A 72,089-nucleotide genomic window follows, 5' to 3' on the forward strand; every position below is an offset into this window, starting at 1 on the left:
GTCAGTCAAATTTTCGGAATACCTCTGAGCTGCACCCAATTCTAATTAAGGTGATGACAGATTCGCCAAAACCCAGCTAACGATGCTATGATGTAGCGTTGGAGAAAACTTGATCAGAAGTTTTTTTTTTTTAAAAAGGATGCTAAAAAGCATGGAGGGAAACAGCATGTTTAGTGAGATTGGACACATTTTGTCCCTAGACTGTACAAGGCTATTATTCACCACACTCCACCAACAGAAAGGCAATTTGATGTGACGAAAGGTGTGAGAAGCTGCCTCAGATGTGAACACTGTAGCTCAGAGGGGAATTTCTATTCCGTTTTTCTACCACCAGCTGGTTAATCTGCTTCCTCTCAAAGCACCTGTTATAATTCATACTTATTAAAACCGGATACAGGAGAAGCTGAATGGGTCAGAGCATCCTGGTGAAAAACACAGCAGACTACTCTCTTGAGATGGGGGAGTGTGAAAGTAATGCTAGTTCACAGAGCACAGGGCAGTTTGTAAAGCTCATCACCAGGGCTTTTTTTAACCTTTGCAATATGATCAATATATTTCAGTCAAGCATAGAGAATACAGGTTAGAGGAGATAAGAGATTACATATTGAATGATTCTGAGTAGCATTTAAAACAAATCAATACAAGGCAATAAGATTAATTAATACTGCCAGAAAATGAGAGCCTGGTTGAGAGGATTTGTGGCTCCACCTGATGCGTGCTGAGCTTTTTCTCTGAATTATCTCTTTTTTCTAATGTCGCTCTGCATCTATTTGTTTTCTCTTTGGTTTTACTGAAGAGGATAAACATGTTAAAAGTGACTTTGACACAATGATCTCAAAATTCTACCCTCTATTACTACAGGCAACAGTCAAACCCAGGAAATGTTTTGCATGGTTATAGCATGTAAGTTTTTATCAGTCAATTTAAGATGTCAGCTAGTAATATTAAGGTTTCCATGCATAAAAAGTGGTCTGTGCTGATAATGAAGGAAGTGGCATCCAAATGAAACAGTGACAAACAAGCATCACAGGTACAGAGAGAAAACAGTTCAAAGACAACAAATGAAAACTGCCCTCTATATAAAGCTAGGAAGAGTTGATGACTAACACAATGCAGCTGGACAAGCAGGTGAACGCAATCAGATGATTAGCTGAAGAGGAAACCCAAAGAGGAAGGATAGGGTTTAACTGTTGGAAATGATCTGACAGAAAACATTTGTGTTGCTTTCCATCACAACCCTTGGGATTAACGATAAATAGTAAATTCTTAGTTGCAATTAAGTTTCCAAAAATCCCAACTGCAATTATACTTAATAGAAATGTATATTAGAGCTGTATATTTGTATCAAAGCTGTGCTAACCTAACCTACCTTCCTTTCTACAATTCTAAGCACTTCAACACTGAATTCACTGCTTTGTTCCTGTAGTTGGTATTGGTTGCATTTGGTTAGTATTTTTAGTTGAGGTAAAAGAGCCACATGTTTTTGGGGCAATTTATGTAATCAAGATTGTTTTGATTCAGTCTTTAGATTTTGAGGCAATGAACAATAAATAAATAAATAAATATATAGACACACTTTTATTTTTTTTATTTTTCAGACACTGTGGCTTGTTGTCTCTTGAATGTAAAGTAGATTTGAATAAGTATGTTGTATCACAGAAAACTGTCTCTCACACACCCAGCTTGTTGACTACACTGTGTAACACACTTGAATTAATTTCCCACCAACAAAGAAATAATGGAGCGTAAAATACTGACTGTGCGTTTGTAGTAAAGCAAGTGTGACATCTGTGGTGCTTAAATTTATATCAAAACTGTGTCCAAAAAGAGGCAAACAAGTGCAGATAACACAACATAAAATTGATTTCCATGTAGAGTTTTAGATTATCAAATAATGTATCATGTTCAAGTGTGGACAGTCCTGACCTTTATTCCTCTGCCAGAGGGTTTCCTGATCAGGACATGTGCTGCATGATAATCTATTCTCATTGGACATTGCAGTACAGTCAGATCCTCACCACTCCTCTTTTGGTCGCTGACTGCCACTGTGTGGTCATAAATATTTAACACAATTCCCCTGCAGTCAGGTTGAACCTCTTTCACTTCACACGCCTTAACAAATTTGATTACCTTCAACAGTTGAAGTAATATTATACATCATCGGTACAACTTTAACACAAATTGGAAAAATTAAGTTTATGTTTCATATTGTTCCATCCAGAAATAAAATAACAGGTTCCTATATACCTAGGGGCAAACAAATGTTGTCTCATGTGCGAAAAATGTGATTCTCACTTGAACGAAACAACAACATTTTTGCGCCAACACCTGTGTGTCCAGCCTCCATCATTCATCATCACTAAAGAAGAAAAAAAAATCCCAGTGACATTATTGTTGTTTGGTGGTGTATTTTTCTCTATTTCTCCATAAAGTCATGTCACCCATGGCAGTTTGGATGACATTGGCATTGGTTTTTGACATTTAGAGTGGGTTTTTTTAAAAAACATAAACAGCAAAGGTCAAACCTTGACATTGTTTTTTTTTTTTTTTCTCCAAATCATGCCTGTTTTGAAAAATGTCATTTTACACCAGTGATCAGCAATCATAAAGGAAAAAAGAGGCAGACATAGTGTGTCTGGGTTACTGAAGGGTTTGAGGCACTGACCATGCAATCATAATATCCCCAATTTAAGTCTGAAAGGAGATGCTTTATGCATGTCAACCCCTCTGTCTTTCCTGTCACATCAAATATAACTATTAAAAAAAAAAAAGCCAAAAATACACTTGAAGTCCCTCCAGTCAAATATTTGGTTTGATAATTGTTCCTTCAGTTGGATGTTTTGAGCTTCACTGTACATAATGATGTATGTGCATACTTTGACACTAGGAGGCTGTTTTCACATTCATCTGCTGAAGGGGGAACGTTTTGCTGTGCTGACCTTAAAATTTAATGCAAAAACAACTGCAATTTGTAACATCACAACTGGTTTGGGGCCAGTTGTGGTGCACTATGCAACTTTCACAAGTGTGATGTTGAAACTTGAAGTGACTTTTCAGTGAAGTAAAAACTTTTGAAATGAAAAATATTTGCATATTAATAGATTCTGGATTTTTTTTGAGGGAGAAAGAATAGATGTGGATTTTTGTGGGAAAAAAATATAATGACACTTTATTATTCCAAGCAGTGTATTTTTACAGATCATAAAACATGACTGGAGGAGAAAAAGAAGCAGAGACAAATTTCATCACCAACTGTGGCCTAAATAAATCAAAATGCAATTAGTAAACGCATAAATACATGTCATGTAGAATAAAACAACATGCTTTTCACAAAGATTGATTGTTGGATAAACTATATTTCAATGGTTACATATGACTGAAATAAACAAGCTCACATCTGGCTGTTGTTGAAAGGCAGTCTGGGAGTAAAAGTATCCGATGAACAAAAATGTGCAGTAATTACAGATGTTGATTTTTTTTTTTTTTTTTAATGGTTCATCTCACGAGTGGGTGACATGGGCAGTACACTGCGGTGGTAGGGCAGCCCATGTGCAGGATTCATTCTTGTATGGCGGAAGTTGTCCACCTTGCCAAACTGGCGCAGATGGAAGAGGAGGGTGAGCTTTTGGGTCATGGTCCTGAGAGCCAGGAAGGAGGCCAGGATCTGGGCAAGCAGGAAGAAGAGGTAGAGGGAGTGGACAGCTCTCTCCAGAGGCAGGATGATAATTCCTTCATCGGTCAGGAAGAACAGCAGTACTGGCAGCTGGAACATAAAAGAGAGGAGCCAGAAGGCTGCCAGCTCTGGCGTCTGATGACAGCAGAGGAGAGAGAGAGTTTGGGTTAGTGGATGGAAGCGATACAAAGATAGAGCAGTCAGGCATCAAGTGCTTCGGTTGTATCCACATAAAAGCGCATGCACACAACCTCACGTACTCACATACACACGCACATGCACATGCACAAACTACATAGACAGTTGCAGCCAAGAGTTGATTGTTTACACACACAGACAGAATACTTAAGCATCCACTTCCTCTGCTCTGTTATTCAGGAGACGAGTTCATAAAAGAGCTCTGTGTTGTGGTTCAGAGAGGATGTTGGTTTGAATTACCTTTTCTTCAAGGTTGCCAATGTAGCCCAGATAAAGTCGGACCACTTCAATGACTGTGAAGAGGATCATCCCGGTTATGAGAAGAGCCTGGTAGTACCCAGGCAGATAATAGAACTGAAGAAAAAAACAGAACTGCAACATCAGTATGTCAGTGTACAGGAACAGGTATGGAAATATCCTCTCCTCACAGGACTTCTGATACTACTATTTAGTCTCCAAAAACACCTAAAACGATTTCACTAAGTTTCAGCACATCTCAAGTACAACATTAAACTACTGTGTCACCCTAGTGTTTCTGGGTTGGATCTAAGGAGTTTGTCATAGTATCTTTTTTGATGATACCACTGCCGGGTGCTAGCACACCAAGTTTTCCAGGCTTTAAGTGGCTTTTACATTTTTACTTGCTAAATACTAAATATATTCAGGTAGCTGACTATGCTGTGCTTTACTATAGCTAAAGGCTTTAACAAAGAAAAAGTATACTCAAGTAAGTATATAAAAAATCCCACCACCCAACTAACCTTTACTTCCAACATGAAAACCGCTGCAAACCACCAACAGGGAAAATAAAACATGTTGAAGTACAGGAGCATCTGAAGGGGAAGGTGAGAAACCAGCTCGTTGACCACTGCAAGGCAAGTAATAACAGTACATGAACATTCAGTATCTGTTATCTATTATCAAAACATTAGCAATCAATTAGAAATTATGACAGCTGACTGTTGTATGATGTACGATTTCAGTGTTTAATATTCAAGACTATGCTGATTCGGTGTCATTGAGACACCATAAAAAGCAACACAAACGACAGCCAGAATAATATAAACACCTTATGAAAAAGTACTCTCGTGCACTGAAACACCATTACAGACACTGCTTAATTTGGCCAATGACAGTAATTTGCCAGTTATAGATGAGGTCAAGACTATATGAGTGTATAAGGCAACATGAAACAGCCAATTAAGTTTTTAAGAAACCCAAATGTACTGTATGTGTCTGCAATACAGGAGCATCAGTAAAGCAAAACCAACAGCACTGATTACAAGTTGAAACTGAAGCTAAGCATGAGGGAAACAATTGTATTTAAAGATTTAAGGCTAAACCCCTTCAAATGTGTCCTTTTGTTTTTGGGGGGGTCCTTGATTGTGTTCAGCACAGTGTACTGTACATACTATACTTTTACTGTTCACAATGGTGATTCAGAGCACAGTAGTTCCTTGCATTCTACAACACTATATTTCATGTTACAGCATATTAAACTAGACATCTATACAACAGTTTCAAACAGTCTCTTGCCAGTAACCAACCAGAAACATCCTCCTGCTCCCTGATGAAGTCACTATCTCCCGTCCTGTTGTTGGTGAACACAGAACCTCCCATGTAGGCCAGACCCATCTGCAGGTTCTCGGGAACAGGCGAGTAAAATACAGGCATTGTGGGTAGAGATGGTGATCATGACAAAGCTGCAAAGTCAGGAAGTGTAACGGTCCAAAACTGTGTCTGTTTCTATGTCTGCTAATCCTTGTTGTCACACAAATGCACAAATGCACTGTGCACACAGATACAAATGGACACACACGGACGCATGCTGGCAGACACTACTGCTAATCAGATTATACTGAAGGAGGCGGGTTGAGGATTAGGCTGAAACAGTGGCATGGCAGTTTGCTAGTCAGTTAGTGGCCATTTATTATGCTCAGTAAATTTGCAATTAATAGCAGTACATTTCTAATTAGAGAAAAATGTGTTACCTAAAGTCTACAGAGATAAAATATGGACCAAATAGAAAACTGGGACAATGCCAATTAACTAAAGAAAAAAAGAAATAATAATTGTAATAATATAATTATATTTATTTATAAAGCACTTTTTAAAAATCCACGTGCAGACAAATTATAAAATATGATGACAATTATTGCTATACAGATATGTGATTCTGTTTACTGTAGGTACACTGAAAATTGTATAACATTCAAGGTGAGAATAAAATAAGGCACATCACAAATGCATTGCTCCAATCAACATTTATTACAGTATTTTAGAACTCCAACTTTTTAACAGCAGTGTCTAAAACCCTGCACACTTCACCCAGCCAGCAAGTCATCAGAAGTAGTGCCTGGCCTATCGTTTTGGCCTTGGGGCCCCACTCGTCATTAATCTGGCCAGGGTGCAGTGGCAGAGTTTGGCCACAAGGTGTCATCACAGCTCGTCCCTGGGGGCATTCATGGGGAAATGCTGAAACTCCTCTGGCACCTCTTCCCCTTTCTGGGACCTCTTGTAGAAACCAAGCGAGTCTAACAGGCTGCTGATCTCGTCTGCCTTCATTTTCTTCACAGGAACAGTCTAAAATGTTGGGGAGTACAGTGAGACATTTCGATTCAAGGTTAAAGGTAGAAAATAAATAAAGTTGTGTGTCTACAAGTGAGATACATATATAGCTACACACACGTATATGCAGACATACAGTGTCGTTTGATCCAAATTAGGTTTGGCTGATTGATTCGCCATTATTTTGATTCTTATTAAAAATGTGTGCAGCTGCTGCTGATATGATGGCTCTTCCATCTGCTCATTTATTTAAATTTATTTGTTCAATAATTTAGTCTCTGAAAGAAATTAATAATTTGAAGTCAATGTTCAGTCTCATATGAAAAAATAAATGAAAACAAACATTATAACCTGAATGAGACAAAAGGAAAAACTCCCACATAAAACTTTAAATGGAAAATAAAAGGTAAAGACCGCAGGAAAGCAATAAAGTGTGGAGGCAGTTTCATATTAAATCAGAACAATGGCTCTTTATGCATTTAGTGGAGGGTTACACTAGAGAAATTCATTAGTATTAGTTTTAGTGGAGAATTTTATTGTCCCATGATGGTCTAAATGCAGGTTCAGGGGCTTTTCCTAACAAAAAATAAGCCTGGGAAAAACGGAACACTTATGATTTGGACACATAAAAATGTTTTTTATATTAACATTTATACCAATGATCCTATTTCAGGACAAAAAATATTGCTCAGCTGTCAGGAACCCTCATGTATATACTTTCTCACTCTCCCTGCTTCTTGCCTTCATTTTTATTTATTTTTATGTAACTCTGTCTCGCTACTTCAAACACACTCTATCTGTGTGAGTCTGTGTGACAGAGGATTTCATATCAGATGCAGTAGTCTTAAAACTTCCCTTCATGAATGTATCTTGACTTTCTGGTGCTCCCCCGATAAGCCCTATCACAAGGCAGATACGTAAAAGATCCATGAACTCACATCTCACCTTTACAACCTCGTCCTTTTCGTTATAGAATATCAGACGGGGCTTCTTCTCCTCTGATGAATCATATTCCAAGTTGTGGCTACACAGGAAAAAGCGGATCAAGGAGAAAAAACAGGTAGGCAGTGTTTTGAAGAATAAGGCACATCCATTTGTTTAGCTATTTTTAGATTTACTCCACATGATTTTAACTTGGATGAGTGGAGTTTTGGAAAGCTTTGAGGCACTCATAGAGCTGGCACTGAGCTTGGCAGCTTAGTAGGAACACTGTTTTGTTTATGATGGAGGTCATGAGAAAGTCTGTGGTGTTTTTTTGGGGAAGGTCACATTTCACCAAAAAGCCGGAGGAACATAACAAATACACAAGGATACTACAAAGCCAATCGCTCCATGAGAAAATGATGGAGCTCGGGCATTTTCTTTATGCCTCATCCGACCACACTAGGAGCCTGCAGGGATGACAACAGACAGTTGTTAGAACAGCATGACAAATAGCATTGTGCACGCTTCGTTCTTTTGTGTGATCAAAGGTGCCAGAAATAGGTTTTGTATCTCAGCAGAATACAAACTGACATGACAGCACAGGCCTTATCCCTCATCTTACTCATTTCCCCAGTTGCTCGTTCAATGCTATTACTGTGTGCCCCCTCCCTCGACATTTGTATATTTCAGACTTTTAAAGTGCTCATGTCTCTGCTCTGATATCACAAAATCCTACACGTTTTGTGGACGTAATAACATATCCAAATTAAATTTTGATGTCGACTAAGCTGAACATACTTCCATTTGTACTCACCATCAGTTTACCTCTGGCTATAGCAAGCTTTTCTTCAACCGCTGTGTCATTGGTTTTCTCTGATGCACTAACAACAAGGGCAAGAGTGAGCACCAACAAGGCCCACATTTTATGACAAAGTAGTGTCTTACAGTGCTCTTACAAAGTTATTACCAACAGAATAGTCAACCTTTTGATCTATGTGGGCATTTTCTCAGGGTGGACAAGTCCATGGCACATCCCCATAGGGGGGCACTGCCTACCTGTGTTAGATTATTCTTTCTGTTTCTTGTGGCTTATCTATTATTATACGCTTCATCTAAGCAGTGTGTCACTGTTTAACAAACTGGCCTATATACAGATGCTTCTTTTGTTATAGGCTTGGTTATTATGCTGTTTTTGATTTCTCCAATGCTATACAGAGGTCCCTAGCTTTATAGTTTCTTCCACATCAGATGACACTGGGGGTGCAAAGAAACCATGGAACATCTGGGCTCTTATCACTTTTTCCCACACAGCAAACTAGCAGGTGGTTGGTGACCACTGAGAGCAAGCCACACACTCCTGAAAGCACAAATTTTAGCTAAACCTGATTTGCATAGCAATTACTCTCATGCATCTCTTTTCTTAAAGATAATTATTTGGAAAAAAGGAAAAAAGTGTCTTGAATTTCTGGAAGGATAGTGTCCATATTATCTATGCATAGGGCACATTTCTACATTCTTCGACATAAACTTGTTGGTCACCAGTGCTGAACAATCAAAATGATGTCACAGGGTGAACAGATCATTTCCAGTCACATGTACACTATATTTTAAGACTTATTTTAGGGAAATATGCCCTAATATTATAGGAATAGGAATGCACCACAAACTGCCACTTTTTGCAAGACTTTTGGAACACATTTTTAGATCATGTGTTATATTGTATATATTCTAAATGTAATTGTTGGGAGATACACAGTACCAGTCAAGTGTTTATACACACTTTCTCATTTAGGTGAATGGGAAGGTGTGTCCAAACGTTTGACAAGTACAGTTTCATTTTCTTGCAGTGAGTAATATGAGAAGATCGATGCCACTCTCATATATGTGCATGTGGCTAACAGCAGGGGAAAACTGCTTGCCAAGTTCTCTCCAAAGTTCAACCAACACCTCTAAAGCTCTCTAATAAACATGTTGTATCTTGTTTGTTTAATCCATACACAAATTTGCTTTGCAATACGATTTCTTGGCAAATGAAAGCCAGTGGCACTGACTTCACGGAGTCTGGTGTTCATAGTTAGATTATAAAGCAGATGGATACATTGTTGCTAATTAAGGCATTGTACACATGGTAACTCTCTCTAAACCCACAAAATGTTGCTTCTACGTCACTGTTAATTCTTATTCTGTATGCAGATCTTAATATATTGATATCATATTTCATATTCCACATCAGTTTTTCAAACAAAACACAATGTTTAGACCGATACAATCAAAAACTACTACATGGCAAGCCTCAAGTATCTTCCTTACTAATCATGAGAAGCAGTGTTTAATCCCATTGTGTGCTTCCATTGAAATCAGACCTTATGACATCATGACTATTTTGCACTGTGTTAACACAACGAAAGAGGAAAACATCTCTCCAGTCCAAGTTTACCTAACTTTTGTGTTATGAAAAAGCAACTACATTAGGTCACCACAAGAGGGCAGTAACACCCATATGTACACTTCCTGGCAGTTTGGCGGGTAAAATGTACTTCCAAATCCTAGCCACAGACAATTATGTTTCCAACTAAAATAAACCATTCCTGCCTGGAATGCTGAAGCAAAACCATCTTTCTGTCTCTATCTTTTCCAGACACAGAGGGCTGAAGCTCAGAGTCCTGCGCTCTGCTGTGCTGTTTGAGATTATGTGTCAAATAGCAGTAAAACAGTCCCCTTTTTTTAACAAGGTTTCCTCCCCTCTGCAGCCATCGTAAACCTGCGGATGCATACGCTCCCCTTGCTGGAGTTTTTTTAAGTTTGCATCCTAAAAGTTCTTACAAAGTATTTTTTTCCTGAATGAAGTTAGACAGGTTCAGGAAAAGAAAGTTGATGAGATGAGAAAGGCAAAGAGAGAGCACAATGAGCAGTGGGGGTGGGGTGATCTTGCCGTGGCTGTGTGCAGAGTCCTCTATATGTGTGGATGCATACCATATGTGTTCACAATCAGCATGTTTCAGCTTACATCACGTGGTGCGTGCCAAAAGGAGACGTTGTTATATTAATCTGCTGACAAAGTGGAAAATGCAGTCATTTATAAGCAGAGGGTTATGGAACAGAGACATAGTCAATGAAAACATTTAAAAATTTGTGGTGAGCAACTTTTTCCAGTAGGAGTTTTTGCAAATTACAACAATTGCAGCTGGCAAAAGATCAAACGCTAAAACACCTCACTGTAATTCTGCCTCCTTCAGCAAGCTTGTTATAAAGACACACACTTCCTGTACCTCCAAAGCACCGTATGCTGCCTACAAGCTAGGGACACTTCAGTTTGTGTGTGTGTGTGTGTGTGTGTGTGTGTGTGTGTGTGTGTGTGTGTGTGTGTGCGTGTGCGTGTGTGTGTGCTCTCTAGTGTACCAGTCTATGATGTGCAGGAGTTTAAGTATATTTGGCTCTAGTGTCTATTTCTCTCTGCCTCAGTTATGCTTAAGGATGAGCAGGGGAGAAGAATAAAAATATAAGTTTGAGTATAAATAGTTAATTGTGTGCATGTATGTGTGCATGTGTGTGTTTGTTCTTATCTGTCTGGAGCCTTAGGGCAAGTGGGGGGGAGAGCCTGCTGTCTGTCTGCCTGCTGAGCTCCAGCCTGGTCATAAAGAAGAGAGGCAGTGTTGAAGGAAGTGCAAGCCATGTGCAGGGCTTCATTCAGTGAGAATACAATGCTAATGACTGTGCTATACTGTATATTGTGTGGTAAGTGGACATAACCTCATAAAGGTTCAAGTTCAAGGTGCAAAATATTATTTCCTCCACTTGGAAAAATTGTTTGTCTAATGCAATGCATAAAATAACATCTGGTTAAGAAAATAAACAGGAAAAGCAAGTGTCTGTGGTTTTGTGTTATTCTCTTAAAGAAGCTTAAACATATAGAATACGCTTTTTTCATTCTATAAATTGTTGATACATTGTAGAACGATGGAGAGCAAATTTACAGCTCACGGAGTAAACGACAACGTCACCGAGTTTGATTTAGCTTGTGGTTAGCTTGAACCTACGACCTAAAATAAGTGGCTCCAATTTTCCCCACATAGGGAGGCCGCAGAAGGCTGTGAGACGCTGCTGGCCTTGGCAGAGGATATGTCTTGTACAGACACGGATGACGAGGATGATTTGCTGCCAGTGACCTTGTTTGCAGTATCTTTGTTATGTTGTTGGTGAAGGTGAGAAAGTGCTCCTGCAAGATTATGGTTTATTTAATCAGATTTTAGATAGAGCATAATGATATAGTAATTGACACATGGGGAAGTATTGATTATAGGAAATGGACTAGTCTCGAAACAACTAATTTCTTTTGAAACAATGTACTATTTTAAATATTGATTGAAATAACTTGCATTGATCTCTTGGAACTGGAGGCAGTTTTTGCTTGTGTTTCCACTCCCTTATTTCTGCCCTTATGGGGTTTTGAGAAGATAAGAGTCCATTACATAGATTTGATTAAAAAATATGTATTATTGACACCATTCATTGTATATCCAGCAGGCTGAAGGGATTGCATTATCATACCACTCTTCTAAACACGTCATCTGTCTGATTTGAATGGATGATAAAATAGTTAATGATAATAACCATTTCTGGACAGACAAAACAAAAAGCAAACACATAAACTCCAATGACAGATGATGCAAATGGAAAGAAATGGGATTACTGGCAACAGAGCCTCAGTGACAAGTAGGATGACACAACTATTATTTTATGGATTATCACTTCACAATTTTGGCAGGAAAGGTTTAAAAGGAAATTAAATATGACTTGCTTTAATGACAAGTCTAGAATTGCAATCTATGTGGAGAATGATCTGCCTTTTGTGTGGAAAGGAGGCTACTGGAAAAGTATTCCCTCAGTCCCACAATTTGCATTAAGGCCTTGTGACAGTATACAGTTATCCCGCTAAAGAGTCTTGAGCTAATCATCGTGGTTCCTCGCACACACTGAGATGTTGCTCTGTAGACCCTGGTCTCTAACTTCTCTAGAGGAGGGCAAATCAAAAGAGACTCTTATCCTGAGCCACAATAGTGTTTATGATTTAGTAACAACAGCACACTTTCAAGAATTCAGCAGTGACAGCTTGCTGCTTTCGACACAATATGTGGGTCAAGTAGGAATAATTTCACTGACAAAGATCCCAGTGTTTACATATTTAAATGGGGAACAGGATGAGGTGACAGATAGAGGCCTGGTAATGACATCATGGCAGATGCGGGATAGGGATTGGCGTGGAGGTGGGAATAGGGCGAAGGCGGCGGAGGGATTTGCACTGATGGATGTCCAGTTGCTGGCCACATCAGAGGAGCCGGGGGGCAAGCAGACAGCAACCGCTGCTCCCCTCCCTCTAATCTCTGCCTGTGTAATCAGAAACACATGGCTCCCCATAATGGCTCCAGTGTTGTCCTGTGAAGTAGAGCAGGGCTGTGAGGGTCGTGTACACACTAGCACACAGCCACAGTGATGGTAAATATACAGCAAACACTTCCCTTCACATGCCAGTGCACTGCAACCACATACAGTAATGTATTCTGGCATCAATATGCAAGTAAAAGCAAGTTTAAGGTTGTTATCAAAGTCCGTCTAACCAAATAAGTCATGGATAAGAACGGTGTGAATAATCCAGACCTGGTCTCTGAGTCACAAAGATGTGATAAAGCAAATCTGATGTGGTCTGAAAGAATGGGGGAAACTTTCCTGCTGGCTAAAGGCGCTTAACGCTGCATCGACATGTGTTTTTGTGACTGGTCTTGGCAAAAAGTGGAGTGAAAGTTTGCGTCTCAAACAACAAAGCTGTTGTAAGCTACAGTTCGTCGGTCACAGACAGGACTGATTGTCGGTACACTTGGGGTTCAGTGCATAAAAACATAAGACATCTGCTTATTTTCCCTGCATTTGGGCAGACACATTGGGTCTTGTGATCATTTTCCGTTCTAATATCTGGAATAAGGCAGCAGCTTTCTCTCTTTCCACTGCTCCAGGTTGGAGTGAGTGAGAGGCAGAAAAGAAAAAAAAAAAAAGAAAAAAAAAAAGAAAACTTTGGGTCAGCCTGTGGAATTATGTGAAAGCTGAAACCTCAAGCCACATTATGAAGTCTGAAGTCCCACTTTACTGCACAGATAGCGGATGGATGGGTGTGTGAGGGAATAAAAGACAGGGGGAGGGGGGAGAAAGGAGGAAGGAGTGAATGAGGGAGAAAGAAAATAGGCTATAGAGAAAAACATGAGAGAGGGAGAGAGGGTTTAAAATACAGGAAAGGAAGGAGAGAAAGAAAGGAACAGAAAGAGAGAGCATCTGACTGATCTGCTTTCTATTAGCCATCCAAATACTATAATACACTCGTTCCATAGAATTATGCTGACAAAGGGGGAAAAATCCAGGGCAATTTGAAGTCCCAGACAACAGTTTGCACACCCCTCCATGTGAGAGGAAAGGGAAAAAAGGAAAAGAAAAATCTCCATCTGGATAGAGAGAGAGCGACTGTGGCTTTATTACAATTCTGGCAAATCATAATCATTTGTATTTCCACATTTGCAGAACTAGTCAAGATGAAAACTGTTTGTAGTGTCTTCCATAAGCGCTCTTGGACACAGTTTGATTAATAGTACTTCAGTTTGAGCTGGTACAAATACATCAAAGTGAGTTGAATTAATAGTTTTTTGACTCGTATAATTATTTAAAGTGTAATAATGATCCGGAACTGAGAGACTCTTTCAATTTCAACGAAAACAGCTCTTTTGACCTAGTTTCAGCAAATCAGCAGCTTGTCTGAGCATCTATTTGGGAGGTCTTCTTGCTGTGTGGTTGCTCTTAATTCGTACATTAAGAGCGGCCTATTTCAGCTCAGTGCCACTGTGAAGAAGTTTCGGGTCTAAATCGCGAGTGAGTAGATGTCACTGGAAATCTATAAACACACATTTAAAGCTGGTTCTGCCCCCCCCCCCCCCTCCCTCCATCCCTCCCTCCCTCCCTCCTTCCCTCCCACCCCCTCTGGTTGCGTGCTGACCTCAGTTCTCAGTGGTTTTGGCTCAAGAGAAGCACCAGCTCCATTTCCAGTAAATGTCATTTCATAGTTACTGCATTTCCACAGGGCTGAGAAACAACATTTAACGTGTAAGGAGGACTGCAATTAGATAGTGTTTCTCGCAGACAGCGTGTCGACAGGGACGAGAGACGAAAACAGCATTTTCAAATCTCCTCTGGTCGTGTCTGATGCAATGAATCAGCCAGGGAAATGACTGCATTTTAGGAAATCGTACTGCAACACATTTGCGTCAGTCAGTCAGTCATTTTGAACAATAGAGCTAAAAGCTAATTCTCAGTTGAAATTGTCCAAACCTCAGACTCTTGAGGTTTGTCATGAAAAAACTAAGCATTTCAACAATAGATTTTCCAGACAAATAAAAGGATTTGCTTACGAAGATGTCTTTCTATGACCACATGAAATCTTTCCTTTATTTCTTGAGCGTACCTCTGAATGCAGATAAAAGTTGCTTTACACTGAATGCCATTTTACAAGATTACAACTCGGATGGAATAAAGCCTAATCTATTATCCTGAGTTTACATGAGCACCAGAAAAAACTCCTATTGACTCCACAGTCCACAGTAGAATTCATATTTTCAACCCCTTTCAAGTGTAACTCGACTCCACTTTCTTTCTGCTTTGCATTGCAGAAAATATTTGTCTTTTTCCCCCTCACTCATAAATTTCTTTCTTCCTCTCCTTGCAGGGACTGAAATGGCTACCAGATGTGGTTCCAATCTGTTCCCGTTGCTATGGAAACACAGGGACTGGAATAGGTTTTCTGAGTCCAGGGCTTTTGGCTGACTCATAAGGACTGAGTTTTAAAGCGTTGCTGTTTCTATAGAGTTGGCACACTGAGGGCGCAACAGCTCCAAGTCATGTTTAGACTGGCAGACGACATGTCATTGAACCCCCTTCCCACACTCCTAACCCTGACTCTTTGACCACGCTTTTTGTTATCCTGTATAGTCACTCCTTTGTGTTCATTTGGGTTGAAGTGCCAAAACAGATTTATGTTTCACACGTCAACCTTCAATACCAAGTCAATAAAAACAGCAAAATATTGCTCTTAGCTGACTGCAATGGGGATATAGGAAGGCCAAGTTTTATAATCATATACAGACTTCTCTCATTTTAATCAATTCAAAAGCAGTAGGCTCCGAAATCCATCACAAGCCATACACATGCTCAATCAACACAATTTGTCCTGAAATGCTGTGCAGTGGTGACATGCAATGCACATTTCCAAGCTGTGACTTTCCCACAACATGCTGATGAAAAGCAAGAGAACATTGTATTGGTATGCTCAGCTGAGATTGAGAATGAGCAGATGGAGGCAGTTGTGTCAACATTTCTCTCCATCTTGGCACTGATTCAGACTTTGAACCATTGTCACATGAAAAACTGGATGATTTGGGGTGGGGGTGGGGTGGGGTGTATAGACAGTATGGGTTAAGCTGACAGTCTGTAAAAAATAGTTAAAGGGAAGATTGATTTGGAGTCATCAAGGTTGTGGTAGTTGAGTCTGTCTTAAGACCAGGTCCAAAACAGGGCCAGAAAAAAAGACCTAATCTAGATCAAAATGTGAATAGTAAAGACCTAAAAGAGGTAATAAACAAAGTAATTTTGCAATTATGTGAAATTATTTAGCCCACTTGGGGAGAAAGCAAACAAAGAAGGACCATGTGGTGAAAAAACATTTCAATACTTTGTCTTTTTAGATTGTTTAAATGTGTCAGAGGAACATCCAGTGGTGTTTGAGACCAAGAAAAGATTGATTATAACTGTTACTGGTTCCTGAGAAGTTCAAAAGTTGATTTGGAGACCAGAGTAATGTTCTTGTAGCCCTGAGAAACTCCACACTTTATCATGCATGTATGCACTGAATACAAACATACATAACGCGACACCATATAGAACGAATAGACACCCAAACAAAGTTGCTTCACCTTCTGGATCTAATTACCTATGACATGACCTTTCCATCCATTCTTACATCCATCCATTCATCCTCCTTCACTGCCTTGTGGCCCAGTCCTGCCTATATCCCTCTTCTCCCCTCTAAAAGAGGACACATATGCAGCGCGTGATTAACTCCTTAGCACAGAGTTTCCACTGTTTTTCCCCATGAAAGGAGCTCTTGTCCCCCATTCTGAAGGAACCAAATGAACAGTCCCCTGGTTCCCTCGGGCTCTTTGAAGAGCCGCTGTGACCGAACGACTCTGCAGGACTCCCGCCTCTTCCCCGAGACTCAGCAGCCCAGAGTCACAGGAAAGGGTCAAATATCAATCAGCATTCACATGAATCTCTTTAGAGAATACAATTGGAGATTTATGTGGTTATTACTCGGTGCATACTTTTTCACCTCACTGTTGTTCTAGTTGACTGTAGACTAGAATAAGATGCTGACGAGAAGCTGAAGAGAGGTCGTGTCCCCATGAGATATAATAGGGTCACACAAAATTGGAATCTGATGACTAAACATTTATTAAATGAGGAGTGATTTTTAAGTTTTGGTTTCACTATAGCTACATGTATTGCTTTCTTTATTCCAGAGAAGTAAATGAGGAAACACCGATTTAATGACCATACACAAAAGGAAATCAAAGTTGCTAAAAAACAAACCACAAAAGACAAAATATACCTTACAGTTGGTAACAGTTTTGCAGCTTTTTAGGCCCTTCTTTACAAAAATGCACTGCAAGCCTATAAAAACAGGATAGGGCCAGTCAAATAAAAATTGCCACTTCATAATTACACAATGTTATGGTTTTAAGTATATGCAACTGTTTCAACAGTGGTATCATATCAAGTATTGTACAATCCTTTCTGTGAGTTATTTTTATGGAAGGCAATAACAACAACTGGAGGGAACAAGAAGGTTACAGATTTCCTGTGCAGCTATTAATGCCATATAATTACACTCTGCGTCATGCAGTTAAGTGTTACAGAAACAATAACATCAACAGAGAACAATTACAATGCCAATGTAAACTTTACAGGAGGAAAGTACTCATACTGCAGGTTTGCTTCAGAGCCAAAAATAAGCAACATATCCAAAAAAAAGCAAATACAACATGAAAGCCAGTTCATTGACATCAAGAAAAACAGAACTAAAGAGGTCATATAAGCACAGCTTACAAAGATAATAAAAAGTACACAATGTATACAAGTAGAAAATGCTGAAAAAATAACCATAGAACCTTGTTGTACCTTGAAAAAAACACCAAAACATTTTCAAAATAGCTATCCACCAACAACTGGAATAACAGTTTTCCTCCTGACAAATGTGAAACAAAATAAGCCCAGTTTAGGTATCTTTGGTTCCACCTTTTTTGGTTTGTTCTTCTAAGATAGACACTTACAATTCAAATTGGCAAAGATATTTAGGCAAACGTAGCTTCTTTTGCTTAAACCGATCCACAGTTGAGGCACATTTTAACACTAGAGGCATGGTACCATTTAGTCTTACATAGTCTTAAACCTTAAAACAATGTAATAAAAGCAGCTTGTTACTTCAGCATGAATCTATGAGAGGATCCTTAAGGGACAAAACATATCTGATACAAGCTTTCTTTTTTTCAAACAATACCCTGATGGCATAAACAAATTGATGTGAAATGAGAATAACTCACATGGTGATATTGGCCTAGATTTTCTATCAAAACTGAGAGAGTCTTCTCTCTTTCAGACATGGCAATCTTCCTCAAAATCTGTTTGCCAGACAAGGTAATGGCCTAATCATGTTCACTGATCTGTAGAGAATGTCACTAACAGCCATTACTTCAATGAAACTATCTCTTGCATCTGATTTACAGGGAGTGTGATTGTCTGGCAGTATTTTTTTTAACACAGCATTGGCAAACTGCAGATGTTGCTGCATTATAGAGAAAGTAAGGGAGTGATTTATAAGCATGCCATGAAGTGAGGACATAGGATAGCTTGGGATTTCATTTTGGTTTAGTGGTTTAGCTGACTGAATAAAACCTACAGTAAGAGCACATTCTGGTGATTTGGTGTTAGCAAAAGTATGAAAGAGGTTTAAAACAGCCCTTTTGGAACAAAGATCAAAGACCATGTTTGGGCTTCAACAAACTGTATCTGACAGAGTTGGAGAAAACAGAGCTGTGTGTTTAAATCCACAAATGTAATATTTCTGTATGGAGGAGCCATAAAGAAATAAGTGAGGAATTAAAGGTGACTCATAAGCGGGGCAAACAACAAAGTCCTTAATGTAGCATACCTTCTATACTTTGGGTAGTTAAATGTATTTTAAAAACGTTCCTATTAATGTGGTATAACAACCTGAAACTTTGCTTGGTAACAAAAAAAAGGACAAAAGGAAAAATTTGTGTGCTTTCTTTGCTGGAGAAAAAATATTATTTGTTCTAAAGTTTAAGGCATAGAACTGTATTTTTGCATGTTGGTCCACTGAAATATGACAAACCCCGAAACAAAATAGCTTGCAATCCTCAGAGTATTTAATTTTTAGTACCTTCAGTACTTGTGGAAAGCGTACACAGAGATATCTTGTTCCAGAAACCTGTATAGCAAATTACAGTTATGAAACCTAAAAAGCAATCCATATATAAATATAGTGGTGGACATACTGCAGAGGAATAGAGATGAATGAACTTTGGATTATGTCTGTGCGCCACTGTTCTCACAGTTGTGTCCGGCTTAGCCACAGGTTGTGGTGTGAGACTGATACATAGTTGTTATGCAAAAAAAAAAAATGATTCTTGAAGTGTAATACAATGGTATAGAGGTCATTATAATACAACTCACCAATACAACTCAAGTGCACCCTCTGTTTAAAAGCATTTCTCACTCTTGAATGGTCCTGGAGTCACAGCACACTCAAACAAAAAATGTTTATATTCCTTGATTGAAAAGCTATGTGCTTCACCTTCCAACAAATCCATTTTAGTCTCTATGGAATCCATCACAAACTTTGGCAATTTGTCTTATAAAAATACTTATTTCACTATCTGTGGTGGCATGATGGCGGTCTTTTGCTGGGGCGTTTTAATTTCCGAGGTATCCAAAGTACCCTCCTTGCCTTTCTTCCTTGGTGGTTTTTTTATGGGAGTCTTCTTTGGTGTAGGATCCAACTTTGGGTCCCCTGCCCTTGAGCCGTTCAAGTCCTGCTTCTCCGGGCTCTTCATGTCAGGGGTCCCGAGGTCAGTGCCGACAGGCGCCACCATCTTCTGGAGGCTGCTTGTGGTGGGCAGCAGGGGCTTGTTGGAGCCCTGCTGGCTCAAGCCAGTGGAGGGGGTCCTCTTGGCTTTCTGTGGAGGTGTGGGCTTCTCCCGGTTTCCCTTGGGTGTTGATAGACCATTGGTCTTTGTCAGGCCTGTCCCCTCGTTCCTGTTAATGCTTTGGGTTTTCTCCTTGAGCTGAGCAGCCAGGAGTGTGGCAGCCTCAGAGTTCATATGAGGATGGATGACCTTGGGGCTCTTGGGTGGCTCCTTGGCAGTCTCCTTTGGACTGTCAGCACTCTTCTTCTCAGATGAGGAGCTGTGGAAGTTACTAATCTTCTTTAGGGCATTTTGTACCACACCATTAATGTGCTCCATGTGACTGGGACCGCTGTGCTCATCCCCAGACTTCTTGCCTCGCAGAGGTTTGTGCTTGCTGGGGGAGCCATTGACGTCTGCCTCCTTACCCTCCTGTTTCTTCTGTTGCTCACGGCTCTTCTCCTTCATTTTATGCCGTTCCTCACTCTTGGCTGATCCATCACTGGAGCTCCTTTTTTTCTCCTTTGGAACTGCAAGTGCTTTCATCCCCACCTGCCCCTGCTGCTCTGGCTGGAGAGACCCTGTAGTATTCCCATGGATCCATGACACTTTGGGCTTAGTGGATGGGTCTGGTGGGCGTGGTTTGGGCTTGCCAGGTGATGGTGGTGGCTTTCCATTGCGCTTGGCCTCTGGGGTAGGAGTGCTATCGCCATCTTTGCTGCTGCTTTCATCCTCTTTGGACTGCTTGGAGAGGCGGGCGATGCGGGCATAGAGGGCCGCTGTGGTGGACTCAGAGCCACTGGTGGAGCCTTCACTATCTGATGACTTCAGCAGGGGTTGCTCGCTGCCCTCTGGTTTTGTGATGCTGGTGTCTTTGAGGGAGGTGTACTCTCCTGCATCGTCCTCATAAGGGACAGCTTCTGGCTTGTCTGTTGCTGGGCTGGGGCAGCACTTCTCCTTGCTTTCATTCACAGATTCTGTGGATCATTAGCACATCAACAGGTATTAGTCAAGGATCAAACTCAAGCTATGACAAAATCCTTTTTTCATTTTTAATGCAAATGCAACAAAACATTTAACAGACAAAGTCAATATGTATGCAACAAAAAATCATATTATTCCTCTTAGAAAATTAAAAGTTGAATTCATAAGGAATTGACTAATTGTTGCTTTACTCACTTGGGTGTTCTGCTAATACAGCCATAATTGGTTGAATGGTTAAATGTTTTACTGGCATTACAAAATAATTACAAAAACAATGCACTGATGTTGCTATAAATTTAGTTTTTTGTGGATTTTGTCCTTATTTGAAATAAGGACATGGGCTGCTGCATATTGTACAGATTGTAAAGCATTATGAGGCAAACTTATACTATATGAAAAGGGATTACTTGGCAATACCAAACACTCAATGGCAATGTCTCCAATAAAATAAAATATAAAGTAGAAACTACATAGCCAAAGGTACAGTAGCAGTATATTATTTATGTTATATGGGGACATTTTCTATTCCTACTGGCACACAGGTTATTCAAAGACTGATTTCTCTTCCACTTCATTTTCTAATCTGTGTACACATACTTGAGAGCTGGAACAGCTCCAATGCAATAGATATTATCAGCGTAACTCTAATTCAAAACCTTCTCATGATGTTTACGGCAATTATTTTGTGCCCATGGCTTCTTAACTCAGAATCAATTGTTTCAAAGTCCTTGAACCATTCATGTGGAGTGCAAGAAATAAACTTGGAGTACTTAAAGTCAGTCAATCAAAGACAGACAGCAGAGAAACACAGACAAAAAAATCCCCTAAAACAAAACCTGACTTGCACTGTCTGACTTTCAGAATAGAAACTGGTGGAAAGGGTGTTTTCCACCAAACTTCAAGGAGTTAGTCACAGTTTGGATTTGTGCCATATGCTTAGTTGACCATTTCCATTTCCTGTTTATACTATCCTTGTTCTCAAAGAAAAATCCTGAACCTAGATGGCACATGATAGCAGCCAACTATCTCTGTAATGAGATTTACAGAAGTGGGTGAGTCACTGTGCGGTCACACAAGGGATCTTGACTTCTTCTTCAGTGTGTCTGTGTGTAAAGGCTCCTACATGCCAAATTATGTATTTATGTACGTCATTCCAGATAACTAAACAGTTTATTTATTCTTACAATGACTCACCTTCATGGGGCACACAGTAAACTGGCCCCTCGTCTCCGCTCTCAAAGGAGGAGAAAGACTCCTGGGACGACCAGGAGGAGGGGGAGGGCTGCTCAGCCACTGAAGGGGGCTCGATGAAGCTGCAGTTGAAGGTGTTCTCTGGGTCGTGGTGGGCTACTGAGAACAGAAAACAAACGCAGAAGCCAAAAGGTCAGTCAGAGGGTATTATACCATGTTACAAGAACAACAGTCTGTTCTCGCTCACACTCACAACTGCAGCAAAATTGTAGAAATTGTTGGTTCAAGTGAGTCTGCAGACAAAATTGGGTTTTTATTGATTTTACATATGAGTTAACAAAGGCTCTGGCATTGTGGGGTTTTCAAATTGAATTTTTTTTAGTATTTTTACATTTTGATACCAAAAGCTAAAGAAATGTGCCCCCCCCCCCCCGACTTCAATTCTTAACAGATGGAAATAAGGTCAAGGAACAGCATTCAGATCAATATTATAGACTTAAATTCTCAATTTACCAACAAGAGGACTTAATGGCTTTCTTTTTGGTGCATCACCAGATCTTTGTTGACCCCAAACACTTTTCTAATTCTACAGGAAAGTCAGGATTGCATTTTTCCTTTAAATAAATCATGAATAAATAATGAGAATACACAGCCCCATAAATAAAAGCTCTCTACACAGTATTAAAGAGGCTTGAGTTATTGTGTACCTCTTGATATTACCACATAAAGCCACTAATGTGCAGATATAAATTTGCAAAAGTGCTAATTCATTCACTTATGTATAAATAAACACATAAATTAGGACTGTGTGAGCTTTTTTTCATTATTATTTTCTCAATCTACCAAAGTAAAGATTCATAATCAATGAAATTACATAGTAGTACTGGCTGAGCTTTTACATATGAGATTCACAATCATTGGCTCATTCATAGTTGTGGGATCATATTCATGCAGGTGTACAGTGTGGACATTATAACTCACTCTAAATCACTGTTACTCTGCTGATACACCAATGCCAACACTGTTTGCTGCTGCTCCCTCCAACACTCTACGCCCCTGTTCATGTTGACTTATTCATATTTTTAGTAGTAAGAGCAGAATCCTCATTCAGATTCTTTGAGAGAACCGCCAAAGAGCCGTCTTTTCCCACCAAATCTAACTATATAAACATTTGCTATAAAAAGTGAAATCCTTGATGTTAGTGCCTCTGACTGTAATTAAATGAAAAAGACGAAAAATTAAATAAAACAGTTTTCTTCAAAGGGATAGTTCAGTATTTTGGGAATATAACCATACTTGCTTTTTTTTCTGAGAGATGATAAGAGGATCAATATCAATCTCATGTCTGTTAGATTGACTACAGAGCAGGAATAGCCTGACATATGGGCTGGGAACAAGGATGAAACAACTAGCCAGGCTGTCTTTGAAGATGAAAAATTCATACCAAAACTTCTAAAACACACCAATTAACACATTGTAGCTTGTTCTCTCATTCTAGTATTTAGGTGTTGAGCAAAGAAAAAAAACAACAACACCTTTTACAAGTCATTTTTAAATTTTTAATTGAATCCTGTCCCTCAGTGATATGTAGGTCAAGTCGTGTTTCTCTCTGGCTGTCATCCTCTATCCATCTTCCTTCCTCCATTTCTGCTGACCCCTCAGTCTGTGAGGACAGCTGTGGTTTCTGAGGGATAGTTGTGCTTGATCTTCCCATCTGGCGTGAACAGTGCAGTTTTGGCCTAAACTGTACTGGGCGTTAACGCGACATGACCGACCACATCAGATGCCCCTGCTTAAACACTCGATGACACATGGGTCCATCCGTTTGTTTAGTCCTCAGATAAACCCTCCGTGGAAGGAATCCTCCAACTGTGCCAGGATCCTGGCTAGGAACAAATCCTTGCTCCTTTAGCTGTTGTTGTTTGACTGTTACAAAAAAGACGAGCGACTTAACGAGTGTTTGTTGACCTGGTGTTATTTGGAAGCACCATTTGATAAAACACGGCACTAACTTCTTATGGGAATGAGAGGTCTACAGTATGTCACTTAGGTTTAACACAATTTATTTATATTTTCAATGCATTTCCCCTTGTTTATGGTATGCATGGATTTCTGATACTTCTAACTTGAGAAGATCCTATGTTTGTAGGTTCCTCTCACTCTGAAGTGCAAACTAAACATGTCTGGTTTATTTTTCATCAAGAGCAGATCTGATGTTTATTCTCTTGCTTCCCGTGTTCATCCCTCCACCTCACACCATGTGACTTTCTGATGTGCCTTTTTTTTGTTTTCAACTTCCAGCATTTTCTCAAACAACAACCAGATTTAGTCGCAGCAGAACATTTAGTGTGCTGCTGCTGACATGTTTGTACTAAGAGATTTTTCAAGGACCCAGATTTGTTTCATTTGTTTTCCCATGCTGACTTTTATGTAGCTTTCCAAATTATATATTTTAACTGCAACTTACTACCTATTGAATCAATAACATCTGTTTAACTTTCTTGCCACTACGCTAAGAAATAAGATGCAGATTAATATTTATTGCAACTTATTTTGCGTTCTTCAAAAAGGTTTTCTTGAATTTACCCAAAACAAGTAATTTAAACCTCTGAGCTATGGAGCGTAATGTCTTTATGTGTTACTAGTCAGGCAGATAACGTCAATGTAGGGGCAACATGTCGACAGTAAGCAAGTTCAGATGTGTGTAAAAGAAAAAAATAATGATTGCAAGACCAAAAACGCACACACATAAATAGCTATGTGTAGTACAGTCAGTGTTTGACCATTGTGACAACATGACATGCAGTCATGCACCAGTGTTGTTTATAGCACACTGACATATAAATTAAAGTTTTATGACAAAATACAAATGATTCAAAAGTCTAACATGGTGTAATTATTTTAGTTGGATGAACTGCATTCAGCGTTGTGTTTTTGTGGTAGACTAAAATACAATACACCCAACCCAACAAAATATTTATCTGGAGGTGTCATTTTAAATATTGTACTCAAACTCAATGAGAAGAAGAATAGATAAATGAAAGCTGGGCCCTTACTGTGTAGCAGCACACAGAGCACTCCGAGGAACTGAGGAATGCAAAACAGCTAACCTATGCGAAGACTTTACTTATGTTAGTCAACAAGCTAACACATGGGCGTTTTGTGACATTACTTTTGCGCAGTAGTGAACAACTGCTGCCCTTGAAAGCTGCTCTCTCCAGACTACGGGTCTAGCGGGGCAGATAGTTCTACAGACTGGACGCCACTGTGATCCCTCCCTATATGGAGGCCAAAGCACAACAGTGCATTATTGACACATCCCAGCTGCAGAGCTCTAACAGTTGCTCAGTGGGGGGGGACACATTTACAGACCTGGGGCAGCAGCAGTCTTGAGTCTACAGAACAGGGCAGGGACAAGGAGACTTAGTTTAAATACTTTGCTCAATTGTGGAAATAAGGGCACAGAATGGGAATATTACTTGCTAATAATAATGAAAATCAAAATGTTTAGTCTGAAATAGCCTTTGCAATGGTTACAGGATTGCATAAAGAGTCTAAAACTAAAACAGTAGAGAGTGATATTCAACATGGCCAACTCAGCATAACAACCAATTACTGATCATATGTATCAACACATGCATATAGTCTACTGATAAAGACTACTGCAGCTTTATACACATTGGCTCATACTATTAAAACCCAAGCAGCGTTATGTTGCATGCACTGGAGAGTTACTTTAGGGTGTGAGAATGTTTTCTGCCCGTTTTATTAGGCAACTAACAACTGCATGAATGTGAAACAGAGTGTTGGTGGAAACAAATCTGCAATCCCAGCCAACTTTTCTCTGGATAAACAAAGATGAAAAAAGCAGGTGGTGCTGCTCTCAGCACTCATCCATTGCGAAGCATTTGGACACAGAGGATGCAAGGAATGCTGGACAGACGTGGATCTGTAGGGTGTGGAGTAAATATGCTTAGCGTGGAATGCCAAACTACAAACACAGCCTTAGTTTTGCCAAGAGGGGAATAGGTGACTGAGTGTCCCTATACTGTAGCTACTTCGTTGAGGCTAACTGTGCTAACAGAGGAGTAAATGTTGTCTTCCTCCCCTACTTCCCCCCTTTTCCGTTTTCATTCTGTCTTGCCACATCTGTTGCCACTGACCCTGGTGTGGATAAATCACAGTTCTGACACGGGCTGGGGTAAATTTGACCACTTCCTGTTTCCAGCCCCATCGGGCCCCCTCTGGAATGTGTGTGTGCAGGACTCTGTAGCCCCAGTCAGAGTTAGAGTTTCTAAATGTTGGCAGTCCGTGCTTCTGTGGGTTGCCCAACAGAAAGCAGAGTAGCAAAAATCTGAATACGACAAACCAGGAAGGACAAGAGAGACTTCGACCAGTTGTAACTGGGTGTTGAGATCTTTTCTAAAATTTGATTGGTGTGTTCTGGTTTTATTTGTTTTGAAAGTCTGTAACTAGAAACCTTTACTGAAGAAGCCTAAACATTTATTTCTTTGCTTAGTAGTATAAACACACCCCAGTATCTTTATGTGAATGTATGAAATAGATTATTCATTTGAAAAGGAATCTGACTATGGCATTTCTGCTTTTCATGCCTCCGGCTTGTTGATTCACATGGTTAAGTCAAGCTCTTCACAAACAAGCATATTCATGACCGACACTGTGATGACAAAGGAAACTCTGTCCCAGTGTTGTATTTTGAACCAGGGCATAATGGAGACAGATTCTAGCTTAAATAATCAGCTGGATAACTGAGGAAGCACATGCTGCTCAGACATGCAAAAGAAACGAGGTCATGATGTTTTAACTCCTTCCACACCACAAAGACTTCAACAACCCCCTTTTAAAAGGCATCGGATTAGAAAGTATCACAAGGATGCTTAATGCCAGCACAGTTAGGAAGATCTACAGCACTCTAATAGTTTTTTTTAAACCAACCAATTAATCTTTCTGTCTGTAATAGTAGAACCAAGATGACCCCAAGCTCAGACTTTGTTTTGTCTGACCAGCAGACCACAGATATTCAATCTACAGCGTTATAAAGCAGACAAAAGCAGCATCCTTACATTTGAGAAACTGAACTCAGGGAATGTTTGGCATTTGTTCTTGATAAATGGGTTTTGAAACAATAAATCAATTGGGTAAAATGTTTTATATTAACTTTATGTCAGCTGATTAATTGACTGATCGTTTTAACATTACTGCAAATGTCATCCCTATATTCTGTCAATAGCTAAACATTATTCATCTCCTAGTACAACAAGTACATAAAAATATGAGGCCCAATTAATACAAATAGGCTCCTATAGGTCTGTAAGTATATACAAAATTGCTATTCTGGTCTGAAATGCAGCACATTTGTGTGAAGACAAATCTTGTTATAATGATATAGAACAGCAAATAAGGCAAGACAACGACCTGCTGATACAAAAGATTACTTCAGGTAATTGAGTGAGTATATTTAAACTGTTAAAACTGACCCTGAACAATAACAACCACGTCCAACCGCTTATTGGGGTTTAAAAGATCAGCATATCTCCGCTGCCTCCTATAAAAAAGACCGGGGGTCACAGACAGATCTGTCACATACCACAAGACCTCCGCATGGAGCAAAAGAGCTGCAGCGTCCACCCAAACAGTGCGGCCTTTGATAGCGCGTCACTCAGCACCACCCGGGCCCCCCGACAACCACTGGCCTTCTTTTAATAACACAGTCTCCTCCTCAGCCCAAGAAAAATTGTCTTGGGAAAGAAGACGATGGAAACGAGTAAAGAAAATGGGACGCAAAAAAAAAAAAGCGCCCAGTTTAGGGTTGTAATAATATGAACACATGGCATTTGAGGGTGCCAAGAATAATAAGGGGCTCTAAAACCAGTGCATTCCTTTCAAATGAAACCCCATACTCGCCTGGCAGCCACCATACACTTTTCAACCCTATTCATCATCTAAGACACAGACTAAGGTAGCACCAAAGGAAAATGCTCACTCTGACTGCCATTCACTGCTGTCATTGTCTCTGTTGTTAGGTTGAAGACATTTAGAAGCACTGATCGATCGCCACTGCAACCACAGTTATATTTCCTTACGTCCCAATTGTAAATCAAAATCTTCATGACCTGTGCTTGTTACATCACGGCAATTAATGAAGATAAGAATGATGCGACTTTAGCTTAGTCTGTGTTGTACAAGCACCAAAGAGTACAATTACATAAAACATAGCAGCTGCTGGCAACGCTGCAGCGGGATATGAGAAGGAGTTTTAGGGCTTACCGACTACTTTGGGCAGTTTCTGTCGCCTCAGTGGAATACGGGGAAGTTTAGTGCTGATTCGGCTGAATCGTCCACACAGGATCCGCTTGGCTTTTTTGCTGTTGGTAGAGTTGTCTCGGTTAGGATTGAAAAGGGATGACGCCATGGAAATCCAAATGAATCATTCAAAAGAGGCATATTAAATCTGGCCCTTGCTTCTTTTGAGGGCTTAGGGGCTACTCACATTGCTACTCACATTGTAATGTCAATATATAAAAGTATTTTGAATCAAATTTATATGTATTTATTCATTTAACAACTTGGTACCTATGATAAAATGAAAAAAAAAAATCATTTGCCCCTGTTTTTATAACCAGGGCAAGCCCTCCTACTACTACAAACCAGAGCCCTACGCCTATCTGTCACTCACTTGTGGTCATCTTTGTGTCGACACAGGCAGCAGCAGCACAGCAGTGAGAAGAGGACAATCAGTAAAAAGGAGACCAGGGATCCAGCCGCGATCACACCCATCCGTTGGTTGCGCTCTGAAAAACGAGATGCAGGGAATTCAGGGTGTGCCACACTGGCGCAGAGAAGCCAGAAGTGCCAGTCTCACAAAAATCTCTCTCTCATTGTTATCAGTGAAAACCTAGCAAGCAGTAAAATATTATGATGGACTATGTGGACTATATCAAATGACTTATATCAGTGTATAATCTTTATTAATGTCATGATTAGATTTGATAATAAAGATAAAAGATAAAAGATGTTGCATTAATGATTGATTTTCAATAGCAGCCTGACATGTGACACATCTCTGAGGAAATGCAACAGGGTGAAATTCACTCTTAATTTTATCTCCCGCAAGACATGTGACCACTTCCCCTTTCACTTCTGGTTTCCTGCAAGCAACTTCCCTCACCCCCTCCTCACGACACGCTTCTCACCATAACCCATGGATGATTTATTAGTACCCCTCCCTTTCAAGGGGGATACACCCCAAAGATAATAAGTACTGTATTGCATAAGTATGGACAGCATTAGGCACTTGCAAGGACAAATGCCACCAGAAGAGAAGCAAGCCATCAGTTAAGGAGTAAATGGTGGTGTCCCTTGGGTCTTTACTCTGTCACATCAGGCTGAAATGGATTGTTGGGCAGTCTGGGTGTGGCGTGTTGTCATTGCTCTGTGCTCACAGCTGGGTAAAGGATGGGGGGGGGGGGTTGACATGGTCTTATGATATCACTATCCCACCTTCCTCCGCCCATAGTGTCCACAGGCCAAAATCTCTATTACCTTTGACTCCTATACAACAATATTCTTCCTGCCTGCATCAAACCGTCCACTTTTTCCTCTGCTATCGGTCTCCCTTCCAAGTTCACTTTTTCTCTTCCCTTTCCTCTATCCCTCTCTTTATTTTTCCTTCCTTGCTCTTGCTCTTTCTCTCTCTCTCGCACACACACACAGACGCATGCTCTCTCTCTCTCTCTCTCTCTCTCTCTCTCTCTCTCTCTCTCTCTCTCTCTCTCTCTCTCTCTCTCTCTCTCTCTCTCTCTCTCTCTCTCTCTCTCTCTCTCTCTCTCTCTCCTCTCTCTCTCTCTCTCCCCCTCTTCCTCTCTCTTTAGCTGGACAGGAACAGAGCCAACAAACACAGCCATAAAAAGGACACCGGTCTGGGTCTGGAAACTCTATCAAGGCCTCGCTACGTTAACTCTCCCACTACACACACTGACCTGAATAGATGTGTTTGTTGGTACTCAGTGTGTACAGCCAACTATTAGACATTTAATACACAGGCAGCACTAGTAGTTTCTGGCTTTTTGGACAAACAGCTCAGAGGGTTATAATTCTTTCTGTATGTGCATCACGAGAACAACATATTTGTCTCAGTAAAGGTACATTGTTAAAAAAAAAATACTGGTTTTTGATATACTGCTGTTTACCGAAAACCCTTTAAAAAAGCCATCATAACCACAAAGCATGTTGTTGCTCTTAAAAAGGTAATATCTTACGGAGATAGCAGGCACCAGACACAGGATCACAGTTCTTGTCACGGCAAGAGCAGGTTTTGTTGCAGTTAACTCCATATTGCCCAGGTTGACAGGTCATATTGCAGCTTGACAAGAGAAAAAAAGAGACAAAAACAACATATGTTTAATATTGATATTGAGTGCCAGACACAAAAACTGGGACAATACTTCTTTGTTCCATGTACATTCCTCCCTTTTTTTATTTGTTGCAATTCTATATCTCTGACGTTGCTTTAAAAATATACCTCAAAATACAAGCCTGCTCCTTCAATTCCCAAGATATAAATACATGTGTGACAAACGTAGAATGAAAGATATCAAGTTTTTTCACGGTGTACAGTAAAGCTGCCGAGGGCATAAACACAGAATGTTTGGGTATGAGGTGTCTTATGACTTACTAGGTTCCATAAAATCCCGGGTCACACAGGCACTCTCCGGTGACAACATGACAGATGCCGTTATAACAGTGACTGCAGTTGTTCTCACAGTTTTCGCCATACGTGCCGTTGGGGCAGCGTACCTCGCACCTATTGAGCAGAGAAGGAATGCCATGATTACAGTCATTATCAAGCTTAGCAGTTTGAGTCATGGGCATTATCACAGTGTGGAAAATCGTACCACAGCAGCTACTAGTTAGAGTCAGTGCCATTATGTTTTTAACATTGGAAAAGATAAAGCAACGCGTGAGAAAAGGGCTGACTGAATAACAAAACATAATCGTACTTTTTTTTTTTTTTAAGTCATGTTTCTTTTAACATTTCTGGGTTGTATTGTGAGTGTATATTTTCTTACCTGTCTCCAATCCAGCCAGGGTTACAATGTGAGCACTTGCCATGAATGGGGTCGCAATGATGACCGTCTTTACAGGTGGGACACACTTCCTGGCAGTTTTCCCCAAAAAAGCCCTTGGAGCATAGCTGATCACAGCGTGTCCCGTTCCAGCCTCTGTCGCAGGTTACACAGCGTCCCTCGGTCACCTTGCAGGGCTGCTGGCCCTTGCAGTGGCCACACCTGGCATCAGTCAAGGAACACAGGAAAATAGCTTCATTTATCTTGTTTACACAGAAATTCCTCCATCTCATTTAAGTGTAGTAAAACGCTTTAAGGATCTGAAACACGTTGTGAGGCATCTGTATGCTTTGATTTGTTGCTCTAATCATCATTTAAAAGGAGATAAACAACACTGAACTCTAACTGTGTGTTTTTTGGTTTATAGCAACTGAATCATGTGAGAACGGCACAGTCCATGGAAGGTAAAACACTTAACCTGAATTGCTTTTACATGTTGCCTGATGATTATGGGATAATGTGAATACCAATTCCCAAATCTCACTTTATTATTGTTCCATTAAGTAACCTATTCAGATATTTAAAAGGTTATCAGCTGCAGCATATATCAAATCTTATTTCCTATCAAAACCACAAAACCGCACCATAACATGGATCAGACAAGGGAACTGAACATTAGGCATCTGTAAAACTGCATGTTTCCTGTGTTTCTGAAATGGTACATTTGCTCTCTGCCAAGATATTTCCCCCACCTGTTCCTGCAGTTTTGACCATAGAATCCGGCAGGACACGGCTCCCTGCAAAACTTCCCACGGTACCCTGGTGTGCAGGTACACGAGCCGTCCGCCTGGTTGCATTTGCCATGGATGCACTGGCAGTATCGTTCACACCTCGGGCCCCACAGCCTCTCCCGGCATTGGCAGCGTGACGTGAACTGGTCACATGGTGAATTGTTACAGTTGCACTGGATTGCACAGTTCCTTCCTGTCCAGCCGGGGTTGCACTGGCAACGTCCTGTCATCGCATCGCACACCGAGTTGATGCTGCAGTAGCAGTTGTTGTTGCACTGAGGACCCCAGACGCCAGGGTGGCATGTACATTTGCCTGTCTCTTGGTCACATTTGCCCTTTTGGCATAAGCATGCATTTTCGCAGTTAGGTCCCCAACGATTGTGATTACAGGTACATTCGCCGGTCAAGTCATCGCATTGGCCGTTGGGGTAGCAATTACATTTACCCTTGCAGTCAGGGCCCCAGAACTGGGCAGGACACTCTGTTAAAAGACAGTGCAGTAATCATGAATTAAGCAAAATTTCTTCTGGCTAGTCAAAATATCCTTGAAAGTGTATTTTGATATTAAATCCTACTTTTTTCATTTTAATATAATACATTTTTATGCTCTTAATGAGAGCTAGAAATTGGTATTTACAAAGTGAAACATTTTGTATTTATTTGACCTTTTAAACAATTCAGTCACAACATTGACAGAAATGCAAGTAATTAAAAGTCCCTTACTAGTGTCACAGCTAGCTCCAAAGTATCCATGACGACAGCGGCATTCATTTGGCCTGACACACACCTCATTTTCCTTGCAGGTGAAGTTGCCTTCACAGAGAGCTTGGGTAAACAAGAATGGGACACATTATTCAACTGGCTTGTACAATAAGTAATATGACATGTATTGATCAATTATAGCACTCTGTATGATACGTACGTGTCAAGCATTCATCCCCTAGCTGCCCCCATCCACTGCAACACACCAATCCTGATGATCTGGAAAATAAATTATGAGATTGAAAATGAGAGGGGAAAGATAAAGCACCTAGCTAAAAGAGAGTAAAACAAACACATATCAAAGCTGCAGCATCCACACCCAGCTCACAGCTCTTTGATCTCACAGTTTTCACTGATGTGGCTGATGCCCAACACTGCTAACGTATGCAGGGTATTGTAACTATGGTGCATATGTTTAACACATGGTTGTATAATTATCTGAATTTGGGTCATTCACATCCAACTGTATATTGTATACATTTAAAAGTACTCGTATTTTGAATTTGCTCAGTTTATCAGCTTCTTTAAGTTTTCCAAGCCTTTGGGGAAAGACGGGAAAAGTGTAAATATTCAGAGGCAACGTTTTACAGCCAAGTTTTAGGCCTGTCATGAAAGGACGGATGCGTCTCCTCTCCCTCCCACGCCTGTGATCTCTGTGGGGCCCCTGCAACACGTCAGCTTCCCCTTAAGTGTTTGAAGATGGCAGTTTGCATTCAGTCAATGAGCAGGGAGCAACGTTGTTTTTAATCCTGCCAAAATACGCGCGTGGTAGGGATCACTGGTTTAACCTCTGTATGCTTTCGCTTGTTATGAAAGGAGAATGATTAAAAAAATGTCTTTACCACTTTATGTACATGGCAATGGATTGCAACTGTGCTACTTCAACTTTTTACATACTCCATGTATAGAGTTGACCCTTGTTGACCTTTAAGACATAGTCAATCCATGTCAACACTCAAGGAAAAAAGACTGCATTCACTGTTTTGTGGGATTAAATTGGTGTTTAGAAGTATAGCTTCGCCTCTGTTTGCTTTCCATTATTGCATAAAGAATGTACTGGCTATCTTTGCCAAGGATGTCAATAGCAGCTCTTTCGCTCATTCAAAAACACATTTTTCTGCATCAATGCTGAAAACATCACATGGCCAGCAGCTTTCCCAGGCATTTTTTGAAGAATACTTGATGCTGGGAAACAATGCGTGCTGAAGGAATCATCAAACATTTTTGTTTCCACTCTATCATGATTCAGTCGTTGATTTTGTAATCCGAGGACGCAAAAAACAAATGCTGACCAGTGATGATAAATGCTGAACTACTTCCTTCTATTCATATGATTCAAGACAGAAAAAGAGAACATAATAGGAAAAAACAAGTAAGTGGTGAGTGGAGGGCACACTGCAATGACTGTTGGACATTGAAAGTAGGGCCAAATGTCAAACTTGTAGAGCAGAGAAGGCCAGCACTATATATATATCACAATGACAACGTTCCAAGGCGCTAAAATAAGCAACCTTTTCTGTTAAATGATGCAAATTGTGTTGCCCACTGAAGCAAAGTAATAATCCGTGAGACGACAAGCAACATCAGCTTTGAAGAGCAGCTTCTGATTGCTTTACTTTTCATTCTGGCTGAAAAAAAGCAGAGTGTGGCTTGGCTGCAATCTGAACTGTAATCTATAAAAACTTACTGCACATTTAATTTTTTTTCTTGTCTGTCCCAAACTCTGCAAGTGAGGCCAAATGTGTCATATTAAATAAGAAATACTTTAACATACTTTAAGCACATTATTCCTTATCATGCAGCTTTCATAGCATATTGGAGAATGAGGCTTGGACTTGTCTGCCAACCACAATTTCAAAATTGTTTGACATCATTCCAGCAACTGTGGATGCTGCACTCAGCAATTGTGGACACGGATGTTTTTCTGTTACACTTGTAACCAGAGATCCACAGCTATAATCCTAGAGTCATTAAGAAAAAAACTTGTTGGATCTTCACCTCTTGAAGGTTGTCTGGTTATATGTATTCCAGGAATACAGTTTTCATATAATTGGACTTTACTCTGAAACACGAAATCATAACAAGTTCCTCAGAGCATCCAAACAGTTTTCCAAAACTTCTCTGCACCGCATTTTAATTACATTATCAACCTCAGTGTGTTAGTGTGCCACGAATGCTGTGAAGGTCAATGAGAGCGCCCCCTACGGAGCAATGCAAACACTACGTCTTCCAGATGCACACACATCTGTATAGCTACTTTCTTCAATGGACTCCTCCTCCTGCTACGGTGGACTGGGGACATGTTATATGTAAAAAGAAAAAGTGGTGAAAGTCGAATTAAAATGTGGAAATAAGATCGTTACTAAGACTTCTTGATGTAAAAAGAAAATAAAAGTCCAAAGAATGAAGACAGTGGTGGATTTCAAATGGTTACAGCGACTCTTTCGCTTTAATGAAAACCGTTATTCGTGCATATGGCCACGCTGGATCGCTCACAATAAAAAAAAAGAAGTTTTCTAAAGTTATTACTGTTTCGTGCTCGGTTTTAAGCCCGTTTTCTTCCAAATAATTAGAAAATGCTTGAGGAATGAGACGGTACCACTTGTTTTCAATGCTATTCGCACCTTTGACTGGATCTTTTAAAACAAGGGAGAATGAGGGAGAAAACGTCACAAGAAAAAAAGAAACAAGCTGATTTGCATTAACCAGCGGGATAACTCCTTTTTTTTCTCTTTTGCAACGATGCTTACCCAGGTGCCTTGCATACATTTCTGCCTTTAGGATTGAGTTCTTGGCTGACGCAGGAGCAAAAAAAGAGACAAACCACCGCAACAACAGCAAAAGAGTTCTTCACTTCCATTGTACAAGCAGCAGCATCCTTCTAGACGCCTTTTTTATTCCACATTTCCCTTCTCCAAAAGTAATGAGGATGATGAGTTTCACTGGATTTGAAACACTCCGATTTTATTCACGCACATAATCCAGATGTTTGCTGTAAGAAATTCAAAATCCTTGTCCAAAAAAAAAGTCCTACGCCATCGATAAAACTCAGCAACAGAAAAAAGTGACCTGCGACAGCAATCCCAGAAAAAAAGTCATAAAACCCAGTCTCGCAAATCTTGATGGAAGCAGTTCTCCTGTATTGCACCGTTAATTCCAAGGAAATCTCTAATAGAGGCCATTACGCAAAACTGATGGATCCAAACTCATAATGACATCAAAACAAACTTTTGCCCATGTAATGTCCTCAGTGCGTCTAGAAACGTGTCGATTGAAAAGTAATCTTGACTAAAAAATAAAAGTGAATGATTTCTCCTTAGCTTTTTTCCTCTCTGATGAGAAGTGCTTAATCCGTAACTTTTGTCCTCTCTTGCGCTCTCAGGAGTGGCAGGAGGGAAATTCCTGATTTGTTACTCTATCTTTGGCTGTGTGCGCCATGCGTGCGCCACCAAATTTGCATAGCCTAGGCCTGTGTGTGCAGCAGGGTCTGCTTTAATGCTTTTTAAAAAAAAAGTATGACGTGTGGTCTAATTTAGTATTTAAACAGACTAAAAACTATTTTGGGTGATTTCCGTGAAAAAAGAATTGTTATAGCTATTTTTTATATGGGACAAAAATACCCACTGTTGTCATTGTTGCTATAAACTCTACCAGCAGTTGCATATTTTAAGCATCTGGAAATTAAACGGCAGATGTGTCGATCAAAACAACTTAGGCGATAGTTATCTATTTTTTTTTAAAGTCAGTTTATGAAGTTTTTAATTGACGGATGAAGAGAGTGTGTGTGTGTGTGTGTGTGTGTGTGTGTGTGTGTGTGTGTATGTATGTATGTATGTATGTGTGTGTGTCTTTGTGTGGGGGTGGAGGGGCAGCAGTGCAATAACTACATATGAGACAATGGCTCCCCCATCTGTTAACACTGACGAAGGGATGCTGGCATATGGCAGCTCCTGAGCTAAACACAGTGTGCCATTGCAGAGCCTTTGAAGCACTGGAAACTGCGCACGGTTGCACAATCATGCGCCTGAGGTCTGGAGCGTTTCTTACAGGAGCACTGTAGGTTTTCTCACAGGAGCCACCTTTGATCTCTATAAAGAGGTTTAGTTCCCAAAGTTATTCCTCACCACTCTACAAAATGTTATGACATGTTTGTAACAGCACAATCACTATGTCAGTATTAACAGGAGGAGACATGATTTACTGTTTGATTGACAGGGTTGACAGGACTTTTATTATTTACATGGTAATTCATATAGCATGATTTTGATTTTAAAATGTTCCTATGGTGAATTGTGAGTAAATTATGATTAAAGGTGAAGTCCTACTCATTGTTTCTTATTTGGTTACCACATCAATTCAGCCAATGCTTCTCAATTTTAGTGCTGTCTAAATTGGTGAGGTATTTTCCTTGTATCTGAAATCTTACTGATTGTGGCATATCAATGAGGGCTGTTGTATATGAAGTATATTACAAGTATAAGAACATAGTTTTACTCAAGTGTGCCAGCAAACTCAAGCTCCTGTTAAGCAATGTCTCATGTCATCATTGGTGCAGTGTTGTTTTGATTATGACCTGTTTGGTAAAGTGGTTTGACAGCTAAACTGCAGGTGATGCAAAATAAAATTCTTGAGTATTTATTAAATGCATCCCCTCAAAACTCATTTCAGCTTAAATTCAGAAGGGTAAGTCTGCTGCCAGTCCAGTTTAGAGTAGAAATACAGAAGCTGCATCATACATATAAGGGTAAGGTAGATTAGGGTAATGTGGGACACTTTTTGCAATTCTGACATATTTAGATATGAATACAATACAATAAATAATTATATCAACACCTGATATCATTATGAAATCCCTGAGATCAATCAATTAATCAGAAGACATGTTTTAGATATTGTATCTCAAAATGAAAATGGCACATACATTAATGTTCCTTGTGTCAAATAGCTTCAGAATTTGTAGGTTTTGTAATTTAAGACAGTAGTTTTTAGGCTTGGAAATAGGCCTACTTTGATTTATGCAAAGCAATCTGCCAAAACTTTCTGAAATGTACATACCCATAGTTGGTCATTTAATGTTGTTGGCCTTAATGTTTTTTTTTGCTTTCTGCATTAAATAGGTTAAAAAACTAGTAGTCTGTATATTCACATGTGCAATGTTAAACAATATAACTTACACTGTTTGCATGTAGCCTACTAGTTAGCTTTAATAGAAAAAGAGATAAATGCTCTGGAGTCTATTTGTCCCACATTAGTCAATGTCCCACATTACCCTAATCCACTCAATGCTCCTCAATACTTGTGCTCTCAGATAACAATTGTTTATATTCAGCATAACTAGAATACCAGAGCCATTCATGTAAAGTACCGAGTGAATAATGTAGCCATTTCAGGATTGTATTATTCATTTTTTGAGGTTGATTGTGGTTCTTTATATTTTCTTTTTCCTTTCTGTCTTTTACCATCTTTTAACTTCCACTTGAACATGCAAGCCTTTGCATTTTTGTTTTTTATGTGTATGTGTCTGTTGTTTAATACATAAAACAAGTCAATCAATCAATCAATCAATCAAACAAAGTAAAAGTGCAGAATCATCAGAACAATACTTCAACTCAAAATACCCCATTTTAGACTAATATATTAGTATTGTTACCTGCAACGATGGGTACATTGTACTGTTTAGTCTCTATTTTCAGACTTATTTTAGGCTGCTCTAGTAAAATTACTTTAAATCATACTGTCACTTAAACAATAGCAGTGCATCGTATTATAAGATGATAATAACTGGTGACAAAGCCTACAGGTTTTTAATATAGCCTACAGTTAAGTATCCTACCTTTAAGCTGGTAGTGGAGTAGAAGTAGGCTAAATTATACTTATAATTGTGTCATAAATGGATACAGCCTAAACTAAACTTTATTTTACCAGCCAAGAACTTAAGAACAGTCTCTTATTTGCAATGGCAGTGTGACTTTTTATTTGTTTTTATTTGTTTTATTCTAATTTTAGTTTTTTAAAACTGAGCTCTTACTATTCATTTATTGTTTTTATTTATTATTATATTGTGTGTGATTATATTGTATTTTAATATCTGTACAGCACTTTGGTTCAACTGAGGTTGTTTTTAAATGTGCTTTATAAATAAACTTGACTTGACTTGACTTGACTTGACCAGTACCAGAAGTGACTTGAAAACAAAAGGTGCAAACAAAACAAAACAAAAAAGAAGAGTGACTATAGACTAAATAAAACAATAAAACTATACACAAATACGCCCTTAAAAGCAGGGATTGAAATACACATATCCAATATGATAAAATATGATCTAGCTAAGTAGTTAAAATGTTTTAAGTAACTTTAAAGAAAGTCCACCTGGCTTCTTTCCACCTCTAATAATAGCATGTCCTAGCATGTCCTACAAGCTGGACGCTTTAGCCTTAGGGCGGTCTCACCTGTGACTGACAGAGAGGCGTCACGTATGGCTGCACTGCTCCTTTAAAAGTTTATTCCCACTGCTGCTGTCTGCTGAAACTGGGTGAAAACCATAGGTGAAAACACGACTCAAGACTGCGTGTGCACTTGTGGAGGGCGTGTGGTGGGGGGTGGGGGCTGTGGGGGGGGAAAGTTTGGTATATAATGAGAAACAAATGCGTCACAGGTTATGCGCCAACCAAGTGATGCTAATGGGACTATTTGGCTTGCTATGTGTTTACACTGTTGCGGGCGTAGCTAGTACCGACAGATGGTCTGCCTAACTTCACCTCTCCGCTGATATACACCCCTAGGCGAATGTTTTATGTTAAAATAGTGCCAACCCTGACACGGGCAGGGGTGGATATTACCTTTAAACCTTTATTATGTAGTAGACAACTTCGGTCCACTGTCACCTCCACCTCGGCGTCCCAGAGGAGGCAGCAAGACGACAGCACCGGTCAACATGACTCGGCACAGTCGGAGAGTCCCGGAGAGCCCGGTGCAGGAGGGAGATGCAGCAGTAGCACCACCGCTAATGAGATCACCGTAGACTTTGACCAAAGCCAGGAGGCTTATAAGAGCAAAGACTCATTAGAGCTGCTGAGAAGTTTGGTGGTTTTTAAACTCTGCTCCTATGACTTCCTGGTTGATAAGAATCAAGAGGTAAACATCACCAAACCACAGTCTGTTTGTTAACGTGACTTTATGATGATGATACTACAGGCTATTTAAAGGTCAGCACAATCGATTGACATTTTCACATGGGGGAGAAAAGGGGTTGTTAACACTATGAAGCAGAACAAAATCAAGCTAAGGGATAAGATAAAGATCAAGATAAGGGAGTTTAGAGACAATATCATTCATCACATAGCAGAGTGCACATTTAAACAACATGTCTTAATACTGACAGCTTATTGATTACACTATTTTGCTACAGTATGCTTTAACATGAAAGGTCTCACATTGTGTTCAGCAACCTCACACAGTTATATGTCAACCAGTACTGTAGGCCTGACTGTTTGTGCCTCAGGCTCACGTGTAACACTCATCTCTCAAATTACAACCAGTTATCCAAGCATAGAAGTTGACCTCTCTGCAGCCTATGGTGTTTATTCTCAGCTTGATGTCAGTCCAGTTTTTACTGTAGTGTAATATTAATACATAGATAGCATATTAACTGACTGGCCACAACAAGACACACTTTGCACTCATGGATATACTGTAGGCTATATCCTTTTGCAGCCCATGTTGTGGTGCATGGGGAGAGAGTGTTTGAATAGACTGAAGTTGCAACTGATATGTCTTATGTCATGTAACAAATTAAAAACATGTGAAGCTTGTAGATACACCAAATGTGAAGTAGTGAGGAGCTAATCTGACATCAAAGTGGTTTTAACATGTTATTGACATGCCTTATGTAGTTTCTAGCTTGGGGGCTACAAAGTTTGAATTTCTTTTGCTCATGAAAGAGCAACTTGCTGCTGCTGTTTTTTTCTGGTCAAACCTGTTGCCTTAAAACATGCCTAGACATAAGATGTGGTTCACATAATCTCAGCAAAATGAGCTGTTTTGGAATTGATTTAAATGGTTAATAAAAAGTTACAGATACCTGATAATACTGGTTGTAATGTCTAATCTCTCTTTCTGTTCAGATAATGGATCTCGGTAAGACGATCCTGGGCCAGAGAGGCTTCAATCAGTTCATGAAGATGACATTTTATGGTCAGTTTGTGGCTGGTGAGGACCATCGGGCCATCAAGCCGCTGATCCAGAAGAATCAGGCCTTTGGCGTTGGCTCTGTCCTGGACTACAGTGTTGAGGAAGACATCAGTCAAGAGGAGGCTGAGCTGAATGAGAAGGAGTACGAAAGTTGCGGTATTACCATACATTTCAGTAGATGATGTTTTGAGATGTTTTTGAGTCTGTGTTGTCAGTGTTTCATGTGAAATGTTGAACAATTAACATCAAAGTAAGAGGAGTCATGGGATTACTTAGTGAGAAAAACTAACATCGAGTAGCAAATACCGTTTCCTCGCTGTAAATTGAACCCTACACCCTAGAGTATTTTCCTCTTTTTTGATGCCAGTCGTTTGAGGTTTATTTTTATTCCAACCAGGAAGTAAGCACGCTCTGCAACATGATTTGTTGGCTCTGATATGGCCCCCTGCTCTGGATTGGCTGTCGGGACATAATTTCACACTTGTTAGGAATCCTGTCACATGAGTAGCACAACGCTGATATGTACTGATGTAAACTTGGATGACAGTATAAACCTTATGTAAGCAGTCTCTCTGTACAGCAGGGGCAGCAATGATACTTAATTTGGGAATTCAGGCATTATGATTAATAAGGATGTCTCGTCTTCCAAAATAAAAACCAGGACATTTAGGAATTGGTTCACAGTCACATCAGTGAATAAGATCGCCAAAGTGAATATTTCATTCATGTGGAAAAGCAAATACACTTGTCAGATTTACTTACCATGAGCATAATGCTGAGCCAAAAAAGACTGACCTTTATTATTTCAAACGTCTCTACTTTCATAAAGGTCAGGTGGAGAGAATAAACAAGGCTCTTAGGCAGTATATTTAAGTATCCAGTGTTTAAGTGTGTTGACACAGACTGACAGCTGCCTGCAATGTCAACTTGCGCCAGACTGGACGTCCTCTGTTTTTTTTGTTTTTTTCCCCCCTGTGTTATCACATCCTGTGAAATGATAAAGCTCCCAGGCAAGCCCTTTGTTATGACTTTTTTGACCCCTCTTGTAAGTTTTTCATACCATATCACTGGTAACAAGATATCACTTCACAGCTTTGATATAGTGTGTCTAGAGGATGCCTGCCTGGAAACATCAAACACGGTATCAAATCTCAGCCTAGAAAGCTTTTGTTTGGCGAACATACACCTTTAAAACCTAAGGCAGGAGGACAAGGCACATTAAGCCAGCTTGATCTCAGACAGCAGTGTTTGACAGGCACTCCAATGATCTGTCAAGATAGCAACAAGAACATTAGTCTGTTCCAGAAAGAGATATATACGGAGCAGAGGAGAGTCCTGGCTTGATGTTGAGAGCATGATACTTACAGTGCCAGGATTCAGATGCGTAGGGCATCTTAACTCAAACTATAATCCCCGATTTTACAGTTAGGATTTGACTAACGCAGGCTTTTGAAGGCTACCACTGACATTTTTGGAACAAAGCTGCCAATAACCAATATTTTGTCCCAGTTGTCAGATTCAATTAAATCTTTTGATGCTAGAAGATTGACTATAATCAGTGTTTCAAAGTGTAACACAGAAAACATCTTGAATAGAATTTAAAGTACACTTAATCCCTCCTCTGTCTTTTCCAGCTATTCGATGCTGCAGAAAACATTCGGATCGGTTTTGATTTTTTTGGGTTGAAAAATGAAAGTACATAAAAACAATATTGAACAAGTGGGCAATACAGTTTCAGATGATGTCAAATGGATTGCATTGGAGTCACATCCAAAATTTCTACAATACATCCAGTCATTGAGCATTACACATGCCAAATGGGCCTGCAATGTGGAAATAATAGAACTCCTAGTTGCTCGCATTTGAATCCCACTGACGTCCCTCATGTCCAGTCATCTGTTTGCTGCTCAGCGCCTTATGATGAGGGGGGAATAGGTCAAGTGTGGTGTGATGCTACAACTGGCCTCACCAGAGGGTCAGCAGGCTGTCAGTGGGACAATTCAGCATATATAGGCTCACTAAACACAAGGTCAGCTTCTGGCTTGTCACAGCAATAAGGCTAACATTTTCACACAGAGCTCTAGTTCTTAGATTTGACTTTAAAATGCCATGGCATTTGCTGAAATTCTCATGCAACTTACATGTCTAATGTTACTCAAATTAACTTATTTTATCACATTGTGTTCCTTCTAATTTAGCTCATGCGTATCCAGTGCAGAGAAAGATAGCATAGGTAAGCAGTTTTTTTTTGTTTTGTTCTCATTTGTGGGCACATTCTATGATGTAATTAGAGGTAATAGGGATGCAAATTTGTTTTCTCCCCCTCAGGCAAGGACCACATAGAGCAAGGATTTCACGCACACAAGCAGTTTGGTGACCAGCGTGGGGGCGTAACGGGAGCCCGCACGTATTTATATGCAGACGAGGCCAAATGTGACCAGCACATGGAAACCTTTATTAAATGTATCAAAGCGTCGGGTGAGTAAACAATAGTGAAAGGATATGACTAACACATGTTGTCTGTTTTGGTACTTTGTGTTAAAGTTGTCTGCTTGTTCTAAATGTAGCTGGTCCATATTGTCATTTTTGGTATTTCCTACCAAATATTGCAAATATCGTCATCCCTCATCCCTCAGTTCTGTTATTCACTCCATTTATTACATGCAGCACAATCTTAAAGCATGCATCACCTATACAGTAGTATTCATATCTCAGTCTTAACAGCATTTGATGTATTTCAAAACTGTGTCTTACCTCTAGGTGGGAGTTCAATGGACGGTTTTTCTGCCATCAAAATGACTGCTCTAGGACGACCTCAGTTTCTGGTAGGCACTAAAGCATGATTAACAGGTCAATGCACTAGTTTAGCTGACACTCTAGTAACAGAGATGAGGTGGGCTGACATGTTACATGTTTTTATTTTTTCTTCAAAGCTCCAGTTCTCAGAGGTCCTGATGAAATGGAAGCGATTTTTCACTTTCCTGTCATCACAGCAGGGGAAAGATGGTATGGAGGCCTTAGAGCAGAAGCTGGACCTCAAACAACTGCAGGTAGAGTTTTTCTTCTTCAGTTGACCTGGTGATGTCACAGTGTAAGGATGTTGCTACAGATATTTATACTGTATGTGAAATGCAGTACTTTGGATTTTTATACTGTATCCATGTAGGAATTCTTGACCAAACTGGGTGCAAAAGGTGGCTACTATGGCTGGTTTACTGGAAGAGAAGAGGTATCATCAGGGTAAGCATGAATACAGACTACCAAAATAGACCAACAAACAAACAAAAGCCAGTGTAGCAAATGTGGAAAATTATAATTATGCTCAAAGCTATAAAGGAAAATTTGTTCCCAGAAAATAAGATGAACAAATTGTATCCTTATGGATTGCAAATTTGCAGTGGTAACACCTGATACACTTCAATATCACTAAATCACACATTCACATTGCATTATAAATAAACATTTTTATCATTATATTTCTTTCCTGACATATACATATATATATATATATTCTGTTTACAAGTTGTAGTCATAGTTCACAGTACATACACAGTACTTATATTGCCGTATATGCATTTAAAGACAAATTGTTTGCTTAAGAGATGTGCCTGTCAAGAATGTAACTGCTGAAAAAATATTTGCAGAAGTCAGGTTTAGCTGAATAATAATTACAAGGATGAAAACAGGCTGCACCTTTTCATTTTCACAAGTTTAAGTCACACTAATGAGAAAAAGTTGTAATATTTAAACTGTCAAAACAACTTGCAAACATACTGTTTTCTCTCACATAATAATCAGAGGTCTAAAATGATTCCCAGTTCATCTTTGAGAATATTTGTAGCCAGTAGGTGGTTAAATAGTTGTTCTGGTTCCTTCTTGATATCTTGCAATCCTCTGCCTCGACAGAACTATAGACATGCTCGACTGGAACAGCCTTATAGATGACAGAACAAAGATTTCGGACCTGCTTGTTGTCCCAAACGTAGAGGTCAGTGAAAAAAAAAACTTGATGAAATGACTTTAAAATGTTTCTAACAGAGCATCTCAGTATCTTTATAGATGCCCTCCAAGTATATTTTAAGACATTTAAAAATGTTCTGCTGGTGCAATAAATGTGTCTGATGAGGTTTTTCCAAATTACATCTCCTCCTTCTCCCTCGTTGGAAAATCCACAATCTTTGAATGTGCAAACTTTGTTCATTCCAAAGTAGTTTCAATGCTGCAAAAGTATGTATACGCCTTAAACTGACATGTATGGTATGTACAGGAAAACTCTTCCCCTTCAGCAGAATAATGTTAAAACAGCCTTCTGTTCATCCAGAACAGTGAAGGTCAAACATTTAAGTGACATAACAACAACCAAAATACTCTTATGAGTGGATGGTAACTTCAGATATAATTCAAACATAGTGAAACAATAGCTGAATTGGTATTTGTTATTCCAAATTTTGCATCAGTGCCATCTGCCTTCAGCCAGAATGTAGGAATGCTAAATCATTTATTACCAAGAATGATTGTAATGATTTGCTATGACCTAGAAGATATGCTAGAGATAAGCAACCATGTGATGTGTATTTAGGATTCATTCCACACAAATAAACACCAGACAAGCTCTTTCTTATATAAACAAGCTTCTGACACTTCCCAAACAAAAACTAATTTAAGGGAAATATGAAAGTAATTAAAATTACTCAAATATACTGTTGTGTAAAATACTTCACTAATTGCTTTTTCTAATGTCAAGCAACAGTTTTGTCCAAACACTTGAAAAGTTTTATTTTGTTGTTATTAATTATAAGTTATTTTGCTGTAACAGCTATTTGAAATCCACACGGTCAGAGTTGCACCAGTTCCAGCTTTTTTATCTTTATTTTGTGTTATTTCATCATCTTCTGGTTATTTTGGGGTTATGCCCAGTTTTGAGTAAATTTAATGTGTATGTAAAATAACTCAATTTTTTAGAGCTGTGTTAGCTCAAATGTCAGGTGTGAATGCTTGTTACTGGGTTGAGAAAAGGCCTGAGTGAACTACATGTGTACAGATCAACTGGGCGAGTTAGCATGGACATACAGTACCATATCTGTTGTCCTTGAACTAAAGACAGCTGGCAGATGGATGAAGTAAGAAGCACTAATAGGTGTCTTGCTGTGTGATATTGAGCATCTCATTGTCAACAATCTCCTGGGCTGTTGTTTACTCAGCTAGGTGAGCTAGAGCCTCTACTGGGGATGTTCACTGCAGAGGAGGAGAGACAAATGGAGAGGATCTTTCAGCGCATGGATGTCTTAGCAAAGGTAATATTACATACTGTACATTTAAGAGACTGATTACTGTATACAGACTTACACATATTTAGTTGCAAATACATGATACCAATGCATGAGGGAGCACTTAAATAATTGTGTAGGGTATCATTGTAGTACAGTAGTGATAATTTAATAGCAAGCTTTGTTTTCTTGGTTGCCATGGTATTTTTGTTTAGCATTTTGCAATGTGTCTTGTTTTGTCTTGCTTTTATATAGTACACTAATATGAATGCATATTTTATTAGTCAGCACTAATAATGTGTAGCTATTGTCTAAAAGCCATATTATACAGTAGAGCCATGTTTAATTTGACCATGGCTACAGCAGTGCAGCTAAACCCTGTAACAATAAACACAATAATGAACCTCTGGTATTCTCTTTTATTGTATAATAAAAAAAGTCCGAAGTCACAATATATGTGTATACAGAAACTGCAATCTATATATATCTAACTGCAACTATAACACATATTTTTAATTAAGCTATAGCATAATAAACACTGCTTATTATAACAAACAAATTGGATTTTTTTTTTTTTGTATCCCAGCATGCCATAGAGAATGGCGTTCGCTTGATGGTGGATGCAGAGCAAACTTATTTCCAGCCAGCTATCAACAGACTGACAGTGGAGATGCAGAGGATCTACAACAAAGACAAACCTGTCATATTCAACACCTACCAGTGCTACCTCAAGGTCAGAATACAACAGGCAAAAAAAAAACATGGTTCAGATGTGTTAGTAATGAACATGCACACAAAGCATACAGATTGTTTTTCATAAAGTGTAAACAAACCGCTGTGAGGCTGCTGAGTTGAGGGTGAAACAGAGACATGGCCAAGGATAGGATAATGTTGGTGGGAAATTGGGGAACTTTTTTCTTATACCATTTCAAATTACACTTTTAGGTCCCCGAAAGAGTTTAATATTGCTGACATTAATCAGACATTCATTTGTTTAAAATCTCTTTTATACAGTGGCCCGAGGCTAACCAAATAATCACCTAAAACACACAGTTTTAAAGAAATAAATATAACATCTACCATGCCTTGGATAAATTAGAACTATATAGATTATTGTTGGACCCAATTAGTTGCAGTGCATAATAATACACCACCGCTTTGCTCAGACATTTAGAAAGTTTTGATTTTTCTTTTCCTTTGAGGACGACTGTCATTTATGAGAAAACACAGCCATTGATTTTTCTTGCAGGCAGCTGTGGTGTCTGGTTGATGAATGTTGTTATGTGTTCAAGGCCAGGTTAGGTAGATTAGGAACAATAAGACTAGACACAGCATAAAAAGTAAAAATTGTATTGTATTGTTAGTGTAGTTTGATCTTGATGAAAATTAAAATGTTTTGCTCTGCACAGCTCAATATATAAAATTGTATCTAAACTTAATTCTAGCTGCTTTTTTGTTTTTTTTGTCTTGCTAATGAGTCAATCATCTCTCTTGTTGTTCTGCAGGAGGCCTATGACAATGTAACTATGGATGTAGAATTGTCTAGACGTGAAGGTTGGCACTTTGCTGCCAAGTTGGTGCGTGGGGCCTACATGTATCAGGAGCGAGAGAGGGCCAAAGAGATTGGTTATGAGGACCCTATTAACCCTGACTACGAATCTACTAATTGGATGTACCACAGGTGAGGGCTAACAGCTGTTGATCTCTGTCCAAAATTGCACCAGGCATGCCTCCCTTATATTCACACTAAAAAGCTGTCCACTATTACTGTAGTCCAATGCAACCAAACAGTTTAGAGTTATGCTCCTTGCCAAAATCCACCTCATGGCAACTTTCTACTCACAAGCTCATAGAAATGGACAGAAATTTAATCTTTAGAGAAATCCTGTATCATTGTATCTGAGTTTAAGATCTTGTGTCAGCAAGCTTCCAACACATTGAGTTGTGCTTGTGCAAGGTAGAAATAACCATCCAGCTCCAGAGGTGCTGTGTCAAACCAGTTCTCTGACATTCCTAGATAAAGGCAAGCTGAAAGAAATCAACCTGTGGAGATGTTTTGAACAAGCGAGAGTAAAGGCCACCCTCCTCTAGCATTTGATATTTTTGAAAATAAACATCTGGATGATAGGCTACAGTGCTGTATAAGGTGGTGATTCAAAAATATGCAGATGCGTATCAATGCATTGAGCAACAGTATCAGGAAAGCACAGTGCAGAGGACCCCCCATGTTTTACTTATAGGCTGTGTAAATATGATCTTGCACCACATAAATATTTAATGCTAATGAGCTGGGTGAGTTGGATGAGTTATAATACAATGTAACCCACAATATGCATACAATATACAATGACATAATTTAAGGCTTTATATTATATAGTTAAGAGAAGAATAGTTGTGGTTTGTCTCACTTTGCATTCCTTTCCTTTTGTGTGTTTGTATAAGGTGTCTGGACTATGTGCTGGATGAGATTGCACTCAAAAGAAATGCTAATGTTATGGTGGCTTCCCATAATGAGGACACGGTGAAACACACCTTGAGGAGGTACAGTTTAAATTCTTTTATTACACACCGTTAAAAAAACACAATTAGGCTTGATTTCATACTGTATGCACATTTGCATCTATATGAATATAGCTGTGTTTTCATCTCTCTCCTTCTCTCTTTCTCTCTCTCTTTCTCTTTCTCATTCAGAATGAATGAGTTGTGTCTCTTGCCCAGAGAGAACAAGGTGTTCTTTGGTCAGCTACTGGGTATGTGTGATCAGATCAGCTTCCCACTGGGTGAGAAAAACACACTCTCACACTCTCTTACACCTAACCATACAGTCGCTAGGTACTGATCTTTCCCACCTTACATAATGTTGACAGTTAAAGCCAAAGCCTCTGCAGGATCAGTGATGGCTGTCTTACCCTATAGCTCTCAGCTGTGTCCCTTAAGACCTTGGAGCCCAAAGGACTGCACAGAGTGCATATGTAGCAGTCAGTCTGTGGGTCCATTATGTGACATACAGTATGAAAACAGAACACATGAACACACCTCAGTATTGACAAGCTGTCTTAATGAAGTGCTGCTGCCGGCTCTTACCACTTTGTTTGTCAGTCGGAGACAGACACAGCGGTGTCAGCCACTTGTCTGTCAATGTGAGGCTCAAGTTGAAACAGCCTTGACCGGCATTGATGTAAACAGACATCCATTTGTTTCTTTGCTGTTTCCTGAGGGATAGAGCAGCCAATGCTGTGTCTTTGAATCCTGAAACAATAAAGCGGTTCCTTTGTGAAATACAAACATTGGAGTTGAAATCTGTATTATTTGTCCATCACTATTTTTGAGGCCAACATATTATTTGATTTGGGTGATTTTGGATGTTGTTTTCTGCTCGGGATGTTTTTTTCATGACTTTTTTTTAAATTGTAATTTGTTCTGATGTTTGAAAGTAATTGTGGATTTACTAAAAGGACAAGTATTTTATGTTAGCCAAGGCAAAAAATAGGCTTACTAGGAGACAATAGCATAACCTGGAATGAAATGCAGTAAACTGAGGATGTCTGTGCATCCTGCAAACTCACTTGATTACAAGAATTTTAATTATTCAGTGAAGGAAGCCAATCACGATGACTGGAATTTGTGCAAAATAGGCTGTAAAAAAAAAAGATGCTACAGATGCCAAAGTCATTTTAACTACTCCAATAACAATATAATGAAGTGGCATTCATCATATTTGTACACAAATTGAAGAACATTCTAATTGATCCAATTTGTCTACATTTATCATCTTCATCCATGTCATGTCATGCTACAAAGCCCATTTCTCCTTTTGTTTGTCTCCCATCCCACCCAATCCAACCCCAGGCCAGGCAGGCTTCCCGGTCTATAAGTACGTCCCATATGGCCCAGTGAATGAGGTGATGCCCTACCTGTCTCGGAGAGCCCAGGAGAACCGAGGCTTCATGAAGGGTGCCCAAAAGGAGAGGGATCTGCTGTGGAAAGAGCTGAAACGCAGGCTTGCCTCTGGGGAGCTTCTCTACAGACCGATGTACTGAAATCACTGAAGAAGAGACAGAGAAGAGAGTGTGTCAACATGTCAAGTTTTTTTTTTTTTTTTTTTTTTTTAAATCTTCTCTGGTTGATAGCTGCTGCTGTGGCTGTCTGTTCTATCTCAGCCTCTGTTCAGGCTCTCTCTGGATATACATCTCCTGTTCTACCCTGTCCTGGAGTTTTCTTGTTGATGGACTATTCTGCATGTCACTCTCTTTCTCTTGTCTTTTTTTTTTCTTTTCTCTATTTCACCGTTGTTTTTCACCACCGCTTGCTATACCGTTCTGTTCCTCGTCAATGTCACCCACCTTCAACCCCGTCCTTTCTTATGTGCTCTGCTCATGTTCTCTCTATTTCTTTATCCGCCTCTGCGTCCATAAGCATTCCTCATTTTGTCTTCCCGTTGTCTACAGAGCTCTAGTATCCATCAAGTGGGCATCTTTACTGTTCCAAAAGGACTCCCTAAAATGTCAACGAGACCAGGGCGGGCGTTTCTTTTTATCACCCTATTTATCTTGGAAGGGGACAACAATAATAAAAATAACAGGCTTGATTTAAATGGTAGTAAAGGAAACATCAATATTCTCCTATATTATGTTTTTCTTTACTCATGGACAGCCACACAGTACCCCCAAGGAGGCTTCTCTATATATTTGTATGCTATGTTTGAGGTTGTATTGCTGGTTTAAAAAATGACGCCTGTTTATGAATCAGTGAGAAAGTATTAAAAGCTCTTCACGGCACATCCCTCTTCTTGTAAGAGCGGAATGCTTTTTGTTATTGTATTTACTGAAGGAAGCTATATTCTTGGTCACTGAGGTGTTACATGTGAACACACAATGTTCAGTATTCAGTGGGTGAATCTCCTTTTAATACAGACACCTGCGAGCCTGGCAGGTTGTTTTTTTCTTGACAACATGAGATAACATACAAGGGAATAATAGGTTAGAGGGATTTTTTTTTGGTTTTATTATATTTTTGATGGACTATACATTTCCTTCTTTGACAATGTAAATATGTTTAAAGCAGGTTATTCCATTTGTAGGACCTTTTAAAAATGCTCAATAAATAAATATGTATAAAGTCTACATCCAAATGTTGTTGCTGTGAGCTGTTTGCACAGGTTGGGTTGTTTGGGGTTTTTTTTAAATATATATTCCACTTGTTTATTGATACACAATTTGCACTTGAGTCAGAGGGTAACCAAGCTTCATGATAATTATGGTCTTGTCATTTTATGAGAGCAGTCAGTGCTCTGTAGACCATCATTTAATTACCCATGATGCTACTGTATGCTCAATACAGATCACAGAAATTGGATGCATTAATCATTACTCAGAAGAAAACTTTAGTGGCTGTTAAGTTTTACTGAGGCAAAGCACCACAGAGCTGTCACTGCTGCTGTATTCTATCGGTTTAATTAAGAATCAAGTCCACTTTTGATGTAAGATGTGCCTTTGGGTATACATTTGCCAACAAATCCCTTTTTACAGGGCGCTGGAGTTTTCCTGGTTAGCTTCAGTTGCAAAGATAATTTACACAGTGTGAAATATTCTACACAGGGTTTGAGTCAGTCAAAACCAGCTTGGGCTCAACATAGTCTTTGAGACTTAGCAACACCGACATTATAGCATAAAGGCATATAATAGGGGCAGCCGGAGCTAATTTACTTTACGTAATGATGTTGACATTGTGTTACGCAAGACATGAAGGACGGCATATGTAACAGATTTGGTCGGGGCTCTTCTAGCATTGGTTCCACATGATTTGATGTCTTAGATTGTTTGTTCGACTGTGCCCTTGGCTTTGTGGTCTCGGTGGGACTGCACGGCCATCCGGTGCATTTCAAAGCGCAGCTACATATGCTGTGACAGGCCTTGATGTGAAAATATATTGAGCAGTGTTCCTCAGGTTTGGATAGTTGAAAATATTTTGTTTTTCTGTCACACAATGGATGGATTGGCTCGCTGCTTGCATTCAAGCAGCCACTTAATCTCTAATCAGAGTTGGTGTGTGAATAGATGAACTGTCAGTAAGGAGAACGGTGGCTTTGAGTCGCCCAGGAGTGTCATGCTTTTTTATCTTTTGACAGCAAACTGAACGATTGCTGGCTCCCTGTGCTTAAAACTGAAACTAGGTCCAAGCATATTCAGTTCTATCCACTATAATGAGCATGTGTTAAAACTTTTATTTCAATCCAGTGAGGCTGACAAAGGATACTGAAATAATTTCCCAATAAACAGCAGAAGGCGGATTTGATCATGTGAAAGTGTAAAGGGAGTTGTCCTCTTGTCACGACAATTGCACCATAAATTCTCCTTTTTATTTGGAAATATACATGAATAATCAGGAAGGTTAAAACTCCTACGTATGACTGTGGCAACGCTAGAACTACTCACTAACCTCCTAACTGAACTGGTCACTCCTTTGCTTCAACCACAAAAGGAAAATTCAGTTTACTATAGCTGCCTTTTCAGCTCCCATCAGTTACAAGGACTATTCTGCACGACAAGTTGAATTTTCCAATCATTTTTGCTCCTTTGTACAAATATAACTGGAACACAGTAGAGATACAGAGGAAATGCTAAAAGGAGGCCTTAAACAATACACAGTAGACTGTATTTCCTGACATTGCAACATAATCTCTACATCATTTCTACATGACCAGACAGAATGACAAGCACAGTATAACTCAGTAAATTGGCATCAGTGAAAATGCTGCAAGACATGTTGTCAATATTTTATAACATCAGAGACTAACTTGGCTCAAATGTCTAACAAGGAGAAAGGGTTGTTAACTTTCTGCAGGACACTGACATTTCCCCAGTAAAATAATTGGTAACACATTAGAGTAAGATAACAAAAACAGGTTGTGACTGTGAGGAACAAAATAGAAACTAAGTGATAATTAATGAGCAGCCCACATAGTATCTATAATTAGGAATACTAAATATTATCCTATATAGTCTATATAAAAGCAATAATATATTACATAAAAAAAGACTGCAGTATACTAATCAAATCAAGCAGAAATCAAATTTAAAACTTGTCAGCAGCTAAATTAAAATGCATACATAATGTAGTACATTGTTAATCAAGCAGGAACTCTCTGACTCTATTAAAACTTACATTTATATTTGCTCATGTAGACGTGTTTGCTTTCTCGTCTGTTCTGTGTGCAGTGGTGTGCACAAGGGAGGGGCAGGGGGAGTGGTCGCCCCCCCCTCATGGCCCAATTGTTGAAAAACGTGTGCTAAGGTGCCCTCTTGGGAGCCAAAACGCGTGCTAAGGTGCTCTCTTGGGAGCCAAAATGCGTGCTAAGGTGCCCTCTTGGGAGCCAAAACGCGTGCTAAGGTGCCCTCTTGGGAGCCAAAATGCATGCTAAGGTGCCCTCTTGGGAGCCAAAATGCATGCTAAGGTGCCCTCTTCAGAGCCAATATGCGCGCTAAGGTGCCCTCTTGGGAGCCAAAATGCATGCTAAGGTGCCCTCTTTGGAGCCAAAACGTGTGCTAAGGTGCCCTCTTGGAAGCCAAAACGCGTGCTAAAGTGCCCTCTTGGGAGCCAAAATGCATGCTAAGCTGCCCTCCTGGTTGGCAAAACACACTAAACTGCCCTCTTGGGAGCCAAAATGTGTGCTACGGTGCCCTCTTCAGTGGCGAGAACGTGCTGTATGTGCCCTTTTTTTTCTTTTCGCCCCTGCCCTGTAGAAGGAGGTTTGGTCCAAATCAGCCAGTCTGTCCTGAAACTTGTAAGTATTTTGCACCAGAAGAATGTGACTTGACAAAGTATTAGCTGTTTATCAGTGGGTTTTTTTTTCAAAGATAAAAAGCTGTAAAAGCACTTGATCTTTGAAGACTGTATCATATAACGCAGTGTATGAATACCACACAAGCTTACTGTAATTCAGAAATAAGACAAATGGGTATGGTTAATGGATGTAGCGATGGATGGATGGATGGTAAAAACATATTACTGCTTCAACTGGGAGCTAATTCTAAGTTAATATGCACAAAATATCACAGTGGATATTTTCAAATTTTTAGCAGAATTTCACTTGAGAGTTAGTGTCTCCAGCTGCATCAGATCTGCTCCACTACATAATGTGAAACTATACCGGCTTGCTTCACATCACCACCTGTCCCGTTCAACTATGTTCGCACAGCTGTCGACAGCAATCACAAGCAAAGTGTTGGACTTGTCAAAACTCCTGAAGTAAATGGTGTGGCGGATCTACAAGTATAGCGAGATAGTTGGCTGACCTGACCAAACAGCAGTCAAAAATGTGCATTACGTCTACACTTTTACTTTTTAGGACTCTGCTTGTCTCAGATGGCATCTTTGTTTACTTTTCTAGTTATTACAGTCACAAAAGAAGAGGATCTGTGTTGTACATCACAGCTACTTAGTGAGAAATTTGATGAATCACTGAGCTAAGTTGACCTCCGAGCCTGGGCCCAGTACTGCGCTGAAGGAATCCCCCTGGCCGCAGTGAGCTCTGATGTGAACCAGAGAGTAAACAAATGACTCATAAACACAACAGATGGGACAGGCGGTGACTAATGTCGTCGGTCCAGATAAAGAGGCAGAACGTAGCACAAATGATCAAAAAGCCGAGGGAGAGCGAGGAGAGTGGGGAGAAAAAGGAAAATTTGTGTTTTCTGTCCTTTACGCTGTCATGTGTGCAGTACGAAAAAACACTTTTATTTCACACACCAGAGCGTCAAATCAGTGTCATCACTGTGCTATCAAACACAAATCACTAAAAATCATCTGACAAGTCTCACGAGTGGATGTGTTTGGCAGAGCGTTGTCACTTATCACAGGTTTTGTAACAGTGAGTGCTGAAAAAATGCAAATAACATATCACTCTCTTCACACATCCGTGGAATTTTTCTTTTTTTTTTCCTTCCAGTCAGTCTTTCATCACTGACTGCTGGTTTGTATTATTAGTAATCTCATTAAGAGGTGAGTAAAGCTGTCCAGGAAGAATTAGAAACACAATGGTCATGACAGCAGCCTCCCAATTCTCTGCATCAAAGTCAGCAGTAAAGGTGTATGACAAAAAGTAATCTTGTCTAGATTTCTTACGGTCTGCTGTTTCTCCCCAAGCACCCAAACCTTTTGTTCTGTGCCAATGAATGGTGCCCATGTATTATAGATCATTAAACCGCTTTCATCTTCTCTCTGAGATGCACACTGTTTTTTCCCTTTGAAAGCGATAAGCGTGGTGCTGCACGAGTGAACCGCGAAACAAAAAGAGCAGGTTTCTGTGTTGAAGTGGAAACTGCTTAGAGATTGCCACTAGGGTGGAAAAGGAGCAGAGCGAGTGATCCGTCACAGCCGCTGGCCAAACAACTTCCTTCCAACACTTTATCCTGAAGACCTACATTTCTCACCTCTGCCCTGAACACATGTGCAAGTTCAAACCCATGAAGGTACCTTTGCATAATAACATATGCACATAAAAATAAACAGAAAACACATAGCTTTGCAAGCAAATATCCATGCACAGTCATGCATATGCACCTGCCTGCACCCCCCCACCCCCACCCCACACACACACACTCTTCCTCCCATCAGTTCCCATATCTATCAGTCTGGGGTAAGAGATGAATTGGAGCAACTCAATGTTTTGATCATTAGTTTGGACTCATGGAGTGCAGCAGTGGTGAAAAATGAGACTGCTATCTCATGGCCACCTGTTCTTTTAATAAGAAAAAGAACAATTCTTCACTACAGGATGGATTGGCTACCTGATGCCGGGAGAGGAAAACCATGTTGGTGTGTGTGCTCTTGGTTGAGTGATTATTTATATGTGCTGACATTCGTATACATATGAAATAAATTCTTCCTGTTTGTGCATACACTGTATGTGAGCAATAGAGCCTATATATAAATAACACATACATCTTATTGGAATACAAAGATCATATGGGAGATAAGCATGAATATATCAATTTCAGAGTGTACAAGATGTTATTTCTATTCTATGTTTATTTTAGAATTGCCTATTTTTCAGTTCCAGCTGAAAAACCATGTTAGCCCCTTGGTAAGTATTTATTTATTATTAAATTGTGTTTATAGCAATGTTCTAACTGAATGATGGCCTTCAATAGTCCTTTTAATTTAATATTAAACCAGAAGTGTTCATGCATAACGTGTTTGCTTACAAGATACTAGATGCTAGTGTAGTTTCTAAAATAGTGTTAGCTTAAATACAAAAGTAACCGTATTACTGATTGTTTGTTGGTTAATGATGACCGTAGCTATGTTCCAATTTAGGCTTTGGATTTAGGCTAACTCCTGATTATAAGATGGAATCTGTTTATCAAAAACAGCATAAAAATCATTTACCTGCAAAAATGTGTATACAAAAAAAACTAGGTCTAAGCTTTAGGGCTGTAGATTAGATATGATGTCCAGTCCCGTCACACACCTGCTAATTATATTTTTATTCACCATAACCAATCTTTACCTAGCTTTAACCAAGTATTTTTGGCAACCAAACTTAATCATACCATAATCATTGTTTATTCTACATGGCATTTCAATAACCTTAATCATACCACATGCAGATATAGTAGAACTTTTGCCAAATTGAAGTTCCTGTCTGTTGACCTGGTTGAAATATAACTATGACATTAAAGTCAATATAAATATTTTACAGTTTGCAGTTTAATTGTGGGACTTAAACATGCAAGTTTGTTATTTGACCACCCTGCCAACTTTACTCATGGTCAAGTGACTGGATACTCTGTCATATCAACTTAATTTAATAGAAAGACATCAATCCTTTCTTGAAATGCTTAGGGCAACCTTGACGTTGCCATGACAAGTGACCTCTTGTAGTCATTCGAATTTGACATCTTCGAAAAAAACAGGCAGGTATTGTGTGCTGGAAAAAGTCAAGGTGAAAGGCTTTGCACAGAAAGTGACTTTGGCACATGCAGCTCATATCTCATAGTGCGAGAACAGTCAACACTGATTTCTCTTAACTGTGATTGTGATATTCTCATAACCGTATCCAAATAGTTTTAATTACCTAAATTATCTGAAGATGGCAGGTCAGAAAAAACTCTCATGAACAGCTGTTTTTCATCAGACCCCACCCCCATCAAATCATTATTAAAGATCTTTCTACAAAGAAACAAACATGTTATTTTCCCTGGTGTTGTTTACACACACAAACGTCTGCACACTGCTATGCATACGTGTGTATGCATTTGTCTGTTTGGTTATGCCTATATGTGTTCCTGTGGCTTTCTGTCCATTTCTGTGCATGTTATTGGATATTTGAGTGTATGCCTATAGAAAGCAGCGTGCTACCAGGCAAATGTGGCATAGTGCTCCCTAGTTTAGGGATCCAATTGTCATGCCAGAACAGTCGGAGAAACATTTACCCAAGCAGTGATGCTGAGATGAAAAGAGAGAGGGAGAGAAGCAGCCAGGCTGGTTTTCGTGCTACTCTGCGGAGAGCAGACAAACAGCGATCGACCAGATCGGTGTTTGGATTTGTCAGAGATAATACTGAGGTGCTTTTGTGAAGGCAGCACAGCTAAACCAGAGTAAACAGTGTTGAACCAAACCTTATGGGTCTGACCCACTTCCAAAATATACATATCTTTTACTTCTTCTCTCTCACTGGCATTTGTTTTAGCGCCATATTTGTTTTAGACTCCTGTTCTTCAAGACACATAATATTTCCTATTTTCTGAAAGGGCCTGTTCGCCCAAATTCCAAAAAATACTGCATTTTATCCCACATAGGTGCATTCAGCCATATGGATATATTTTTTTAGATGGTTTTGAGACAAAACATTGAACAATGTACTCACAAATTCAACAGATATATCTCATTTCCAAAACTGCTTCCATATTATTCTGTATAGTGTACAGACAACTTATCAACTTATTTTATACTAAAAATTTCTTTAGCATTATTCACTCCTGTGATGAAATCTGAGTAGCTTTTTTAACAAGCTTTTTTCATTAAACTAGCTTAAGAAAGGATAGCTTTTATAAAAGTGACGGATGGAGTGGTTCTCTCCAGAACACAATGAATAATTGATTTTATTAAATAGGCTAAACGAATAGAACAAATTTGACAATGGACACTTAAATCACATGTCCCTTTGTGAACAGATTCAGGATGAAGACACATCTTATAGAGCAAATAGCCTACAGGAGATGTATGGATTTAAAAGGAAGAATGATTGGAGTTGAACTGTGAGCCATATCAGCAGTAATAACTTATATATTACCCTTCTCTAAACCGGATATGAATAATTGCTTGTTTTATTTCAGGATGATGAGTCAGTAAGCGCCTCCCTATTCTTACACAACCTCAGGATGAACGTGAGGCTGTAGCCTGTAAGAGCACTGATTCTCTGGATATGAGAGCCAAGTCTGGTACATCTTCATTGATTTCTCCCTCTTGCTTGTGTTTGTGTAGGCTCCCCACTCAGAACAGAAGGCGGGTGTGTGTGAAGGGGAAAAATATGGTCATCTCATCCGTTTTCGTTCAGCGTTTCGGACACCCACATCTTCATTGAAGCTGCTATCACAATGCCTATATGAGGAAAACTGAACCCACACGTTTCTGCATCGCCAAATGCTTAGTCGAGGTGAGCCCCTGGATGAAAGCCCAAGTGATCATCAAGAATGTGTTATGCCGGTGGCAAACAGCAGGGGGCAGTAGTAGTCTTCACGGCCCTCCCATGAACCTCGACCCAGCTAAGTGTATATATGTGTGTGTGAGAAAGAGATCCTCAGCAGCATCTTCTTCTCCACAATCCTCAGTCCTAAAAAGCCCTTTTAAAAGGCTGTATGAAAATTCATCGTGCTTTCAAACTGACCTATTTTGGGAGATTGGTTGCTTGGCTTCTGTGAATTTTTCTCCCCCCCTCCACCACCCCCCACCCCCCCCTCTCTGTATTCTTTCTTATCGTGATCAGGATTTTGAGAAGGCAAAAGAAATATTGGCAAGTTACTGGGGCAGATTTAAAACACATGGAAGCACCAGCAAATGGTTTGAGAACATTGGCGCTAAAAATAGAGACATAATACCCAACATGTCTCTTTATTTTCCATAAATTAGGCCCACCTAAAGAACATATGGCAGCTATGCACCCACACACAGCCACTGTGTGCACACAGAGAGACATAACACTGGTTCTTGTGTTCCTCCTCTTTCTTCTTATTTCGCCCTTTTCTACCATTTCACAAGGCTTCTTGGAAGTCCATATACACCACCATCACTGGGTGAGAGCACTCCATTTCCACAGACATGCACTGTAGTAAACAGAGTAATCCCCTCCTCCATGTTTTAAGGATTAATAATATCTTTATTCATAAGCATAGCAGGAAGACTGCTGTCGTGCTTGTGATGGGACACTCAGGCTACACACACACGCTCACTGCTGTGCGCACAGAAGCACACGCACACACACATACACGTACACACAGTGCAAATAACCATTAAGTGTCATGCGGGCCGGCTCCAACACACATGTCCTTGTCTTCTTTCTGTGATGACATGATATGTGGGTGGCAGATTGATTTGGTCCAGTGAGAGAGAAACAATCAGATCAAAGAGGAAGATGAAGTGAGAAAGAGAATAAGCAAGCAGGGGGCAAGAGAGAGAGTGGGAGAGAGGGGGAGAGAGAGAGCTCTTTCACTTTGACTTGATGGATTTAACTCTCATTCAAAGGGGCAGACTTACGACGCATCGGAGAGAGATTCATTTTTCCTTTCTTTTATCTGTGGAAGTACTACAGTGTCTCTTTAACACGCACAACGCATACACACACACACATACGGTTGTAAAAACACTGTGCAAATTCTGCTCTACTGTCGTCTCCTTGCACACATCCCTCAAGCACTCATCTGTCCTCTCTCCCCTACTCTTCTTCTATCTCTCCTTCTTTTCTTTCAGACATGGCTCCAGCTAACAAGCCTGGGGTTGCATTAGCCAGGTCCTATGTCCACAGTCCCCATCAATGAGCTGGAGGAAGGATTTCAGAGCAGTGCTATCTTTCTGATTGCCTGTGTGATAAAAGAATAAAGCTGTTAAGATAGGAAGAAGAGGAGGAGGAGAAGATGGAGGAGGAGGGTGAGTATCAGCATAAAAGGCTTTTGGGGAGCCTCAAGTTCGACTCCTCGGGGCAAGATTGGGTGCCTCTGATTTCCCTGCAAACTCAGTACCCAGACTGATAAGACACAGGCAGTGTCGGGGGTTCCAGGATGTAAGTGTGTGTGTGTGTGTTTCATGGTGGCATTTTGTTCATCAGAGTGTGCAAGTATGGTATGTGTTTGTTAGTTTGTGTGTTTGAGCGTGGTCCTAGGCGAGGATTACCTTGGCACTCATTATCACTCATGGTGAAGATCATCATTATAGCTTCACCTGCCCCACGTGGCACATCTACCCCTCTTCAGTAACTCTCTGCTAATACTCACACTGCTCTGAGACACACTGTAGTCTGCAGTGAGCAGTAAAGGGCATGTACTGTACATAAAAACGAGGCTGGCTTGCAGGGATGCGTTGCTTCAATCAGAAAATGGTACACTGGATGTAAGCTGTAAGTTAAACACATCCATCCATAGAAAGCAGACATCTCAAAAGCAGGCAGGCCTTAGCTGCTGTTAGAATTGTTTTGTCTGAGTGAAAGCTGCTTACAAGCTGCTCCAGCGGTTTACAAATACGTGTGTGGAAAACAATTTTACTTCTTCAGACCTCCCTTACACCCACATTGTTCTCTTCTTCGTCTTCTGTGTCCCATGTGGGCATTACAGCCAGCTCACCCCTTGATCTCGCTTTCTGCAGTGAGCATATTGTTCCCAGATGGAGGCAGCATAGTAGATCTATCACTTTGTGATGCAAATGCTGCATGTGGTAGATTTACTCTACATTTTTATAATACTAATGTGAATTTATGTATATTACAGTTTTTTCTTAAAAAGCAAGGTGATGATGAAAACCTTTTTGAAGAAACCGATTCAAAGTTGTAAAGGCAAATTGTCAGATGATGATATTTGGTGTGCAGAACTCCATTTTGCAGCAGCACAAATAGTAGTATGTATTCTGTGTTCATAAGGCTGCAGTGCATGTATAAACACCCACTTCCTCAACTCCCAAGAAAAATAACGGTATAGGTCGTAGTGTCAGTCGCCAAAAACACACTATAGTCACACTTGAGTGACAGATGCCATCGAGCAACCATAGTCATTATGACCTAGATAAGTGTTGTTTTTCAGATGACATCTATATAACGTGACAAGGTTCCATATTCGAAGGTTGGCAGGTTGTGTGGCTGGTTAGATTCTAAATCAAAAAAAGTTTGCTTTCCGCTTCCTATTATAGGGACATTTATTGTGGTATTATTTTTTACAGTGACGGTTTTGGGAAGCACAGACAAATTATGTTGTCCTGCCAACTACTTCTGATAAAGGCATCATAGTAGAAAATACTCCTATTGGTTGTTCTGGAGAACACAGTCAAACAACTTATTTGGTCATTTAAGTTGGAGGACTTGTATGATATGATGATTATGATCTTGTCTTGGGTTCAGTTCTGTGCAAAGAAAAAATATCTACTGATCAGTTTTAGATTGAAAAGTTATACATCAGAAGTATGGAAGAGGAAAATACTATGAAATGATGAAATTTATGCTACACAGTAGCAAAGCAAGGCTTTTGTCACACCAACAAAGTGAAGCTTTTTTCCCCCCTTTTTTCACTATTTGTCAAAAAGTAATCTTGAAAAGCTGAAAGCTGTCACCTAGTTCTTATTGCAAATTGAAATATAGTCTTTAAAAGTACAACCGTATTATTATTCACGACTGACATCAAATCATATTTCACCTACATTTTAATGTTGACTGAGGAATAGTGGTGGGCTGTGAATAATGTCATCTCAAACAGCTGAAGTTCTGATTATCTTGCCACACGCCCAGAGAATAAGACCCATCATCCCACACAAGCATTATAACGGTATAGAGGAATGTTACTGATAGTAGAGAAATACTACTAATGCTTCATGCGCTTTCAGTGGAGTTTAATGAGGACTTCAGCTGTTACACATACATCTTTGTACAACTTGGTCAATAGCCAATGAAACTTTTAAACCTACTTATGTAATGTAATGCACTGCATCTGATGGATGAACATCAATCACTCATTCAATAACATCAGCATGTTCCAGGGGATACTTCCTTGGAGCTGATCCTGCTCTCCTTTCAAAAGCAGAAAGCAAAGAAAAGCAGAAAAAGAAAAACAAAAAGAAAAGAAAAGCCTTGTTGGGTCTTTAAATGCTGTTTTGTTGTGTTATGTAGCGCATAATAATAGGAAGAAACCCAAAGGGCGCACAAAATGCAGTGGGGAAGCTAAGAGTAGAGTTATTTAATGAAGACAGGAAGGGAAATCAAGCCTTCCTTGTTGGTGGCATTCTGTCTGTCTCTCTCTTTCATGAGCTGGTGCGGTGGTGGCAAAGCCTCTCCAATTTCAAACTATGATGCAACTCCCAATGTTTGTATCCATGTCTACATCCACATTGTTGTCATCATGTTGAGTGCAAGGGGAATATGTCTATGATTGTTAGTTTCTTTTGGATATTTGTAACAAAGGCTATTGCCAGGGGAAATACTGGCTGGTAGCATTTAATCAGCTGACAAGCTCAGTCTGCTATGTCCAGTGGGCCCACAGGAGACCACGGTCTTGCCTGGAGCTGTGCCTGAGAGGAAGCATCGAAAGCGGTGCTTCAGGACGTGGAAGCAGGATAAGTGTGATGCGAATGAGCAATTCCAACAATCATGCTGGCTAATGTTCCCATCAGTGCTGGTCACACATTAACATGCATCAGTTGCCAATATCAAAGTGAGACATGTACCAGTTGTCAGAATCAAATGTAATCTTGGCACTTTCTCTCCAAATATACTGTAATGCAATGTGATGGTAACTGTTCTGCTTTTGTTTTGGTTTTTTTTTTCTTTGGTATTTGGAATTTGGAGTTTTTATTTTATTTTTTGTGTAGTCAGGTACACAATAAAATAAAATAAATGTTGAATATCAAAGTGGTTTTTATCCATGTACTTTTGACAATGACAGAGACAGTCCTAGACAGAATACTTTTCTGGTATTTTCCCCTTTTGTGTTTCTCTTTGACAGAGAAAATGCACCAGAAATCTCACCTGATGTTGGTGGAGCTCCAGTGGGAAGGAGCAATGAGGTGTGGTTGAAGCGTGCAAGACTATTTCTAAATGTAAACACAGGCATTCACAACCATTGAGTCACATCTGTCTCTGTCTGCAGATATGCCTCAGCCCCCCCCCCCCCCATACACACACATAGCCCCAAAATATTCACTGACATGCACACACACTCATAAATTCATCTCATTCTCTATCCCATCATCCCAATTCACATTCCCTTTCAGTTGTTTAATCACTGCAGAGGATTGTGGGACACTGCACTGATGGAGAAAAAAAACAAAAAAAAACATAAGCCAAGCAGATATTTGCTAGGCTGTCGCAGTCAACGCATATTCCAGTCTCAGCAGTCCCAACTGCAGTCGACCTTGAGGTGGTGTTAGAGAGAGTTGTAGAAAGCTGTCTGCCTGTCTGGCTCAGCAAAGGTCTCTTTCTCTTCCACACAAACTTCCCTCTCACCTACTTGTTTTTCAATTTTCCTATCTTGACTCAGCCTCATATAAAAAGCGTTGTGTTGTCTCTAATCCACCTCTTATACTGTCTCTGCTTTTCCCTCCCTCTGTCACACACACATACTGTACACATCACACTAATCTCATCAATTGCCTCCCTGCCATTATGAGCTGCCACATGTACCAGAATATATTACTGTACATTTGTTTATTTATTCTTAATTATACATTCATTTATCCTTTGCTTTTTCTGTTGCCAGTTAGTGTAAAATAATACTGATTCAACTAAGTTCAACTAGTTTAGCATGATCTTAGATTATAACTTTTTTTCATTAAATAAAGGTAATGGAATACAATTGTCCTAAATGTTAAATTTAATCTGACCAACGTCATGCGGGCATACCACTACGTCACGGTGTAACTGTTTTTTGCAGGCTCAGAAAATCAGGAAGAATGAGAGGGTGAGAAACAGTTTAAGGCTCTATCTCCACAATGCAGTACTGCATAGTTATCAGCCATGTATAATGTGTTTAGAACTAAATCAATGAATTGCCTTTACGCTGACTTTAAATTAAGTACAGGTAATTATTGGTAAGTACGCTTAAATACACTGTATGTGGAAAAAATATTTAATATTCATCATTATTTTGTGGTTACACCATTTGACATTTTCTGAAGCATTCAGTCTAACTTTTGGTTAAAAAAATGATGCATGCTTTTAAGACAATCTTGCCAACCCTTATTTGTCACTGACCCTTGTATGTTCTGATCTGTAAACCTGGGGCCTGTTCCTACCAAATCTACGGAGGGTAACATTTAGAACCCTTTCATAGGAGGAACACCAACTGATAACTTGAAAGTTTTGCTCAAAAAGTTACCAAGATTACTCAATAAACCTAGTTTCAGCCCCGATCTATGGTGTAGATGAAAGATGGGGAACATTTGTTTTAATAAAAGTTGCTCAATTGGCGCGTAAACAACAGCTGTTTCTATTACTGGTTTTTCTTCAAGGCTTTGCGGTCCATTGCACGTACTGTATTCAAATCTCTTTCACTGAACACAATGGACTGTCCCATAAACTTTACATTGAGAATACATCTTACACATAAAACTAATACCAAGAGTTCCAAAGATATGTCTTATAATTGCAATAACTGGTACAAACTAGTAGTTGGTGAGCCAACTAGGCATGCCGTATCTTCTTTAATATCGATGCTTCTGTGTTTACAAGGATGATGAAAGTCTGGGAAGGAATGCATTTGCCAATTTCAAGAAGCAGCAGATTAAAAAAATGAGCGCCGATGTGTACTGTTTTTCAACTGTCTGCATTGTTCTAACAAATGTGATTTTTTCTTCTCAGAATATTAATTGGTTCTGTTAAAATAAAATGATCAATTATGTAAAGCACTAACCATGACTCTGGCTAGAAAAAAATAAGGAGGGAAACTCTGCAGCATTGTGGTTAAGATGTACATCCTATAGCTATCATGCCCCCAATTTGATTCCAACCAGAGACCTTTCATGCTTGTCAGACCACTCTCTCTCTTCCATCTCTATATCAACTGTCACTACCCAATTAATAAGCTAAAATATATCATCTTAAAAAAAAGATGGAGGAAAAACCTTATTCCCCCACTGAGATGAACAACGGCTGAGTTTGATTAGATTTGAAAGATACACCCAAAACAGAAACTTAAAGTAGTGTGGCTCATTAATTAAAAAGCAATGTCCTTGCAAGTACAAAATATTGCCACAAGCATTCATGAAATCCAACATTGGTGAAATCCTAACAACATGTCTAAAATGGATAACTAGGCTGTGGCATGTAGGAGCTCACTAACAAAAAGTTAGACGGATTAAAAGGTCATATTTTGCCTCGCCTTCAGTGGAGAAGAAGCAGTTGAGCTGAAGAACAGTCTGAGGCAGAGACAGAAGGGGATTAACCCTATCCTACAGGACAGCAGGATACTGTACATATCTGTCTGAGCCACTGTGTGCGAGCATGAATGTGTGTTTGAGGATGGCATATCTGTATTCTGCTCACTTCCTCTATGCATGGGGGATGCAGCCGGTAGATAGAAGGTGGTCTGGCATTTAAGCGCTTGACACTATCAGTGGTGTGCGAGTGAGTGTCAGGAGTGTGTGGGCGTGCAAGCATGGGCAAGATGAGTAGGAGGGTGGGCGGAGGAAGAGTGTGTGTGTAGGTGCGTGTATGTGTGTGTGCGGGCTGGTGCTGTGGGGGTGGGAGGGATTTCCACTGAGCCACAAAGCAGATGGTGCAGATGTGAGTGGGTGTTCTCAGTCTCAGCAAGGCCAGGTTTATCCAGCAGCCATGTGGAAGTCCAGGGATTCATCTTCGTTTCACTCTCCATTGAGGATTCGGCTGCTTACTAGCTCATTACCAGCCTTGGGCTAAACTGTGAACATTTGTATGTATACAGCACAACTGGCACAGTACGAGGCCACATAATGTGGCAAACTTTAGCTTGGGGAAAGTGCAAGCTTTAAATTCTGTGAGGTGTCAAAATGATGCATCATCATCTTGCATTGCTCATCATAGAAGGGAGAAGAGAGGTTAGGTGTAGGATGAAAAAATGGTTTGCCAGATTGTAGCTATTTCTAAGAGAGGATTTGAGTGTCGAGGTGTGATGCATCTGACAGCACATGAAGCTTTCTTTCATATTGTTTCATAAGCCACAATCATGCATGTCTCAACATAATTCCTGCTCGTCTCAGTGAACATTACAAATGCTTTTTTTTTGTAGTTTTGGTTAACATTTTTCACTCCATTGTGATTGAAAAAGCATCACATCATTAATAAATGTATAAACCAATTACTCTACAAATCAATTATTCAATTTTCCCATAAATTAACCATCCAAGCAATCAGCCACATATGAGTCAGTCAATCACTGTTGATCCAAGAGAAGAACCCCCCCAAACTCCTTTCTCCCGACAGCATTTTGCCCTTTACCCATCTCAATAGATAAACGAGATGGGAGAAATACTGTAGATGTACCGTCTCGTGTTCCTGCCTACAGGGTAGCCTGGGGCCAATTTTCATCATTACTTCCATGTTCTTAAAGTATTCATCTGTGGCCTGTTCTTGACACATTGGTGGCATTTTCAGTATGTCAGGTATGTGTCTATAATCACCACTAACAGTCAGAATAATATAGCATCAAGAAATACAGTCTTTGGCCAAGAGTTAGTCCCGCCTTACCTGGCTTGAGCTAAAATCGAAGTGTAGCACGCTGGCTGCAAAAAATGGGCTCTCTCCTTTAGATTATTTCAAATGGCATTTAGTAATATGTGACATTTATGAAGCTTTGTTTCCCAGCAGGAATTTCATACAGCTGGAGAGTCATGGCACCAAAAGAAACATTCCAGTGTGAATTTAGGATTAGTATTCTGTGTAGATGCACCAGCAAAGGGGCAACATTTTAACACTATTCTGTTGCTTTCCAGTTGGTGGTGGTGGTGTTAACCAATGGCAAGAAATATAGAGGGACCCGGCAAAAAGTTGGGGAGACATGCTCACGATGACAATGTCATGTTAAGCAGGTGTAACGTTATGCGATTTTCACTTTCTTAGTTGGGCATGTTTGAATGCTATTGATAGCAAATTAGCACTAAACAAAGCATAACTGAGGCTGATGTGTGGACTGTCAGTTTTACAAGACTTTAGTTAAACCAAAGCAACATATTCACAAAGTGATTGCAATCCATCCTGAGAATAACATGAATGTCACAGTACCAAGTTTCCTCCATCTGCACAAGAAATCCCATCAATACTTGTTGAGACATTTCCCTCAATGGCAAAGGTGAATCTTCAGGGGAAAAGTCAGAAGACCACCGGAGTCAGTCAGATCAATCCTGTGAATGTAAAATTTTAAATGGTAGTCCAACCAATAGATTTTGAGATATTTCAATCAGGACCAAAGTGACTGGCTGTGCAAATATGATTATATGGTTATTAATCATATTATATTTTATTGTCTAAATGTATATTTATAGAATATAAATATAATTTAGAAATGTTTTAATTTAAACGCTGAACAAGTCTGTAATTATTCTAGTACTACTCTGTTTGGATGTACCTTCACAGCTCCAACAACGTGACCAAACTGTGTGAATTAAATCATGTAATGGACATGCACAGTATAGTCATTTTAACATCAAAGACATAAAGAAACAGTGATTCAACTAGGCATGTTAGCTGCCTAATGAGGGCCAACAAAAGATCCAACAAGACATCTAGTGAGGAGGTGAAATGATGTATACCCAAGCATCCTGCTTTGTTTGTATGTTTATTGGCTAGACAGAAAGGCAGTGTAATTGAGTTACACATGTAGATGTTTGGACTTTGTCTTCTAAACCAGAACAGAGACTGTAAAGAGAGTTTTGAAAACTATAAATGTTAAATACAGTACAATTGTAATTTTATAAACTAATTGAGTCATCAGTATTTATCGCTGATCTATTGTGTCTCTGCAGATAAATCCTTCATTTCCTTTGCTATGGGGTAAGAAAAATCTTCTTGTCTTTTTAATTGACCCTGTAAAATGTGATCAAATCTATATTACAGACATATTAGAACATTATAACTAAAACTGATTAAGCCACAAAATTGCACATTTGCTACCATGTGATATGCATCAGTGTGTGTCAGATTACATGTGGCCAGTACTGCAATATTCTCCCTCTCTATCAAAACTTGACTTCACCCTCTGGTCATTCCTCGCTCTCCCTCCTTTCATCATCTTGGTCTCATTATAATAATCATCCTCCTTCCTCCACTTCTTTTACTGTATTTTTCATCTCTCGTCTTTATATCTCCCCTTCCTCCCCCTGAAACCCTCAGCATGTAACTCCACTTTCCCTCATCCATCCCTCCGTCCTTTCCTTCCTCAAACAAACTCCCACAATTCCTCTTGCTCTGTCTAATGAGAGTCAGGCAGAAGGGCTCCTGTGGTCCAGAGGACAATGGCAGAAGTATGACAGCAACGATTCGGTCATTTCGAATTGATTAACACACAGTGCCGCCACCATCACCAACCAGCCAATTAAGTATCTGATTGATAAATGAAATGGTGTTGGGGAAAAAAAGACTGCACATATACGATCACTAAATGGATGTCGATCGAACTACTCACGCTCACACTCCCCTTCTGTACCTCTAACAAGTCAGAAGCACTTGGGTATTGCAGACATGTGACATTTCAAAAGGTTTTGGCGCAGATGTTCTTTGACCTTTTTGCTGAAGTTTACTCATTTAAACACATTTATCCATCTTTTCCATCCATCTTACTATTCCTCAAATATATGTTTATAATAATTATTGTTATGATCAGTTAAGGCGGACCCAATTGTAGACGCAGACAATGGAATTAAGTAATAATGAAGGGGAATGAGGATGACCGGCAAGGTCATGGTTAGCGTAGTTGAGTGGACTGACAGAAACTGGTTTTAACTGGAAGACATGGAAGACATGGAAGGTGGGATGGATTCTCATGGAAGAATGCAACTTGAGGTTAATGGCAGAAGGATTTATGATATAATCTATTTCAATAAGTCCAATTTATCAGGGTGGTAATATCTTTGGATGAAAGCCAAATTCTAGGACCTGGCTGGTAGTTGAGGACTGGAGTCCAATGATAGTCAGCGATGTGCTGGTTGTGGTTGGCAGGGTGAAACAGGCATCCTTCCATATCTTGCGTTAGCATCAAAGATGGGCCTGGACTGAGGGTATGGTGATTTCATCCTCCTGCGGCTTAAATCCAGAGAGCATTCAAAGAATGACATTCCTGTGGCAGCACTGGACAAGGATTTGTGTGCATATTCCGTTCAGGGAAGATGATTAATCCATGATAAGGGGTTAAGGCTGGCACACAAAATGCAGCTCCCAGATCCTTGTTGGCCTGCTCCAACTTTCCATTGGTCTGGGGATGGGATATGAGTTGAAGTTCATGGTTGGAATCCCGTGGAGTAGGATAACATTGTGGACACTGGAGGTCAGTGGTTTAGGAGGCTGTGGGGAGTTTGGGTATTGGCATGTACTGTAAGTACGTCCTTGGAAAATCGGTCTACAATGTTGAATATGACAGTGTAAGGCTGTCACTTTAGTCAAAAATCAAGTTCGAATGAATACCAAAAAAACACATCGTAACGCAGATTCAAGGTCTGTGTATCATTCGTTCATTAAACATACATGTATTATTTTATTAAGTGTCCTCACGTTCTCAGGTGTAATTTTCGGGGCTCAATATACAAGACAAAGTCAAGATAAAAAGATGAAAGTAGTTTGTTCACATACGCAAAGTGAACCTCTACCTTAGTGTTTTTCCACTTATGCTCAACCTTTGTGCAATCCCGTTTAGACAATGTATGGTATGTAATGCAAGGCCAAGGGAATGAGTTGACTGTACATTGAGGTTTGATTTTAAAAGGAACGACCAAGTCTAAGGCTGACGAACAGAAGTTGTTAATGGAGCAGACGAGGTCATTGATTTAGACAGGGAAAGTCATATCTTTTCTAAGGTCTACAAACACAGGAGAAGTTGTCAGCAGAATAGCTACCGAGAGTGAATGGGTAGTGCGTTTGATGTCAGTATTAAAACCAACCTCAAAAATACAAATACATTTGAATCTGCTCTCATCCATGTTTTTATAGCATCTGTAAAATACATGAAACAACCAATCAGGTGACTTTCTAACATCCATATTATTTATCCAAAGCTCTTGGGCAACAGCAGCCGTGAACAGCTGGTTGTGTTTCTAAACATATGACTTGGCTCTCTTTCAAATGAACTGAGTACACACTTCATTACTGTGCTCTTTTTGACAGGGAGCTGTTCATTTCACTGTTTATGAATCAAATCAAGTTTCTTCAGCTTGTTAGGTAGCTTGTATGAACATAATGTTGTTACCACATCTGATCAGTTATCAGCTAGTTGTAGAAGTTGTTCCCTTGTTGATATTGGCAACAGAGCGATTAATAGACAACGTTAATGCATTATGCCATCAAGCAAATGCAAATGAAGTGGTGCACAAGCACATCAATTTAGTAAGTATGCAGTTAAAAAGTTTTATGTCAAAGATGGGTGCATCTGCACATGATGATGGGGCATCAAAGAAAAAAACTTCCTGTGATAATTTCTTCTGTTCAGCTTCCACATTCATCAAGTGCACCCTCCGGCAGCCTTGCTCATTTAACTATTCATTACATAGCCATCCAAACTCCTTTTTTTATTGATTGTCGTAAACTCTACATTCATATTGTCTCTTGTGTCAGTAAAGTCTCATATTTTTAAATTACAACTGAAATCCAATTTAACCATCCCTCTTTGTAGTAAAAAATATGTTTCTTAAATTACATGCACACATGAGCACATACGGTAAGATGGTTTAAACATATGAAAATAGTCGCACGTAATATCTGTATCGGAAAAGCAAGTGGGGCAAATCTTCATGGTTGGTTACATCTACAGCACACAAAATTGCCATTATATTGAATTCACTGCTCTCATGACTAAACCCATCAACTATTGCAGGAGTTAATTTAGCAATTTAATGTTTACACATTGAAGGGTAGAGAAAATCAATGATACAGTAATTTCACAGACTCTGTTTTTTTATTGTTTTTATGCTTATTTTTCATTTAGAAAAGGAAAATCCTTTCAAACACCCAACACACAAATCTCTTTGGTGCAATCTCCTGATGAATAATTAGACTCTAATTGTAATTGATAAACACGTCTGCCCAAATTAAATATATTTCCATCCCGGTTTGTTAAAAAAAAATGCAGTCAGATTAACCAAATCCATGCTTATGTGCAATAAAACGTCACGGCACATTTGCAGGCAGTTAACAATTTAGATTGTGCTTACAGGTTCAGACTCATCACATCTCTGTCAATACTAGCAGGTGGTGGCTTCTCAGGCTTGTAATGAGCTTTCATTCTATGGATGGCTGGAAGCTACATATTAGTCCTGTGCAGCGGAGATAGCCTCGTATAGCCTAAGCGTCACCACAGGGGAGATATGACACTCTAACATGCATAATCTGTCCATACTGTATTGTACATATAGCATTGTCACATGTGTGATTACCCAGGCTGTATGGGTGCAGCAGAGGACAGGGAATATGTGGGCACCAGGCAAGCCAAGAGACTAGACAGCTTGCCAGGGATGAACAATGAAGATGCAAAGGGTCCATCTGCTGAGAGCATAAGTTGGAATTTTTAATTTGTCAGGCTGAAAGTGAATTCAAATTTTCTCAGTTTTTGGCACCACAATCCTCATTAATTACATGGACAGAGGCTCACCAAATATACGAGTGGGACATGATGAAAAAATGTCAATGTTCTCGATTTTACATCAATATTCATATAATATAGTTCAAGTTAAAGGTATGTTAGTATTGGATGTTGGCATGGCAGATAATTACTTTCTGTAAGTTTAATATTTCTACA

General features: G+C 39.6%; 4 protein-coding genes across 4 annotated transcripts; 1 reads left to right on the top strand and 3 right to left on the bottom strand.

Moving 5' to 3' along the window:
• Nucleotides 1-3,487: 3,487 nt before the first annotated feature.
• On the bottom strand, nt 3,488-5,545 carry zgc:112294 (transmembrane protein 17A). The gene is made up of 4 exons (XM_053325488.1): nt 5,419-5,545; nt 4,633-4,739; nt 4,112-4,225; nt 3,488-3,808 (listed from the first exon to the last, which is right to left on the bottom strand). Exons 1-4 carry the CDS (start codon nt 5,543-5,545, stop codon nt 3,488-3,490), a joined length of 669 nt encoding a protein of 222 aa, XP_053181463.1.
• A 734-nt stretch (nt 5,546-6,279) lies between these two features.
• selenoe (selenoprotein e) lies at nt 6,280-8,285 on the bottom strand. Its single transcript, XM_053325860.1, has 4 exons — nt 8,178-8,285; nt 7,754-7,830; nt 7,385-7,463; nt 6,280-6,454 (listed from the first exon to the last, which is right to left on the bottom strand). Exons 1-4 carry the CDS (start codon nt 8,283-8,285, stop codon nt 6,311-6,313), a joined length of 408 nt encoding a protein of 135 aa, XP_053181835.1. The 3' UTR covers nt 6,280-6,310.
• An 8,638-nt stretch (nt 8,286-16,923) lies between these two features.
• On the bottom strand, nt 16,924-35,472 carry scarf2 (scavenger receptor class F, member 2). Its single transcript, XM_053325058.1, has 11 exons — nt 35,221-35,472; nt 32,631-32,689; nt 32,432-32,533; nt 31,670-32,189; nt 30,921-31,139; nt 30,527-30,655; nt 30,111-30,214; nt 28,529-28,643; nt 28,120-28,217; nt 21,835-21,990; nt 16,924-20,633 (listed from the first exon to the last, which is right to left on the bottom strand). The coding sequence occupies exons 1-11, from the start codon at nt 35,328-35,330 to the stop codon at nt 19,396-19,398; spliced, it is 2,850 nt and encodes a 949-aa protein (XP_053181033.1). The 5' UTR covers nt 35,331-35,472; the 3' UTR covers nt 16,924-19,395.
• Nucleotides 35,473-39,163: 3,691 nt separating this feature from the next.
• prodhb (proline dehydrogenase (oxidase) 1b) lies at nt 39,164-51,030 on the top strand. The gene is made up of 14 exons (XM_053325274.1): nt 39,164-39,604; nt 40,594-40,802; nt 42,859-42,893; nt 42,989-43,138; nt 43,421-43,485; nt 43,594-43,710; nt 43,827-43,900; nt 44,567-44,648; nt 45,862-45,954; nt 46,514-46,660; nt 47,433-47,608; nt 48,370-48,468; nt 48,619-48,707; nt 49,777-51,030. Exons 1-14 carry the CDS (start codon nt 39,257-39,259, stop codon nt 49,965-49,967), a joined length of 1,875 nt encoding a protein of 624 aa, XP_053181249.1. The 5' UTR covers nt 39,164-39,256; the 3' UTR covers nt 49,968-51,030.
• Nucleotides 51,031-72,089: the final 21,059 nt, after the last annotated feature.

This window comes from Scomber japonicus, chromosome 9, assembly GCF_027409825.1.
Source record: "Scomber japonicus isolate fScoJap1 chromosome 9, fScoJap1.pri, whole genome shotgun sequence".
Classification (NCBI taxonomy): Eukaryota; Metazoa; Chordata; class Actinopteri; order Scombriformes; family Scombridae; genus Scomber; species Scomber japonicus.

Coding starts and splice junctions, on each gene's coding strand:
- zgc:112294 (XM_053325488.1), bottom strand. CDS start 5,545: ATGCCTGTATTTTACTCGCCTGTTCCCGAGAACCTGCAGATGGGTCTG. Junction 4,226..4,632: donor TTTTCATGTTGGAAGTAAAG/GTTAGTTGGGTG, acceptor TTTTTTCTTCAG/TTCTATTATCTGCCTGGGTA. Junction 3,809..4,111: donor TTGGCAACCTTGAAGAAAAG/GTAATTCAAACC, acceptor TGCTGTCATCAG/ACGCCAGAGCTGGCAGCCTT.
- scarf2 (XM_053325058.1), bottom strand. CDS start 35,330: ATGGAAGTGAAGAACTCTTTTGCTGTTGTTGCGGTGGTTTGTCTCTTT. Junction 31,140..31,669: donor GGTCAAAACTGCAGGAACAG/GTGGGGGAAATA, acceptor GACTGATGCCAG/GTGTGGCCACTGCAAGGGCC. Junction 20,634..21,834: donor TTACTGTGTGCCCCATGAAG/GTGAGTCATTGT, acceptor AATGATCCACAG/AATCTGTGAATGAAAGCAAG.
- prodhb (XM_053325274.1), top strand. CDS start 39,257: ATGTTTTATGTTAAAATAGTGCCAACCCTGACACGGGCAGGGGTGGAT. Junction 43,139..43,420: donor TAAATGTATCAAAGCGTCGG/GTGAGTAAACAA, acceptor TCTTACCTCTAG/GTGGGAGTTCAATGGACGGT. Junction 43,711..43,826: donor TGGACCTCAAACAACTGCAG/GTAGAGTTTTTC, acceptor GTATCCATGTAG/GAATTCTTGACCAAACTGGG.